Source organism: Lagopus muta, chromosome 1, assembly GCF_023343835.1.
Source record: "Lagopus muta isolate bLagMut1 chromosome 1, bLagMut1 primary, whole genome shotgun sequence".
NCBI lineage: Eukaryota > Metazoa > Chordata > Aves > Galliformes > Phasianidae > Lagopus > Lagopus muta.
In genome coordinates, this window is record NC_064433.1 from 53111003 (window position 1) to 53165289 (window position 54287).

At 43.6% G+C, this 54287-nt stretch overlaps 1 protein-coding gene across 1 annotated transcript; it reads left to right on the forward strand.

Annotated features, from left to right (window-relative positions):
- The first annotated feature begins 4440 nt into the window (after nucleotides 1–4440).
- NUAK1 (NUAK family kinase 1) lies at nucleotides 4441–51423 on the forward strand. The gene is made up of 7 exons (XM_048945128.1): nucleotides 4441–4764; nucleotides 28299–28419; nucleotides 38912–39063; nucleotides 40324–40389; nucleotides 46136–46255; nucleotides 46542–46674; nucleotides 47716–51423. Exons 1-7 carry the CDS (start codon nucleotides 4456–4458, stop codon nucleotides 48867–48869), a joined length of 2055 nt encoding a protein of 684 aa, XP_048801085.1. The 5' UTR covers nucleotides 4441–4455; the 3' UTR covers nucleotides 48870–51423.
- Nucleotides 51424–54287: the final 2864 nt, after the last annotated feature.

Here is a 54287-nt window from a genome sequence, read left to right on the forward strand (position 1 = left end):
TGATAATGGTGCTGGGGGGACAACTGCTTGTGGTGGTCCTTTGGAGAATCTGTGTGATATAAGAGATGCTGATGTCGTTCCACATGCGAGGTCAGGGTGCGGGCACAGTGACCCCAGCTGAGATCCAGCAGTGCACACATGGCTTGATGTGCTGATGGTTGAGGTGATGCAGCCAGCTTATTTCTCAAAGAATCGGCAAAAAAACAGCTGTGGCGGAAGGGAGGCAACCAAGGGCAAGGAGGGGAAGTGATGAGAGGAGGGCAGCGTGCTGTTGAGTGACTTAGTGACTTTTGTCACTTCTTTTTTTGCGCTTTTCATTGGTGACATGTGCAAGCCAGCAACCCCCAGCCCACCTTCCTGCCAACGCTGCTGAAAGCTGTAATGTTGGGCTTCCTTTTTACAGCCTGCTGATGTGAGTGGACTTTAATGTGGAAAGGATTTATGTTCAGGGGGTGGAAGGGAAGCCTTTGTCATTTATTTAATAAAAGTAATATATAAATAACACAATAAACACTTATACCATCACCAGTATTTACTGAAGGAGTACCTAAGCCAAACAAGAAATTTGAAAGCAGAAAAAGGAAATGCACATGCTTAATCTCTCTGGAAATCCTGTACGCTGCAATAGGAGAAACACTGGGCCTCAGCATCTACATGTTGGTTTTCTCACTGGTGAATTTTGGATACCTTCTCCCTGTTGGTCAGCCACACTGAGTGCCCCAATGTAGGCACTGCAAAGGTTTTGGGAACTGTGCATAATGGCTGAGTATGGAAAAGCAGATGTGAAATGGATTAAAATTCTGTATGTGTGTGTGACATAAGCATGCAGGCACATACATGCATATGTAAATATGTAAATGAATTTCAAACCTGGAGATGTAAATCCAGCTGGTTGGTATCCTCTGTGCTTCACATCAACTAGCAGAAAAAAGCAATGAGTGTGAAGGAAAAGATGATAACGTAGTCATTGCCTAAATTCCTCGTTAAATCCATTGAAGAAAGGTCGAGTCTTCTAAATGGAATTTTAGAATATGCTCCATGGACATATAAGTGCCTGGCTGAGCTACACCTCAAAAGGTGACTGCTTGTCAAGGTAAAGATTTACAGGAATCAGTACAGAGAAAATGAGCGTTACAGCCTTAATCCTGAACTGGCGTGACTGCTGTAATTTCCATAGCACACGCAGTTTCAAGGATTGGATGTGGTCTGGCAGGGCAGATAATATGCAGATACCTGCTGCAGGAAGCAGATGGATGCCAGGCGCATCTCCTTCTACAGGATAATCCCTATCATTGAGTGGAGCACATTAGCTTGCTTTCACTTCATCCGGCCAAAAAGCTCCCTATCAGTGTGAGCTCATAGAGAGGAGAAAGTTCAGTTGAGGGAATGTCCTCTGGATTTGCCTGCCAGCATCTTCCAAATATTTGCAGTTATGCAGTCTTTAGATTTGAAGGCTGAACAGTGCTGAGCACTTCAACTTGATCCAGCAAGCTGCACTTTGCTTGAAAATATTAAATGGCAAGGATGTCTGTCTCTATGTCAAATACCAAAGAAATTGTGCTGCTTGAAAGTTCACAGCAAAAATTAATCCTAAAAATGTACTGAGTTTTGTGATAAACTTATATTGCTGACATGTTGCCATCTTAAGATTTTTCTTCAATTCACACTGACTTCAGGAAGATAAGCCCACTGAAATCAATGGTTTTATTGTTGTTATTCTGATCATTGATATAGTTCAGATTTGGTACAACATATTCTGCAATGCTATTTTGCAAATTAAATCCTAATCCTATTTCCTTTGAAGCTGGTTAGCAGAGATCTAGTGGTTTCAATGGGAGGATAATTCCTTCTGTGAATAAAGAAAAACATTTACATAAAATAACAATGTCAGAAATGAAGAATCCCCTGGTGGTGCCTGCAAACTCAGAGCACTGAAATCCTCACCGACTGTTCATGGCAGAAACAAGGAGACACTGCATTTCTTACAGTGACACAGAACAGCTAGAGTGATGCAAAATAACTTGAAAAAGCCATATTTAAGACTGTCCACCTCCATTCTATCATTGCCTCTCATTTCTTCTGTGGTTTTTACTTCTTGGTATTCTTGTAGATATTGTAAAGGGCACTGCTTGACTATTTGCTCTCATGATTTTTATTCCTGTAATGACAATATAGATTACAAAGGTGACAATATGTTACAACTGAAAAGGAAACATTTCCACATACCAGCGATACACTTCATCTTACATATACTTCTCCAGTTATCATTATTTTCCATTTCCATTATTTCATGTGAGCACAGAGATGCTCCTGTGCCCAGTTTTAATTTGTACACTTAATTTGCTTAATGCCCTCTGGCTTCACATTGACGAGTGTGAAGATTTGAAAGGAACCATAGCATTTGCATGCTACAGAGCACTGTGCTTATTCCATTATAAAAATGGCATTTTTCATTTTGGAGCTTCTGCTATTTACTATGCCTTATATAAATCACAGTATGCCCCAACGATTCTTGTGACAGACTTCCTTGTGGAATTGGTGCTGTAGGTCTCCAGGTAGTTAAAAGAGACTAATCTCAGGAATATTAACAATACTCATGCATGCAACATAATGAAATGTATTTTAATAGCTGGGATTATCCAAGAGCTGCACAGGAGGCTACACCAAACTCAGCTTAGAGTGAGCTCCCAGGCCAACCACAACCAGACACGCTTCCCTCCTGCCCCAGGGGGGCACCCAGGGCACAGCCAGCTGCCTTGGGTGCTGCAGGAGCCAGGCAGGACTTTCATCTGGACAGACTGCTGCACCTTTGGCACTTGGTGGGATTTAATCTATTTAAGTGAAGTTGTGTTGAGGTGAACATGCGCCAAGACAGTTTGTCACTCCTTGTGGCAGACAAAGGCGCCATTCTGTGCTGCCAGTTCTCTGACAAGATTTCATCCTTTCCATGATTAAAGTAAAGGAAGGGGCTGCAGGAGGACACAGCTCTCTTTCTGTATGGTAACAGAGAAGCAGGCTTCTCTTGATCTTTCTGCTTTGGACCAGACAGTTTGCAGTGCATTCTGTGAGGGATGCTGCATTTCAGGCTCTGGGGATCAAGCTGATAACCTGTCTCCCAACGATCTAGAATCAAGTGTGGAAGGCAAGATAAGGGTATTGGTGGGCATTTTGGCATTTATGGGGATACTGCTGGATGGGAAGCTGGATGTGGGCCAGCAGTGTGCCCTCACAGCCAAGAAAGCCAACTATGTCCTAGGCTGCATCAAGGGAAGTTTGCAGACAGCAGGGCAAGGGAGGTGATCCTGCCTCTCTATTCTGTGCTGTGAGACCTTGCCTGGAGTACTGTGTCCAGATCTGGAGTCCTCAGTACGGGAGAGATGCAGTTGGAGTGCATCCAGAGGCCACTAAAGTGATCAAGGGATGGAACACCTCTCCTATGAAGACAGACTGAGAGAGCTCGGGCTGTTCAGCCCAGTGAAGAGAAGGCTCTGGGGGAGGCCTGAGCCTTTCAGTATTGATAGGGAGGCTGTAAGAAAGACAGGGACAGACTGTTTAGCAGGGTCTGTTGTGATAGGACAAGTGGAAACGGTTTCAAACTAAAAGGGGAAATTCAGGCTGGATGTAAGGAAGACTTTTACACTAAGTGCTGAGAGGCACTGGCACAGGTTGCCCAGACAGGCAGTAGATGCCCCAACCCTGGAGAAATCCAAGGTCAGGCTGGAGGGGCTCTGAGCACCCTGATCTAGTTGTGGGTGTCCCTATTAATTGCAGCACAGCTAGATTAGATGGCCTTTAAAGGTCCCTTCCAACACAAACAGTCTTGTGATTCTATGATTTCAGGGTTTCCAAAGATCGTTGTGAAAGCCTGTTCAGCTTGTGTTTGTGAGTCTGCACTGCCTGAATGGGGACCACAGCAGCACTGGGGCACAGTGGGCTCCATATGGCAAACAGCCCTGGCAGCCCTGACAATGTGAGCCCTGCCAAGCAGGGGCTGGGCGTGCCCATGTTTTTCTGTGCGTTCCAATTACATGGAAACCCTACAGGAAACCGTCGCCCGTTCGGCTACTGGGGAAAATTAAAGTGTTTTCTGGAAAAAAAAAATACACTTTCCAGACCCAGATTTGGCACGGCTTCGCCTCTCCACACAGCCCGTGGCCGCACACCCGCTCCACAGGTGCCCACGCCCCACCGCGGAGTTCCCGCGCACCCTCGGCCCCGCCGCCGCAGCTTCTACCCCCAGCTCGGGGGGACACGGCTCTCTCCCCGCCTTCCCTCCGCCGAGGGGGCGGTGCGGCCGGCACGGGCGGGGCGGAGGGGCCGGCGGGGAAGGGGAGGGGATGTCGGGGCGCCGCCGCCCCGCCCCGCCGCGCCCCATGGTGCCGGCGCGGGCGCGGGGCTGAGGCAGAGGCTGCGAGGCCGGCGGGGCGATCACACCAGCGCCCGCCGCCGCCGGGCATGGAGGGCGCCGAGGCGGCCGCCCGCGGCAGCTGCAGCAGCAGCCCCGCGCAGCCCCGCTGCTCCTCCTGCGGCTCCGCGGCGGCCGGCGGCGGAGAGGCGGCGGCAGCAGCCATGGAGGAGCCGCTCGGGGAGGCTGCGTCCCCGGGGGTAGCGGCGGCGGCGGCGGCGGGGCCGAGGAAGCAGCAGGGGGTGAAGCGGCATCACCACAAGCACAACCTGAAGCATCGCTACGAGCTGCAGGAGACCTTGGGCAAAGGCACCTACGGCAAAGTCAAGCGGGCCATCGAGCGGTTCTCCGGCAGAGTGGTGAGTGAGGCGGGCGGAGGGGCTGCCCCGGGGTTCCGCCGCTTGGCGTTCCTCGCAGCGCCGGTCGGGTCCGAGGGGCTCCGCGCAGCGCGGTTTTACGCAGGAGCTCCCCTTTTTGGGGGGTGGGGTGGCTGGGTGGCTGGCAGCTCATCGATGCGTTTAGAAATGATGTTACTGGAAAAAGAGGGTGGCTTGCTGCGCTTGTTTGACTCTGACACACGGGTCTCCCGTGGATAGTTATTCTTTCCCAACTGGAAACCTGTCACGTTCCCCAGCCAGCCGACACCGCTTACAAAGCGCTGTCAGAATGGCAGGCATCGCTTCTGCAGCTCTAAACGCCATCATTCGGTCATACTTTTGTGACCTGAACGTTGCTGACACCTAAAAAAAAACCGCAGCGCCATTGGCTTCCCCGATCCGTGTCACTGCTCGGCAGCGCCGGTGCTCGAGCCCCGAGTCCTGCCCGAACTCGGCGTGTCCCCGCCGGTACCGGAGCACAGAAGTGCGGCTGGAGAAGTGCACGCATTAGCCAGAGTTCGTGTCATTCTCGGTTTCAGAGGACCGGCGAGCGAGAAACAGGCATTGGCTGCCCGGAGATGGTTTTTCAAAGAGGTCTTAGCCCAGCTCTTTTTGTGAAGCAGACTAATCGAGTTTTCACCAGGCTTCATCTAAAAGCAAGGCATCTCCCCAGTCTCACTACAGGTTTTGTTTCATTTATTTTCCCATTTCACTTGTCTGGGAGCTCAGCATGCACCCAGAGGCAACTGTAAAACAGCAAAAGAAATTGTAGATGCGCTGGCTTTAATAAGAGACATTTACTTTGCAACCAAATATCTTTGTGCCGACAGTGAAACTGAGGTTTCAGCCAAGCCGTGGAGTCAGATCATGTATGCTTTCAGTTTATTAGCTCATTTGGAGGCTGGCTGAAGAGAAACCAGAGATGGACATCTCTGCACATGCTCACTCCAAATGTAGGGTTTTTAAAGTTTGCTATTTTGGCCGTCTCACAATTTCAGGCTAACAAAAGCTCCAGGGCTATATTATTTAGGCTGTACTATTTACTATTATTTTGTAAGAAGATTATTTTGGAGTTGAATACATGATGCAGTAAATAAGAGAATATATTGAAGACTTTTTAAAACTCTTGGATAATCAGCAAGAGAAAAATTGGACTGTGCTGTAACTGAGATTTGTATTTGGGAAGGACTCTCTGTGGAAAGGATGTAGCAAAGATGCACATCCGCATTAACAACACACCCGGTCCTTTTGCTGCTTGCATCTGTCATACACTTCTGCTCTACCAGCAGCTCAGGATATGCAGTAATATGGCCTGAGCTGAATTTGTATGAATTTATATATATATATATAAATATATATAAATATAAATATGTATTTCGTTGATCCCATCTTGAGATGGAGAGTGAAAATCAAAATACCTGTGTGATCTTAAGTGCAGTAAAATTGTTACACGGGCTCTAGCAGCTGGTATGTAGAAGCTAAACAAATCCTCGCAGGGGTGTTAGTTTTATACTGCGGTAACATAAACCTCGGCGTGTGGCACTTCATAATTATTAACTAGTCTAGAGGCAAGTTGTGGTGCAGCGTGAGTGTTTGAACTTAACATCTGTGAGCATATGTAAAATACCCACGTTTTGTCTGTGCACAGAATAAAAGCAAGCTGCCAGGAGTCCAGTCCAAATAAACAGAAAGCTCACTTCTTGCTTTCTGAGGGTCTCCCCAACTGGCCGGTTGCTCTCAATGCAGGAATGGTTGCTCAGAGAGGCACAGTGCTTCCCTCCAGTTCCCCTCTTCCCATCTCTTTCTCACATCCTTGTCATATCTAGCATGTGCAGCAGGCCCAACAGTTGGCCTGGCTGTGGCCAAATGTCCAGCAGGGGATGCAGGAGAGAGCCGGCTCTGTTCCTGGCACTGCTTCCCATGCAAATTGTCTGACAGCCAGCAGCCAGGTAGCCGAGTCCCAAGGTCGCTCTGGTCTGCTCTGTTTGCTTCCTATTCTGCTGCTGGTTTAGCTAATCGCCTTTTCTTTACTCAGTGGTTAGCAGGTATTTGAGTCTGTATGGTAACAGATTGCAAGGCTGGACCTTGGAAGTCACACTGCGTCCACAGCCAGCTGTCCTCACTGGGCTCTTCTCCTGTTTGGCCTTTCTGCTTTTCCCATCCTTTAGCAATCTCTTTCACTCTGTGGCATTTCATGAAGATATCTTCCATGCTTTTAATGTGAAACACGAACATTGGATTTCTTGTCATCCATATGGCAACAATAAACAGCTCATGATTGAAGCAGAAATTGGCAAGTTTGAGTTAATGAAGTAAAAACAAGGTGTAAAGACGCTCAGTCTGAGGTGTGTACATCCTTGGTCTCTTGCCCTAGCAGGGTTTTTGTTGACTAAATGAAAGTAGTATTTGGCAGTTGCTAACAGGCTACAGGTTTATTCAGGTTGCTGTAGTTTCCTTGTCTTTCCTCTTAGCTCAGTGAAACGTGATCATAAGGTTTCCTGCCATAAAGCTCCAGGGTAGCTTGTGTGATGCATGTAGTTTGTTATTGGAAACAACTTAGGTGAATTTGTGTATGGGTTACCACAGTGACTGCAGGCCGTTAAATAACGCCCGCTGCGTGATGTATAGGCTGCCCAATTTTCCCAGCAAGATCTCCTTCATTAGTACTCTCTCAGCATACTCAGTGTAACTTAAGATATTTTAAATTAATGCACCTGTTAGTGAGTGTAAGGATGAAGAGATGATATTGCGGGCCTGTGAAGTAACACTCATGTTGACGTTTCTGTGGGTGTTTTCTCCACTTGTCATCTTGCACATGTTAGAGCAAAGAACTGAGCTTTTGTTTGTGTTATATAGTCAGTATGTGTTAGCCAAGAAATCTCCAGCTACACTTATGTCAGCAGTAGATAAGCTGTGTGCTGACCACCTCCAGCCCAGCCTGTGTGCGGTGCCTGGGGAAGGCCAAGGCGCTCGGTCCTCAGCGACTGGATGGTTCCTTACAGTGTGGGCAGGCATTTGTTCCTCTGGCTGGTTCTGCAGCTCTCATGCATTGCTCATTGTTCCTTACACTCTCGTGTGAAGGCTTCTCTGCCCTTCCTGCTGGGTGCCTCCTGTCCACAAGCCTGATTTTCCCCTTTGCAAGAGCCAGGAGCTTTTCTCCCTCGCATCTCTTGGGGAGCAGCTGCAGAAGCCTCGTCTCTCCTTTCTGCTCAGTCAGGACCTCTGTTTTTCCTCCTCGCCAGCAGGTGGAGGAAGCAGTATTCTTCTCCAGCCTTCCTCCAGCACGCCAGTTATGTGGGGAATTGATGACAGGCTGCACTTGGCACGAAGAGCAGGCGTGCAGCACATACTTGTGCAGGCGGGTTCCCGTTAGTTGCGTGTGCTGTTTCTTTTGCAAGGAAGTGCAGGTAGAAGGATGCTGCCAAATTGCATTGGTTTCCAAATTCAAAGCTTATAAAACCCCTAAATTTTAAATCAACAGAAATAGGTTCTGTTGCAGTGTGAGTGAACATCTTTGCTTTGAAACAGCTGTGCTCTGTGGAGATTGTGGAGAGTCATGCAGGGTTTTGAAACCCCAAAACAAGAGCAGATTACATAAAAGGAAGACCTCTGCTTTGCTGATTATATTTCTATGTATTACTGCATAATAAAACAAAATGTGAGCACCAACAACAGCCCTGCCATGTCAGTAATGAAGAACTTGCATGTTACACAGCCATCTGTGTGTTGGCAGTGTGGCTTTTAAACGTTCTGAATACCAAGGTAGAAGCATGCTTATGGGTCACCAGGGCTGGTGAAAGCCAGGCAGAACGTTTGTCCCAGTTCTCTTTCCTGCTTTGTTGATACTGTGAGGACAGCTGCTGTCTGCTGCCCTCAGACAGCCCAGTCAGGACCCTGGGTCCAGTTAGCTGTCAGTGCTGCGGTTCAGTGGCTCCTCACTGACTGCCTGGACACATTCCCTTTGTTTTCTCAGCAAATCTTCCATACAAGGAGCTAAGAGGATTCGGGTGTCTTTCAAGAACTGGCGTTACCCAATTAATAAAACGCCTATGTTAACATCAAGGATTCCACAAGCAGAAAATGCAAGTATTCCCCTCTTAACTCTTATGTGCATGAATTATCATGCTATCTTTATCATGACATGGTGTACTTCTATTTTATCCTGAGCACTCCTGCTTCATTCAGCACCTGTGTCACTACCTCATGCTGATTTTTATCTTGATCCTTCAGTGCTCATCCTCTGCAGAATCATGTCCAGATCTGAGGCAGAACTGTTTATTTATTCTTTTTTTTTCTTTTTTTTTCCTGAGATTCTTTGTTGTTCTTATGAAGATATCTTACTTTATTGCAGATACTGGTGGAAGTATCTACACAACACTGCTGTGATGTGAAGTGCTCGTACAGTACTTTGCACAGCAGGATCCCGATTCATGTATGTGGCTTCTACAGCTATGATAATACACTTGGATAATGGTATCAATGGCTTGTATCTCATGATACAAGAAAAAGAGAAAGAAAAACTTACAGATTAAAGCCAAAACCATCAGAAGTATCAGCTAGCCTTGAGTGTACAGCCTAACACCTGATTTTTTCCAGCTATACGGAGTATGTGACATCGGGGCCCTACAGATGACAGCGTCCTCCTGCAGAGCTGAATTGCGCCTTCCTTCTGGACTGCCCAAACTTTTGTCCCAGTGTGACATTTGGTGTCAGCCTTCAATCCCGACCCTTTTGCACTTGCTTGCTGCTGCTTCTCGCTTTGTTCTGCATGCCAGCATCATGACCCGTGCTGAGAGTGCAGCCGTGCTCACTGCTTTGGAGCTGGGAGCTGCCAGCAGGATGTGTGCAGCCTGCTGCAGGCACTGTTCCAGCCGCTCTGCGCTCACTGCAAGGCAGGCTCCTTGCAAAACCTGGTGCCAGAACTTCATGGTTTTCTTCTTTCTTGAAGGTGTGCAAAATGTGTGCTGCTTGGGACTCAGAATGTGACCAAATCTGGACGTGGTTTCATGGTGCTGAAGGCATGCTAGTGAAACCCGGGTAAACAAACAAACAACAAACAAAAAATAATAAGAAATTGTACCAAAGCATGGAAATTCTAGATCTGGAATGAATGCAAGTTGAAAAGAGTATATACGCAGTAAAAAGGCTTGCAAATGGTTTTGTTGTTAATTTACTTGTTCCACTCTTAGTTATTATCTGTGTTCTGAGAATGATTAAAAAGGAAAAACAAAACCCCAAAACCCACCAAATTTAATCTAATGTGATTTACTGTGGATGCTTGTGTGCTTCTCACAATAGGAGCTACCACCTAGTTGTATTAAGTGACTGCAGTCTTTACATAAACACTTGTGTAACTGGGATGTCAAAGACAACTTGAACTTGAAGGGCTGCAAAGGGAAGCAACTGATCACAGCATGCAGGCTGTGGAAGGCACCTCCAGCCCTTGCTGCAGAAGCAGTTTTGTTCAGAGGAGTTCAGTGAGAAGTCTGACCAGCCAGTAAGGTCAACGTTACTTTGTCGAATCTGTTACTAAGTTAAAGAACATCACGTTCTTTGGGCATCCAGTAACATTCTTTGGAAGATTTTGGGCTGCCTTACAGGTGAATGAGTTACCAAGTTAAAAGAAACTGTTGCTACTTCTTTTTTTTCCTTCTGGTTGCACAACTTTGCTCAGGTCAATTAGCTTTCCTGTACCATTATATCCCACTGGGGAGGGATACTACTCAAGTTGACTACTGGGGCACATTTTGGCCTATTTTAATCCCACTAACCAAATTCTGTTGTGAAATTCGCAACAGAATTTGAGTCTATGTTTATAATGCAGACTTCAGCTCAAAACACTGTAAAATGCTTAAGCATTAGTGCAGATGATTTCAAAGCACCATATGCTGCAGAATGGAAATGGCTTGAACAAAGTCTTTCATTAGATATGGATAAAATATACTGTGTCTTTTGGTGGCATGCGTTTTAAAAATTACTATTATTTTTTAAGAACCACAATGTGGATTTGCCATGTGGAGGCAATTATTGTATATATTGTAGTTTGGGGTCATACATGTTGAATAAAACCGTGTGGAATGTGGAGTTCTTGCGAGCAATTGTTTATTCTTTGCAGTACTGTAATCGTAGTTAGTCTGTGTTTTGTCTGGTAAATAAATAACTAGAGAGAAATTCTTTTGCTGGCCAGAGGAATCAGGAGGGTGAATGTGATGGCCACATCAGTGCCAAGGAAGAGGACTGTTGTAGGTATATCAGTCTTAAGCACAGAGAGATCAGTGTGTGTAAAGCCATACTGATTGCAGTGCAAAGTGTATGTGACAGTTCCGTCATGCATATGCCAGGGATTGGCTGTAACTGTGGCTTTGGTGAAGGCATCTTCCTGGCTTAGGTCTCAGTCTCCTGTACCATGCTTGGGAACCTCTCTGCCTGCATGAACCTGCATGCTGATGCCAAGCCTTCTCCTTTCTTCAGAGCTGTGTTCCATGCAATGGGACACTGCTGTTCTCTTTACTGTTGTCTTCTATGCTCTACCGATGCAAAGTGAGATCAAACACATCTTCTGCTTTGGTACTAGTCAGTATCACTGAAGAAGTGCCTTGGGGCTTGAGGTAGAATGGGACTCCCAACGTGTGCAGGGGTTGAGGGTGCTGCTCTAACATGCAGTTTCCATACTATCATTAAGATTGGAAAAGACGTCTAAGATCATCTGGTCCAACCAGCAGCCCATCCCCACCATGCCTACTGACCATGTTCTTCAGTGCCACATCCACAGGGTTCTGGAACACCTCCCTGTGCAGCCTGTTCCAATGTATCCATGCTCTTTCTGAGAATAAATTTTTACTAACATCCAACCCGAACCTCACCTTTGGTTTGTGTGCTACTGTGATGTGTGTTAGTGTGGGGATCTCCAGCCTGCAGAGTATTGGTCTTCTCTTGCTTGCCTTCTGCCTGAGGATTTGTTCCTAAATTGCCCAGGAGTATTTTATAGAAAATACTCCTGTTATTGGCTGTGGTGGGTCAATGTAGTTGGCATAGCTGGTATGTCAGAGGAAACCTGTGGGATGAAAAGGTCTCTTGCTAAATATGCAAATGATATTTGTCAGTGTTTCCTTCAAATATCTTCCAACAGATGTGGGTACCATGTGTGTTCGCTTAATAAACTAAACTCGAAATAATTTCCACTTTACTAGCTATATGGGGAAAAGTAGGGGGTGGGGAGCAAACTACAAAGCAAGGTAAAACTGCATATGTGTGCTGTTATATTTGATGACCAATTCATTAAAGCCATAAGTGTATCCAGGCTTTCAATAGTGTTCTCCTGCTGTTGCTTCCTGTACTCCCTGGCTACAAAATCAGTCTCTATGGCTCTCATTTGTCTTACCCACATGAAAGACTTTGAGCATCTGCAAGTTATGATTTGAGAAGTATCTGCTTTTAAACAGAATGTATTTATCACCATGTCTTCACAGGCAACGTGGTACATTGTATAAATTAGAGGATCCTAGACCTCTGAACACTAGGGGGCTGGGTGAGATATTCCATGAGCCGGCGGTGTCTGGCCATCCTGATCAAACATCCTGGACCCACACCAAAAATGCCAGATGTTCCATAGATGTGGGGGCCCTCCTGTAACCTTTGCTGTGTGCTGCAGTGGGGGATGCATGGAGGGGATGAGATCGTAGCCATCCATTGCTCTGACACTGTTTTAATGTTCTTGTAGCTTTTATATTTTGAACCGAACACCATCAACCAACCCTGTCAAAGGAATACATAGTATTAATACTTTCAGTGTCTTAGTTCTCCCAGGGCAGGTGGGATTTGCTACTAGTTTTGGTGGTTTACAAGACGTCAGCCCTTAAAACTGTCACTGGTCCGCGGCTGGAGGCAAGCTCTGGATCTTGCTCAAGTGTGATTTTTGTCAGGCTCTGTTCTTGCAGACAGCGGAATATAATAAAATATTTTAATGGGTGTTTCCTTTCATTTTATTTAAAAAAAAAAATTAAAAAATGAATGAAAGAAAAGCCAGCAGCACAGCAGTTATGGGAAGGGTGGTTGGCATGGCTGGTGCATTCAGAATAGTTCTGGCCATCTGTAGGTGCATGCGGATTTGCTTAAATTAATTCAATGCTACAGAACCCACTCCAGCAGCTCTTAGCAGTGCAGCCAGAACCTTCGCTCAGAAGACAGCACAGGCTGCTCTGGTTATCATACAATCCCCATAACTGTGTCTCGGTGTGCCTCCTCAACCTTCCCATCTCCCTCGCTCCATCCCCAGCTCACGTCAGCCACACCAGTAACACAGCCCTCTCCTTGTCCTCTTCTTCGCCCTGCTCTCACCATCCTCACCTTCATCCCAGCTGCTCTCTCCATCCCTCTGCACGCTCTATAGTCCACTCTGTCCCCATTGCCTGTGGTAAGCCTGAGATACTCTACTAAACCCAGAACCCCTAGGCTGCCCTGGCCCTGCTGCTGGCATATGGGACGACTTAAGCAGAAATGCTGGAGGAGCCAAATGTCTTTTTTCTGAGGTCTGGCTGCTTGAGGGGCTTGCAATTATGCTAATGTCTCGCTGTGTCAGAGAGCTGAGTCAGCGTGTTTGGGTTTCAGCACTACTGCCTTGGAATAAAGACAGTAGTTAAGGGATATTAGACTTAAAAATAAAATAAAAATTCGTTGTTCTTGTGAAAAGATACCACTGCAGACTTGGAGACTAAATTTAGCTGCTCATGAAAAGATCAGAAAGATTTGGGCCCTACTGTAGATGGAAATCACAGAGCCTCCATAACTCATTTCCTGTACACCAAAAGACATTTCATCTCTGTTACAATTTGTTAGACTCCTGAATGATGCCTCCCTTTATTTGAGAGGAAGGCGTTATTTAAAAAGTGAATACTGCTCGTGGTATTGATCACAAGAGGCTGGATACAAATACCTCTTTGAACCTTCTGGTACTAAACAAATTTTCCTTTTTTTTAAGAGACAAACGTTTGGCAGAGGAAACAGCATTTTGTTGTCATCAGTACAAAAAGCAATTCAATCTTTTGCACAGGTTTAGCAGGAAAATATGGCGTGTCATTTGTTGCAAATCAGCTCATGAGCTTGGATTGCCATATCCTTGCTAATTTTTGCCACTGTGCACTGCACGGACCCAACCTGGACAGTGCTGATAGGGTGTTTAGCTGAGGCTGGGGCAAAGGAGCCTACTTAGGTGGTTCAGCACAGCAAAAACAAGTGTTTGGTGAAAGAGTGCAGGAGGGTGCAGCCTTTTGGGTGTTGAGCCCTCCGACACTGCACAGCCTGGAGTATGGGAGAGCTGCACAAAAGCGCCTGCAGAAATGCCTGCTGGAAGGCAATGCTGCTGAGCAAACAAGTACTTAGCATTCATTAATAAGCAGGATACTTGGGCTGATGTCTGTAGTTGACACTTGACTTGTGATACTTACAGTTGGTTAGATTTTTGGAGGAGCTTAGCTGGACTTTTTAGCATTTTTTGTAATTCTCTTGGCTCTGATACTGATAAATTTGGCTTGGGCTTAGCTGACCTACATAGAGATACAGTTGAGAGGCATCCATATTGCCCTCTCATTTTCAGCCAGAGCTCTCTACATGAGTCATGCAGTGTCCTTTATGCTGACTTTTCCTTTGATACGGTTGACCTTTCTCTCATCTCTGTTTGTTGCTGGGCTTTTGCCTGTCACTCATCACCCTGCTGTCAAAGCACCTCACAAACTGCTGTAGCCTCACAGTTATTCTGTTTAGTATATAGAGTCACTCTCATTTTTTTCCAGAAAGGAAATGGGTCAGTATTTGCCTTTTGCTGTTGTACCAGCTTATGGGACCAGGTGGAAGAGTTGGTGAGCCAGCCTAGCAATGCACTGTTGGTGCAGTTCTGCCAACCACAGGCAGTTTACTTTCCTCTGGCATTGAAATGGGGTGATATGAGGGAGTATAGCCTGATGCTTTGAGACTGAAGGCATGAAGTGGTCTCCTTAAGGTTACCCAGCAGGTCTCTGGCAGACCCATGGAGAGAAACTAAGTACACCACAGCTTCAGTGTTGGCTGGGCCTGGCTTTTACTTCTGTACCCGCCTCATTTGGGTGGGCAGTTTGTAAACGAAGGCCCTCCTCATGGCTGCAGTAGTGCTGCAGGAGGATGGTGCCATTTTCCAAAGCCTGCCGGCCATTGGATCTTAGTGATGTTTGGTCACTGCTGAGTGCTGCAGTAAGTCCTTTAGGCCTGGGAGGATCAGAGCCTGTGACTGCAGTGTTTACATCTAGGCCTGGGACCAGTCCTCTTTTTCACCAACACTCTTTCTGCATATAGGCTGCAAGTTTTCAGCCCAGTGAAGCAAATGTATTCTCCCAGTTCATCTAGTTTGGCATCTCCTTGGGAAAATGCAGTCTAATGGGACCCATGAAACTGCACTGTGGGTTGCGTATTGCTTGTGAGGAATTCATTGGGGAAAGGAATTTCATTCTGTACTTGAGCCTTCTTCCAGCCTTTCTCAGATGTAGAGAAAACTCTGCAGTGGTGAATGTGACTGGTTATCATTATTGGATATCGTTACTCACTCACTTTGAGCATAAAACAAAAAAATCACATCCCCTGTGATGTCCGTGGGTGTAGCTCTGCTCTCAGTTACATTAACACTGTTGTAAATCGAGGAGTAGAATTTGGCCCTTTGTTTCAATTGAAATATTTGTTTAACACAGGCGAGGGCTAAACAATACACTTGAAAGCAATTTGTGTTATTGTCTGTAGAGCAGAGCTTGTATTTTATGAACTGGCTGATCATAAAGACAGCAATAAATCATGTAAAGCATTCTCATTTACTTTTTCTTTCTTTTTTCTTTTTGCAGATGGGGCTTGTAGAGTAGTGTTGCAGTCAAATGTCTGCTCCAGGATATTTGAGTTGAACTGTGTGAGTCCATTAAACAAATGTAATGGCTTTTTGGAAAGAAGTGCTGCGTGTTTGAAACCAAATGTTTTACATAGAGAACATCTGGGAAGTGCTGGTTGTTTGTATGTAGAGCGCATCAGACAGCAGCCTTGGTGAGCTCAGCTGGGAGGCTGCCTGGGACGTAGTTGTAGGATATGACAGTTCAGTTGTTGGAGGGAATAATTCCTATGAAGTATTGCCATAAACCGAATGTTTGGCACAAATAGCTCTATCTTTGTTTTACTGTACACCCAAGTTATTCTTCTTATCTCCCCAGCAAAACTCTACATGATGTTTAAACAGCACAGTAAATGTTGGCACCTCTGAGCAAGCTGGAGCAAGCAGTTAGTGTGAAGGGGGAGCTCAGCTCGCTCTGCTTGCAGTGAAGCGCTATCGATCCCTGCCACAGATGGTGCAGTGCAAGTGAGTGATGAATGCAGCCTGTGCAAATGGTGCAGAGGGCTGAGTGGGAAATGATCGATGTCACGGTGCTGTTGCATGTCGTTGCTTTGAGGAATGGGGAAATGCAAAACCAGTAAATCCATGTGATTAGCCTGATGTTGGGGTTTGGTGGGGCTACTGGAAGAACTTGAACCGGATTAAATTTATAAGCCTGCTTTTATTTTGCAACATCAGAAGTGCTATATTTCCAGGAAATGTAGGAAATGTAGAGAAAAGTTTTATTTGGTAGTCTGTTCTTATTACTATTTCTGCAGTTCAGCTGAGGAATGCGTGGCTCAAATGAGATGAAAACTGTGATTTCCAAAGTAGCAACGCAGCTTCCCCTTTCAGGATTGTTTAAGCAAAAACTTAAACAAAGTGGGTTAGGCAGACTCTTGTTCCAGTCCCTTGTGGACAGCAATTCGCGTTGCGCAGCACTGCTTTAATAGTTTTGCTTGGTATGACATGATTTGTGGGATTTGCTAAGATGAGATTCTGGACCGAGCAGCATGAGAGGGAATTACTGCTCACTCGGAGGAAGGTGGTACATCCAAGTCTGTGTGAAGGTCGCTGGCAGGGTGAAGAGGAAGCCTGGGCTGCTGCTTCTGCACTACCTAACAACTTCACTTTTGGCACTGGGACTCAAGAAATCTGAGTGCTGACTCTCCTTCATTCAACCGACCCTGGCCAAAGTGCAGGCTAAGGAAGGTGTCTGTGTGTGTTGAAGAAGGGGGCAACAGTCCTGGAGATCACGCAGTCCAGGGGAGCTCTCTGCCAAAAGCTTTCCATCTCTTTCTTTAAAAAGAAGCACGTAACAGTTCGCCGTTTCTCCCCTCCAAGTTGATTTTCCCCAGAACCGCTTATAACGACTGCCTGTAGTTTTGCACTTCTCTTGTAGCAAACTAGAACTGTGCTTTTTAGGCTGTAAAATTGCATGGTAGCCAGCCACTGCACTGTAGGAAAGTGTAATTCATTCCTCCCCATCATGTCCGTTCCAAGCTTGACTTGCTGTGGGGAGCAGGAGTGTTCCTGTTTCTGTGTTATTCTCTCCACTGAGCCATTAGGGTGGCCCTGGTAATTTACTTCTGATAAATAAAAGGGAACAACAGGAGGTTCCTCTACCTTCAGAGGTATAAATATTTCTTAGAAATCAGAGACGGATGGAGAATAAAGTCCTTTCCTCCCCCTGTAGCAATTCCACCACTCTCTGTCATAAATTCTAGGAGGGTCCCTTCCAGAAAAGGACCATTAAATAGGTAACATCCAGCCTAGCCAATGCAGTACTGAAGCAATGCTTTTACAAAAATAAATTTAATACTGCAACATGATCTGCAAGTCTTGGAACAAAATAACCTGGGTGAGGCTTGATATACACAGTTGCCAATCTTTTTGTTTTCCAAGAGTATTTTTCCAGATAGGATGTGGGTCTATGGCTCCCACCAGGAAGTGCTGTTTATATTTTAGTCAATCTTTGATTTAGAAAATTGTCGTATGTATAGGTGCTTCTGAGTGGATAGTCATTAGGAAAAATTAGACATTAGGACAGTGGCATTAGGAACAACTTCTTTTCAGAAAGAGCGGTGCTGCAGTGGCACAGTGTCACCATTCAGCATCCCTGGAGGTGTTCCAGAACCTTGTGGATGTGGCACTGAGAGACATGGTCAATGGGCATGGGCTGGCAGTTGGATTAGGTGATCTTAGTGGTTTCTTCCAACCTTAATGATTCTGTGATTCTATGATTAACCCTTCTGACTATTTACAAGCCACCATGTTCTGCAATACAGCCTGAGTGGCCCACCATCCACACTCGTCCTGCTCATTAATATTAATCCAAAGCCTAAACTCTAAACTCTTCTAATGCCTCCTCATGCTTTAAAATTCTGCTGAGTTAATTAGGAGTTTGAAGTGGTCAAGCAATACGGTATTGGGTTTTCCTTAGCACTGTGGGGTCTGAAGGACATTTACTGAAGAAGGAACCTTCAGGTTTTTCAGGTTCTGTTCTATCTCTTGTGGTGCAGTAACTTTCTCCTTTCAATGAACTTGTAGCCTTTGTTGAAGGACTGCAGAACTGGGAGAGTGGAATTAAAGGATTTGCACAAAGCCAGGTGACAGCATTTGTGATGGAGGGGGCACTGTAAAGATGTGCAAAGCTCTTAGCGGTTCTGAACCCACAGGCTCCTCAGGGAAAGAGAGAATAGGCTGAGTTACATTTGTTTACCCACAGCTTCCTTCAGCAGAGCTTTCCAGTGAATGAAAATGCACTGTCAGGTGGCTTCTTGGAAAAAAACCCGATGCAAGAAAGTGTTTAGACGATGTCCACCCCCCTCCATTCTTTAATGTGAATTACAGCCTTCCACTGATACAGCACCTTTCACCTAAACATATGCAGAATCACTTTGGAGACTCTGGTAGCTGCTCAGGTTACCATTATTTAGCAATTATTTAGCAGAACATCACAATACTTAGCAGCAGTTTCTTAAAGGGTGCGAATATCCCCATTTCCAACTTAAATTACTGGGAGGAATTGTAGGAGACTATCATTTGCAATCTGGAACTAGATCCAGGCACTGGGGCTTTATAATGAAGTAGCCAGGATCTTGGTTTTACATTTCATCCCCAAATCAGTGCCTTGAACAGTGTGCACTCCTGCAGTGGAGGATTACTTCAGTGTGGTTCACTGCTTATTCACAATGAAAAAAACAACACTGTATTAAAGTCCCTCTCTGCTGCCCCAGGTTAGCATTTTGCATTACATCAGCAGCTTTGGTAGCTGTGAGATCAAACCTCAAAATGAATGTGAGATCTATCTTCCAGTTTTTGGAGAGGGAATCTGTAATATCCATGTAACACTGAGAACAGTAAACTTGGGGCTTGTGAGTTCTTTCACTCCTCTTTAACCTGACTTGCCAGTGATTTAATTAGTGCTAAACAGTCTGCACACAGACTTGCAGAAGTTAAAAGACCGACACATGATTCACTTCCAATGACTTTTCCTGTTTTACACATGTGCTGGATGAAGCTGTGCTGTATTTGGAAGTTGGTCAGTAATGATTGCACAATTCTAACCTTATTTAAACTATGATATAAACAGACATGATAGAAACGGATGCTACCAGGTTTTTTCCTACTTATAAGTGGTCAGCTTTTCTTTTTTTTCAAACAAAATCATAACCTGGAAGAAAAGCAGTCAGACTTTGTGTAATCCCAATTCAGTATAGCATTTGGCTTTTGTAAATGTGGGAGCCAAAAATAAACATCTGCTTGGCAACTCCAACAGAAGTTAGCTATAAATGCAATTTTCATCTCTTCAGTGAATGTGGCATTCAGTGCTGGTTGATATCTATTAAGGAATGATCCATAGCTGAGGTTTTAAAGCATTTTTTTTCCTTTTAATTACTGCTATGAACCTCCACTGCCTAAGGGAAATCCCTTACCCCATTTACTTTCCAGATATAATTCCTCATGTGCCAAAACATGAACTTTCCTTGGAAGCCTGAAGGCAGCTGGATGGGGTATTTGTACGTTCTTAGACTTTGGAAAAGAGATGGTCTTCCATTGGTCTGGTCATGACAACTGTAAAACTTAAACTTGGCCATATTTTCCCCCACTTTTCCTTAGTCCTTCAGAATTAGATCAGAAGTCTGCTTTGTGCAGGGTAGGTTTTATGCAAGCATTTCAAAGTATTGAATATTGCATCTTTGGATATTCAGAAGGATCTTGTCAAGAAAGATTAAGCGTGATGACTCTTCTCTCCAGGCAGCTGAACTCTGCATGTGGCGGAGACTTCCAACTTGCCAGTATTGGGCTCCGGTCCTGGCAGTCCCAGCTGCAAACATCTCCTATAACCTCGTCTTGTCCAACCTCCACTTTTCATCAAATCCTTTGTAACCTCTGCTGCTACTAGCACAGGCAGGACATCATTAATGCAGTATGAAATCTTTTATTTTGGGAAGGGAAAGATTTTTCAATACGTTTCTAGCTTGCCTCAGTAGCCTGCCCATTTCTGAATTCTGCAGCCCTCCCTTCTCTTTGTTTTGAAAACTAATTGCTTCAAAGTGGAAAATCAATAACCACATTGTTAACCTTTGTTTTTAAACGCTATTGGAAATGATGAATGGTTTTCTTTTCACTCCTGATGGAGTATCAGTCCTGAAATGTTTCACACACAGCTATAAGATCCAAGGCAGCAAGGACAGCCCAAGGCCAGGCTTCTCAGCATTCAGTGAAAAATTTTTTCAGAGAATTCATGGTGTAAATATGTCAGTCTTCATATACGGAGCCAAGGGCAGCAGGTATAAGGCAGGGAAGGGTTATGAATTTTGCAGTAGGGCAGTAGCTGCTCAGGAAATGTGCACACCAATCCTGTTAACAGGCACTATGCTGGGGTGAGAAAAGAAGTGGAGGAAGGGCGTTGCACATGTTCCTTCTGGCATCCACCTTCTCTATGTACAGCACAAATGTGCTAACCTGGTGCTTTCTCCTGTTCATTAAAACTTGGTTCCGTGGGCATTTTTCTGTGTGAATGATGGGGGAACTAGGAAGAGATATAACCTTTTTCCTAGTATTTGTGATTAGTTAGTTACTCTTCACTTGCTGAATCTCCGTTTATATATAGTAAGAGCAAATATGTCCAGCAGAACTGGGAAAGAAAAATGAAAATAATGGTGAAATTACCCTCGTTCTCATGAAAGGCACTTTACAAATAACAACAGCGTTTTGTCTTTGTTAACATCTATATAATGGCAGGAGAAAACATGCTGCAGAACAGGGCAATGGACAGAGGCCTTGAGATTTGGAACACCAGTGTCCCGTTGGGTGCAGGTGCACTGTCTCCCTCTTTGAGCAGCTTCCTCAGTTATTGTCTAGTTGGCCAACCTACCAAGCAGTAGGGTTGAGCTATTAATTAGGGTTTGGTTGTATGCTTGTCTCCCAGGCAGTATCACCACAGAGATGATCTGGCTTTTAGGATCTGAAAATTGTCAATCTCCAAAACAATGGCACTGTATCAACCTTACTCTTTTTCTCCAAAGAAAACTCTCAGAGGTGGTAAAACAAAACACACGATGCCAGCTGCTGATTTTGCTTCAGCTCTCAGTGGCCTTCTGTCCATCTTCTCAGTTAGTGCATGAAGTGTTCTGATGGCAGTGCAGAAGCACATCCTACATGATGCTCTTCACTCCTGTGTTGGGTCTGGGATTGGATTCTCAAGATATCTCTTTTCTTGCATATCAGGGAACACAGCAAATAAATATTTGTGGGCAAGGCAGCTTACAAGAAGTAGTCTGCACAAGAATGCCTTTGCAGAACCTGTTGAGTACTTGGCTTCCCTGCAGAGATACTCACTCCTGGCTTCTTCTCACCTGGAAGATCTGGCGGCCAGACAGTTACCCAGCCCATCCCATGCCTTTCCTTTCTCTTCCTTGCGCAAGTCCTGGAAATGCCATTTCAATGCAGCTGCGTTATCAGCATTCCCCTCCTTATCATTGGATTTCAGAGCCTTGGGGGCCACCCTATTTCATAGCTTTGTTTCTCTTCCTCTTGTGTTGGTGATGTCTGGGCCAAGAGCCATAGGCATTTTCAGATTCCCCTGGAAAAAGAGCCATAGGCATTTCCAGACTCCCCTGGAAAAACATTGCACGGTGCCAGACTTATTCTTTCTTGCTAAGCGCCGTGGGGCTGGAGAAAGAACAATGTGCCTTTTCTCTCTCCACCCCCAGACATCCTCTGCTCTGCCTCTCTCTTCCCCGTCTCGATTCACCTATTCTTTACTTCCCCACCCTTGCTGGCACTCACGACGTTGCACTTCCCACCTAAGAGTCTCAAGGAAAGGAAGTGGAGCTGTGAAACAGACTGGACTCACCCATTTCCCATTGCTAGCTGGGGCTGGCCTCGCTTCGCAGCTTTGGGAAGATAGAGGTTTGTAGCTGCATAACCCTCCCTTCCCACTGCACCCAGAGAAAATTGTTTTTAATACTGTTTGCTAAGCTGCATTTCTGACATATCTCCCCATGACAACAAGCCATTTTCCCTTCCTCAGGAGACTGCTCTTTCTTTCCTGATGTCATTTTCCCAACTCTCTGCAAGGCTATTGCAATAGCCCATCGGAATTTGGTCCGGAGCACGGGTGGTATGCACAGAGGCTGGACCCAGCTTACAATTCACAGCCTCCCCGGTGGAGAAAAGCAGTTTGTTCATATCTTGCCACAGCCCTAAAAATAGCTGTGGTAGATAATGAGAGTGGAGGATAGTTTTCAATGGGACTGAATGTACTGCATGCAGAGGTTGCTGAGGAAGGCTCAGCCGCTCGTGTCATTCATGTGCTCAGCCTGGGTTTCAGCAGCAGCAGCAGCAACTTGAATCTGGGACTTTATGCAGTGTGGCTAATGCACCTTTGTTTGTGTTTGTGCATCTTAGCTGGAAATGAGGCAAACATGAGTGAACCAACCTCTTGAAATCAAGAGAAATATTCAATGTTCTGATAAAAACATACCTTTGTTGCTCACCCTATGAGGCAGCAGTGACTCAGCAGGTATGGAGGATGTGATATGGAAATGGGCACCTACTGCCTGCTCTGTCCTTTACCAGATGTTCAAGCTTTGAGATATTTTGCTGTACACAATGGTCTGAATCTGTAAAAGAAAATTTCACCTGTTGTGTTCTGCTCAGCAGCTGAGAAGCAAATAGAGGAAGAGACATTTCTCTTACTGATAGGACTGAATGTACAGAAACTTTTGCAACCATCATATTTTTGAAGTATTTATGGCTCAGTTCAAGTTATTCATACCAAACAAAAGCAAAGAAGCATGAAGCATATTGGAAAATACTTCATAATCTCTCTGCACTGTTCAGAGAGTGAGTATAAATCCTCTTTCCAGCAAACGGAGACAGGCAATTTATTACAGCCTTGAAGAGAGCAGCTTATTTCTCCATGCTTCCTGCCCAGCAGGCTCTGCAAGCTGACTCACAGAGAGGTAGGAAGCCAAAAGCTGTGCTCCCTCTTTCTTATCTGTTTCTTGAGGACAGAGGAGCGGCCAAGCAGGAGCCATGTTCATGCAGAGCCCTTTGGAAATGTGTGACTGTGCTGGAGCTTCACAGCCACTTGATTTCTGTCCCTTCTGCCATACGTTTTGAGGAGGACATTCCCTCTACCTGCAGGGGTTGGTACTCAAACTGGTTGTGCAGGTGAAGGTGGTTTTGGTCCATCCCTGGTGCACCCTTGTCCCATCTGCCCCTGTGGCCATGGGACTTTGTTGCCATCAGGGCTGCAGAGGAGGTGCTCCTGAAGGCTGCAGAAGATGCTCCTGCTGCATACGGCCAGTGAGGGATGGCGACACGGTTGTTTTGATTTGTTGGTCAAGGATATTTATCTCACAAAGGTTCTCCTAATGGGAAATGTGTATGCGTGTACTTGCACGCATGCACATAAGCAATAAACTCCAGCAACTAGATTAAGGCCATCAAATCACTCAGTACTAATCCCCACAGGGACCATCACATGCTCTAGTTTTGAGCTCTGACCTTGATGCTTATGCACGTCTTTAGTTTTACATGTGTGAGCTCTCCCACAAAAGTCACATGTGTGAAGTTAGGTATGTGTTAAAGTGTTCTGCCAGACTGTGTGCTGTGGTTACAGGGGCTTTGGGTGCTCTTGAACCTGTTTTGTTGGGGTAAGAGGCTTTAGATTTCATTATTAAGAACCTGATATGTTTCTCTGTATGAACTCAAGGTCTTGGAGTTATCTGAAATTCTCATTAAGACAAGAAGCTAGGAAAAGTACAAATTCCTCCGCTAGTAAAGTTACTAAAAATACTATAATTAAATTATCTAAGACTTAAAACCAGTAAAATGTATCGAGGAAATGTGGTAGAGGTATAAGTACAGTGCTGTGAGAGCACCAAAGGGACTAATAGCACTTTCTCTGCGGATCTGGAATATTTTGAGCAGTTAATGTAGTTGATGTGAAAATGCATATTGCATTTGTTCTGCTCTTGATTCATACACTGTGACCCTTAATAAATTTTGATGGTGCACACACTAGAGCTGTTGCAGAGAAATGAAGGCAAATAAGCAAGCAAGAAAAGGATCCAAAGAATGGACAAACAAATCCTTTCATAAGGTATTTCTCAACTGAGATTATTTCTTACTAGGCTTAAGTTGTTCGGGTTTGTCGTGTACCATATCTGGCACCAGTCCAGTGAGGTTTTAAAAAATGAAACCAGCTCTGTTGGGTGTTAAAAGCATATGCACACTTTGGAAATATATTTTTTGGAATATACATCTGAGCAAAATGCATTTCATAAAAGAAATTCTGTTATTGATATTTGCTTTACAAGCAAACAACAACGAACACAGATAGAGATCTTATTTTGCTCAGAAAGATGGAAACTATGAAATATATTATAAATAAAGAAAATGTTATCATGACTCGTGGCTTTTTTATGAACTACTGAAAAATACTGTGGGCTGCATTCTCGTTTGTGTTGATGTCTTCACATCAGGGAAGGTGAGTCCATACGCCCTTGCTGGTGTGATCTGAGCAGACTGATGGAGGTGGGAGATACACTCAGTCAGCAGAGATCCCATATGTAAAAGAGAGGAGCTGGAAGCAGCACCCATGTGAATGTACACTGTCCTGCTTCACCGTTGATCCTGTTTCAGGATGCCATTTGGTCTGTGGAAGCCTGCTGACAGCGGCCATTTGCTCGCTGGTCTTTTGGGACAGGTCACTAGGTACTCTTGATAGTCCTTTGATGCCCCATCCTTGGAGATATTCAAGGCCAGGTTGGATGAGGCCCTGGGCAGCCTGACCTGGTGGGTGGCAGCGCTGCCCATGGCAGGAAGTGGGACTGGAAGGACTTTAAGGTCCCTTCCAACCCAACACATTCTGTGATTCAGTGATTCCTTGAGCCGATCCGTTGGGGAAGGGCCTATGCAGGCCACCAGGCAGACAGCATGGAGTAGAAGGTGTTTATCGAGCGGCTCGCCTCCCTGGGGCTGTTTCAGAGGGGAAAAGTAGCCACTGAAACATGAGGAGAGGTATTGGAAATTAGCCTGTAATGTTCCTGTGGCTTGTTGGGACAGACACTACCGTGGTATGCTGAAGTTTGGGATAAGACACAAATGGCACTTCTGAGCTGCTACTGGCTTTTCCTTTCCTTTAGGAAAGTCACACAAGCTATCTGTTCTGATTTTCTCATCTCCTCCAAGCAAGTGTGTAGTGTAAAATCACCACTTGCCTCCCAAAGCTTAAATAATAAATGGCCACACTGCACTTTGAGCATCTTTGTGTTCTATGCCAATACCCAGTGATAGCATTGCATCGGTAGGTGTGAGTGCTTCAATCCTTGCTCAGAATGCAGTGCTCATCCTGGTATGTCCTCTCCCTCTGCAAAGGGACATTGCCTTCCTTGCAGTGCTCCTGCTGTTTGTCCAGGTGGTCAGATACGTCTGAGTGTGGGTACATGCTAGGGATGAGCCAGCCATCCTGTGTGAGCCATTGATGTCAATGCTGTCGAGAGAGGGAACACCTGCCTCTTGTCTTTCCCCATTTCTAAATGCCAGTCACTGTCACAGATCTGAAGTGGCTGAGGGAGGGAAGAGAAAGCCCCAAACAGTAAAAGCTGAGGCATGTGTTTGGCACGCATTCTTTCCCAATGCTGGGATGAGGACTTGCAGCCTGGACGTCACTGAGAAAATCCCAAGTACTTCAGCTGGATTCAACCACTTAAAAGGTGAATGATGTTTCCAGGAGTGCTCATGTACCCTTTTCAAAATTCAGTTAAATCTTTAGAAACAACCTTTAAAAATTAAGGTTGCTAGGTGCATTAACCAGTCTTAACGAGGGCTATGAAACCGTACATTCTCTGGTCCTGTAGAATAATATATATTCCCAGGAAACACATCTGTTTCCATTTGAAGATTAATCTATACATATATTTACTGAGTGCTGCCACTCTTTTGCATTGTATTTGCATTTCTGTATCTAAAAATATATGTTTTCACATGTGCAGTTATTCCTGAGAGGCTATTTACAGTAATTGCGTGTAGACTTACAAAAGTGCTGTATGTGAAGCACAGAGTCGAGTTGGTGGGAGATTGGCAGGCCCTCTGGGGTGCCATTATTTCTCTACCAGCCATGAATGATGAAGAATTTGCTTCCCGTTGTATATTTGACAATGGAACCCTTCTTAAATTCTTCCTCAGAGCCAAGTACAAGGCTGTCTTTTAATAATAAAAAAAAAAACAACACGTGTTTTTACCCATGTCTATATTTATTTCTTACAGGAATGCACATATTGCTCCAAGAGCCACCCACATCCTTCTTGTATACAGGGTGTATTTGCATTTGCAGCCTGTCTCACTGCAAACATGAGAAGGGGGGAAAATGCAGCCTCCTCTGTACTGTTGGTTGGCCTCTCTATCTCTAGAGTCACTAGCAGATTACCTGGGTCACTCATGCAATTGGGATCCGTCGCATTACCTTTGCTAGAAATACCCATAGCGTAGATAAGACTGTAGTTGTGTTATTACCTTTAAAATCTCTGTACCAAACATTTGGGTAATGAGGAAGAAAAGAGCTGTTTTGTTTTCTGCATGCTGATCAGTTAGTCATTTGACTTCTGCTTTCTGTTCCTCTGTCCCTAAGTAGGGTAGCACTCGAGCACGTGCTTGATTTTAAACACATGCTGAAATCTTTGGGAATTCAAAGGAATGGAGCATATGCTTATTGCTTTTGTGAACAACGTTGCTTTTCAGAGTTGGAGGCCTTATAGGAAACCTGATTCTTTAAAGTAGCTCCTGCTTATATGCATTTCCTTTTTTTTTTTTTTTTTTTTTTAATATTGTAGGTTTTTCCCTTCTTTCTACAGCATCCTCGATGCTACATCATGTAATAAAAACAATACTGGTCAGGCTACTTGCAATTACTAAAGTAGGCAGTGAAAGTACTTTTCCAAGGGAACCAGGGAAATCACATAAATCACAGATTTACACATGTTTTTGCAGGAGAAATCCATAGCAGTTGGCAGCATTGAATGACAGAAGTGTTGTTTGCCCATTAAGGGGTGGTCATCTCAGCAGGTCAGCGATGCATTTCAAAGGCTTCTTGGTTTGATTTTAAGCCAGCCGATAATTTATTCCTTGAACTCTGCCTTATGAAAATAAAACCCAGTTAAATATTGAGTGTAATAAAGGCTGTGCTGCCATTCAGGCTGCACAGTGCCCTCACCTTCCCTCACTCCAGCGTCTCTCCATTGTTGGTATGGGCATTTCTCAAAGGGCACAAGCTGACCTCTGCAATTATTTATGGAGTTGTTCAGATAAGCCCTTTTTCACAGGCAACGCTCACACACTCACAAGGGCTGTTATAATTTGAATTTATACCACAGGTTCAGCTGTCGCTTCCTCTGTTCCCACCCTGCCTTTTGGAAAGATACCCAGTCACATGATGTGCTTGTAAAAAGGTTGCTGATTGAGGAAGGATGCAGGAAGGATATGGTTTTGCAGTGATTGCATAAGTGCTTTGCAGGGTCTGAAAGCCATGGGTTTATATGAGGACGAGTTAAAATGTGAATTTCAAAGATTTATTTTTTCTGATTTTGAAATAAGTCACGAGCAGTTCAGCTGTTTTGGAGGACCATAGAACTCGTGTGGATGTGGTCTACAGTGTATTAGCAAGGACTAATATCTGTTTTGTAATCAGCACCATGGATTCTCTGCCTCCTTTCCATCAGAGATCTCAGTCTTGTTTCAGAGAAATTGTCTCCAAAGCTTCTGTTTGAAATTGTCAGACATGATCGTGTCCAACTGAAAGTTGTTCCCATCAAAGGCTTTGGGGAGTTTTACTGTTTGCCTCAGACTGCTTAGACTAACACAGAGGTCCTTCCACAAAGTGCTGTGCTCCCTCTCAGAGAAGTCCTGAAGATCATGAAGCTTCATGTCATGCTTTGCCATAGTGAGAGTGTATTGCTCTCAAATGAAGGAGCTGGGATGTGGAGGTTTGTATTTTAAAACATTGTTTTGGTGATTTTGCGTTCTGCCAACATCTAACATCTGTATTTATTTTCTGAACTCTCCTTAATGGATTATATGCATCTGTTCAGTTCCAAGAATAATGCTTGATTTCCTGAATTTATAGGTTGCAATAAAATCCATTCGTAAGGACAAAATTAAGGATGAGCAAGATATGGTTCACATCAGACGGGAGATTGAGATCATGTCATCCCTCAGCCACCCTCATATCATCACCATATATGAAGGTTAGTGAACGTGATTCTCCTCTCCAACCACTCAGTTATTTTCTTGGACCTGATATTCATGCTTCTTGAGGTGCTCTCACTCATGGCATAATCCATCTCTTAACAAAGAGACTGTTCTGAGTGCTGCTTTCCCTCTGAACAATCAGTGTTTCACACACTTGTATCCCTTTGTCCAGAGGAACTTCTTCATGTGTTACTTAAGTGTTACGTCTACGGTGGGTGGATATCATTGCATGTATCATTTATTCTCCCACTGGAAAATTCAATTTAATTTCACCACCCCTCACACAGCAGCTCCATGTCACTTTGTGTCCCCAACCCCTCTGCCAGTCCTTACTTCCCTGGGCTGTAGAAGACTGGTTTTGTTTGCTCTGCTTATCATGGACAATGCTGTGTCTGTCTGTATGATTTTGAATATGCTCTCCATTTTATTTACAAACATGTTCTCCCTAAGTGTGGTCCTCCATTACCTACAGATTAGTCTTGCTGGTTCTGTGATTGCTGCTTTTTTACCATGAATCCCAGTATCCACTTCCGACCAACCTCTGCAGTTTCCTGTCGTTCTGGTCACTGGCCTATCACTCATGTTCCGTATTCCTGTTGTTTCTCTCTAACTCCTTTCTTCCTGGGACACAGAAGTGAAGCCTGATAATTCCTGGCTCCTAGAGCTGCTCCCTTGTCCAGAGCAAGGATCAGGAAGCTGGAGCATTCTTCCTTTTTTCGCTTATTTGTTCATATATTTATAGAGTATTACTCTGCAGGAGAATATCCTCCTCCTTCCTTCCTTCCTAAAATCTACAACATCCCAGATAGAGCTAAATAGCTTTAGGGGAAGGGGGATATGTGCAGAAAGACACCAGCTAAGAGGTTCGCTGCCAAGCCCTACAAGAAGGGCAGCATCCGTGGACCTGGTCTGTGGTCTCTGAAGGCTTAGAGGGGCTTGGATTGGGTGGACTTCTTCCAGGGGTTCACCTCTTCCATACACATAGCAGGAAGCCCAAATTTAGCCCTTTGCATTTACATACCCATGAGGTAAATGTGCAAGGTGATGATATGTGTATGGCAGGTCCACTCCAACAGTCAATACAAGTGATTAAAAGAAGGGCTGGCTTGGAGTACTGTTATGGTATCACATATTGAGTTATTCAAAAGCATGTTCTTTTACTTGAAAAGAGATGAATATCTGTCTTTTTATTGAATAAACTCATAACAGGATCTGGGAACAGAAAAGAGGAGGGATGCTGTGTCAGCATGTGGGTTGCAAATGGAATAAAACTTATTTCAAATGTGCACAGGAACTCTGAAAGAAAGAAAGATTAAGCATGCTGCAGTGCTTTGACCAACTGGCCTTCTTATCCTTAGTTTGAATAGTTTTTCCTGAGTTAAAACATTTATAGAAGTTAAAAGCATTACAGTATTTTTAAGAAGCAGATGATAAAGACCTGTGGGAGCAAACCTTTCCTCTCCATGGAGTGAGGAGTGTCATTGCTGTAGAGAATCAGGCAGGTTCATCCCATCTCCAGGAGGACAAGTGCCTGTGGTGGGTGGTGTTACTTCCCTCTGCATCTCCCTGCTGTTGTGCTCCATCAGCCAACAGCAGCCCTTTGTGGAGACAAACCTGGAAGCAGTTTTTCTCTCATTTTTGGGAAGTTTTCCATTCTGTGCTGGTTTGTTTCCTTTTAGTTTTCTAGAAAGCAGAGCAGCTTTTCATGGCCTCTTGTGTTTAACTCATGCCCTGGAGGGATGGACAGCAGAAGACAGCCACTTGGTTTGAATGCAGCCCATTGGACGATGGAATTTTGTAGAGCTTGTCCAGCCTTTCCAAGCAGTCAGGATCAGTATTCAGCCTTAGCAGCCAACACTGGAACATTGGATGTCATAGTACTGGGAAGATGTGTGGGTGAGCAGCGGGGTCCAGAAGCATGGTCATGTACTGCCCAAAGATCAGGCTGTGAGTTCAGTGACCCTTAAGCTGTGCTTCATTTCAAGCCTAAGAGTATACTTGTAGTAAGCTTATGGGACTACATCTAGGACTCAAGTATTTTTGTCCTGTTGAAGTGGGATTTTAAACACATGTGTGTGTTCCTCTTGAGTGAGGCATAAAGAATGATAATATTGCCATTCACTGACTCAAAATGTTGGGCTTTGACTCACTAAATTGGAGCCATCCAGTATTTAGGCAGTTGAGCTACACCGGAAGTCTTATTTCCCTCTCTTTAGTCAGGAGAGATCAACATCTATACTTGATGGTTTGCTCTCTCCTAGGAGAACTTTTTTCAGCTAGGTGGGGTAAATGGCATGCTTTTGGTGATGGATGGAGTCTAACTGACTAACTTAAGTCAGATGCTTAACTTGTAGACTGGACCTATCTCGTGGGAACCTTTTTGAGCTCACTGTAGGTATTCAAACCACCTCTGCATATCTCGTAACACTGACTCTACCTAGCATGGACAATGCTACATCTCTCTGTAGCATCTTTGAAAACTCTTTGTACAACATTGACAAACATGTGTTTTCCTTAAGTAGGATCCTTGTTTAGGTATCCTTTTGACCTGCCTGCTTGAAAGCAATTAACCTCTGAATTTGTCAACTTGACGTAAACAAGAGCTTATCTTTTTTTTTTTTTTTTTTTTTTTTCTGATATCAAGCAAATCCAAATGGGTGGAAACAAAGCTTTTCAGTTTAATGATATATTTTTTTTGTAACCTAATGAAAAGGAACGTATCTTGCCTGTTACCATGAGAGTAGCTGTACAGTTCTGAGTCCAAAGAAATTCCAACCTCTCAGCAGGGCTGTAATTGGCAATCTGTTGAGCGCGGCTGCAAGGGAAGTGCTCTTTCAAGTGACTTTAAACTCCTTGAAAGGGACTGGATAAATGAAGTTAGCTTTGCTATCAGTGTTCTGATTTCAGGACATAAATTTTAATTTATAGAATAATACCTCTGTCTGTCTCCCCTTTACCCCACCTTCCCCTGCCCTATTTCTTTCTTTGCCTTGAAAACTCCAGGATTTGATAATAAAGCCTTTCAGAGCTAGCGTATTTTTTCAGGAGTAGTCTGAGTGCAAAATCGCTTCCATCTGGCAATGCTTTATAAAAGTTAAAGCTGGGGAAGAACACAGGGCCTGATTCTGTAAACATTTAAATATGTGTTAGACCAATCACAAGAATGAAGTTATGCTCGGGACAGTCAGAAGTGAGCTCTTGAGTGTCTGTAGTATGAAATACAGCACCTATGTATTTCTATGCTGGAAGAGTTGTCCTTGGTAGGCATAACCATATAGAAATGTCTATCCATTTGCAAATGACACTTGAAAATAAATAGATTATTTGCTAAGAGGTTCATAGAAATAATTTAACGAAGATTCTCCCTGAAGAATGAATAAATATTAGGATCGCAATTCAGTGCCAGTGGAACACGATGGCATTAACATGAACAAGTAGCCAAAGGAAAGCACGTGCTTAAGTGCTTTGCTGGATTGGGGCCAGGATGCTTAGAGGAGTGCTGGACCTTTTAAAGCAACAAGGCACAAAAAAAAAAAAAAAAAAAAAAAAGAATATTTCCCATGTAAGGCAGACTTCTTTCTTTGTTTTACATTGTATTTTTTGTATTGGTAAGAAAAAAAATGCAAAAAAGCAGAAAGGTGTTCCAACTATAATGACTCGAGTGAGGTAGCATGCTTTGGTTCATCAGAAAATCAGTTCAGCTCTTCTGTACTTTCAAATACCATAGACAACGGAAGGAAATCTGATGGTGTGTACTGGTGGTGGCATAGCATTTCATGGTGCTAATTTTACTTGCCAAGTACGTGTTCAACCTCACACTTGGTAACAGACTTCTGTACGAGAAAATGAAAACAAACATTAGGTGTTTCAGAAGCACAAAGGTCTCTCTTCTGTGCATGCTGCTTGAGTCGTGTCAGTCAAACCACATCAGCAAGAGCAGACATGTTGCAAAACAGCTGTCCAGTAGCAGCTGGCAAGACACAGAATCCCAGAATCATTACAATTGGAGAAGACCTCTAAGATCACTTCATCCAAACATCAGCCCCCACCATGCCTGCTAACCATGTCCCTCAGTGCCACATCTACGTGATTCTTCAACATCTCCAGGAAACTGGCACCTTTGGAGACAGGCTGCAGCAGCACTGCTTCAGGCAGGTGCTTCCAAACTGTCCGTGTGTATCTGGATGGAGGCCCTGCAGAACAGTGGTGGCACCCATTGTCTGTAGATCTGTCTGTATGGAAAGCAGCCTGATGCTGTATCTCAGTCTGACAGTGCTGTGCAGGCCGTCCCAGTCTCTCATGTTTTTCAGACATAACCAAAACAAACCTCAGTGCCTAATTACTTGAACCCTTCTGTGTGCGAAACACCTAAAAATGTCAATACAAATCCCTTGAAACGTCATGGGGATGGCAGGGCTTTTAACAAGAATGATGAAAGCTGGAAAGCTGGAATGGCTTTTTTTTTAATTCTGCCAACAGAAAGTACTTCAGCTGTGACAGTATTTAAGCACATTTCTAATTGGTTTCCTCTAACTATGTAGGCTTTTGACCTTAGAGTGCTTTATTTCCATTGTTTTCAGTTGATAACATCCAAGAACACAAAGTAATATTTCTAAAGTCTGGCGATAGTAATGAAGCAAATATAAACAAACTTAACTCTTCGGTTTTCATACCCCACCTTTATGAATTTCCTCTCATTCAGGATGACTGCCCAAACACCACTTTGTTTGACTTGACATTGACCCAAAGGCATGAGATCACTGGCAAGTTCAATTTGGACATTAAAGTGATGGCGAGCAGCACTGAAATTTATTTCTATCTTTCCACTTACACAGGCCTCCCACTGCAATGTAAATGTTTGCTTGTCTGAGGTTCCTCAGCAGTTTGTAATCATAATTAAGAAGAAAAGGGAAATTAACTCTTGTATTCTTTGCTGAAACAAAAGACAATTAGTGTAATATGTAGTATTGTGGCTGAATTAGCAACTCTCATTTTTCTTCCCCTTCCTTTTTAAAATAGTATATAGTCAAAATCTGCATATCCTAAGTATCATGCTCTGAGAAACAACCTTGCCAAGGATAATGGTTCTCATTTTGATTTAATCCCCACTGGAAAGTAAACTGTAGCATGCTGTCTGATTTAAAATGATTATTGCAGGATCTTAACTACATTCCTTTAATTTAAGAAGAGATGCAATAAAGCCATAATTCAGAAAAGCAATTTAGCACATGCATATCTTTAAAATGCATACTTCTGTATTATTATCTTCCATCATAATGGAGCATATGCATAAATTTAAACACATATATATAGTGGTTTACTAAATTAAACCTTGGATTTTTTCATGGCTGCTATATGTGCTGTTCACAGCCAGCCATAAACTACTAAAATAATAAAATAAAGAATATTGTTTTCACATATCTTTACATCAAGCGGCTGTAAACCTTTCTGAGCAGTCAAGAGCACAAAAGACACACAGGGCAGAATTTCTAAGGTAAAAAATGCTTCAGTATTCGCTTATCTTTTGAAGAAAAGTTCGTGCCTTATTACATGAGTGAGGTAATTGGGTCATACATGACTTTTCTCAATGAAAAGGTTATTCTCGTCTGCATCTCTAAAATTAAAAACAAACTCGCTTGTTCTTTTGATTTGGCTGACCTTTAATAAAAGAGCATTTTGTAGCAGTGGAAAGGTACTTCTGTCTGCGGCTGTTAGGAGAGTAATAAAAATACCGCTGAATGGAAAGACACCAGATGGAAGGAATGTCAACATACTGGAACTAATTTAGGAGATTGCTCTGATAGAGAGCAAAGGCATGAGGAGAATTCAAATGGTTCCAGTGCAAAGAGATTGGCTGCCCCTCTTAAACTAACAAACTGAAATCCTTACCCCAGGGTTACATGTAAACCAAATGGAATCAGCCCACAAGGAGGTAGTCCATTAAGGGGGAAGAAATCCTCCCCCCTCAGCACTCAAACAGCCTTCAGCATCCTGGAAGCTTAAGAAAGGGCAAAAGCATTCTGCTTCGTTTTGCTTTTTATATTTAGTTTTAAATAAGTCTGAAGCAGAGAGATGTCCAGTGTACTTGTACTCTGAAATCTTTCTGACTGACGTTTGCAAAACTGGGTCTGTGTGGACTTTCAGCACCTTTGGGGCAAAGTCCATCTTTGGCGACACCTAAGTTGGACAGTATGTTCATCCAATGACAGACTTGTCCCAAGCAGTTTCAGCAGAGTTGATGGCTGTGGAGCTAAAGGCAGAACTTAGCAGTAGATTGAAAATAAAAGAAGAGTGCTTATCAGGAAGAGGTCCCTACCCTACCAGTGCTATTTAGAAGATAGAAAGCTGTAGATAGAAGCTGAGTTCATCATTTCATGGCCTCTAAATATAAATATGCAGAGAGATTATATCCAAGAATTACTGCTGTAGTAGAACAGCCTGTGAAAGAGACAGATTGTTGACGTTACAAAATGTACTTTGTCTCAGATATGTCTTTGGTAGTGAGAAGTGAAATTCTTTCCCAGTTTCACATTTTTATTCTTCAATGAGTTTTGAAGCCAACAGATTTGGTTTCAATTATCAGCTGAGAAGTATAGCATTTTCTTCTTTTTTTCTTCTTCTTTTTTCTTCTCATTAAAAAAATAAAATAAACAAATAAACATATTAGAGTTAAGAGTTTAGAGAAAAGCTGTAAGAAATCTATCCTTGACCACTGGAACTTAAGCACTCGTCGCTGCTTGTGCAGAGCACTCCTCTTAGCCTCTACTAAGGCTCTCAGTGATGGGCAGAGCAAGCAATCTTGTAGCTCACTGGAAGATGCTATTTCTCCATGTTGCCATATGCCATGCCTTCATACATTAACACAGCTGTCTTGCTGTCTTGCTCATCTCCTAGGGGTGCAATCATGCTGTTCCATGTACCGTGTGGCACATCTCATTACCACTCCCTGATCCCGATTCCTGCTGTGCTCTCATGGTACTGTTCTCCCTTCTACCCCACGTCCAGATGGAAGTGCAGGAGTCTCAGAAGTCAACCTTTAGTCCTTTAGGCTCTATCTACAAAGATATTGCAACCACTGCCCTGCACTGCCTGACCGCAATGGCTGAGGTGATGCAGCAGGCCTCCCACAGCACTGAGGCCTTGCTGCAGCTCTCTTGGCATCATTCAGCTTGCAGAGCAGTAGAAATAAACATAGTGCTCAAAAATATATGACATACAAATTGTAGCAAGCGTTCCTCCTGCTGCTTTCTCCTTAAATCTGTGGAGCTCATGTCTTGTATCTGAGAAACCATGGTTTCTTGATATGTGATTGACAGGCCATCCCTCCTGCTACCACCTGTCTGAGTGCTGATACCACTGACTTTCCACTTATCTTATTTGTGCAGCTCTGTTTGTAGAGTACCAGTGCTTTGAAAGAAGAAGGAGTAGCCCCACCTCGCCCATACACAACCTCTCTCCCTCCCTTGACCTTGGTTAGGGTTGAGGGGTATTGGCTGAATGTGACATGGCTATACCTCAGTGGGAGCAATGGGATGCTCATGGAGTGTGGGATCCCACCAGAGCCCTGCTTCTCCATTGGCAGGAGCTGCAGCCAGACTGCAGGCACACTGAGAAGAGGGGGTGAGTTTTGGAATGAATATGCAGTAGGATGGCAGATAATAAATCATACTGAGCAAAAACAAAGAGTGAACCGAGCCGTCCCAGAAGCTATATGGAGGCAATCCGTCCGTCATCAGCCTGCAGGTTACAACCCAGGTGTTAACAGGGCAGTATATTTATTACCTCATTATTATTTGCAGTAAGTCAATCCAGCCTTTAATTAATGCCCTCCTCTTTCCCCCCAGCCATTGGCCACAATGCTTTCTTGGAGCATATGTTTATAGAACTGCAGACTATGCTCAGAAGGGAAATTTAGAAGTGTCTGTATGAAGTCTGCCTGGCATCCTAACTGCTGCTGTGAAAATTCGTGGTGTGCATGGCTGATGGGCTGAGAACTGTAAAAAAAATTCCTCCCACCTCCCTGAAACAAAAGATTCTCCATTTGCCTCTAGTGCATGGTGAAGAAATAAATTGCTGCGCAATTCTGTAGTCGCTCAGCTACAATCATACTGAACAAGCCTCTGCAAACTTAGGGTGGTGAGACAGTGGAACAGGTTGCCCAGTGAGGTTGCGAATGCCCTCTCGCTGGAAGCATTCAAGGCCAGGCTGGATGGGGCTCTGAGCAACCTGGTCTAGAGGGAGGTGTCCCTGCCTACAGCAGGGGAGTTGGAGCTACATGATCTTAAAGGCCCCTTCCAACCCAAACCAGTCTATGATTCTAAGTCCAAGGGTAGTGGAAAGTATCTTTAAATGCACTCCTGACTCAGTGCTCTCTGCATCATTTCTGTATAAATGTAGGAAAATATGCCTGGATAAGGGCTTTTATTAATATGGCAAATTTTGGTTCAGAAGAATTAGATTTTAGAATTTCATCCTTTGGACAAGCAAGGAGGGTTCAGCCCTTAGAGCTGAGTGATGAAGGCAAAATTTTAATCAAAACTTAAGTTGATAGAGTATCACGTCGTAGTAGGACTGTCACTGCTGTTATGCTGATGAGAGTCATTGAGTGAGATTCATGGTGCCCTGTGGCAGCTTCACCTGTGTGTGCATCGTATAATCCCGAGCACAATGAATCTGCTGTTTGTTATTTTTTAAAAAGCAAACTGCTTGAATAAAAGCATTTTTATTGGTTTGTCTTGACTTGTCAAAACTACATTTCACCTTCCTGCGTAACTCTGTATAGCAACCCTTTCCAAGCTTAGAGAGGCAAGTCTGCGCATTAATGGTAACACACCACAGCACTTCCATATATGACACGGCATTTGTTCAGTTTTTCCCAAACATATCAGTCTGTCATTCTTGGAGAGGATGCCATAAACACAATCCATCTAGAGACTGCTCTTCCAGTTTCCGAAGTTTATTGTTAATGAGGATGCACATAGGATGTAATCACTGGCAGGAACCTCTGCTTCGGGGTGCAGTGAGGCCAGCAGACAAGTCAGCGGCCAATTTTATCTGGCTGCTCCCTCTGCCTTTTATCAGAGCTGTTTGGCTGGGGTTCAGGGGTGTTAGAGGGAGCTGCAGAGGTTTTGGCTTGTGGAGCTGAGTGACAAGGTGTGAGAGGATATGAGGCAAAGCCTAAGAGCAGCAAATACACATGCATTGAGAGAGGCAGCTTTGCATTTTGCTGCAAAAGCTGAAGTTTTTGTGTGGTTTTTTTCTTCTTCTTTAAAACACTAAAGACTACTGGCAGGGCTTTGCTCTGATAGAAGAAGGCGTCGTTCCAGCAGGGCTGGTCAAAACTAGCATCCGCTTGCAATGACCCCTATAACCTCTTTCATCTGAAGATGTTTTGCTGCTAGTGTGACAGCAGGCTGCCACCAGAGGATAAAACAGAAAGTCACTATGTTTTAATGTGAGGCAGGTGCAGGATGTTTCCATTGGGTTGTGGAAGATTTTTGGTGTCAGAGGGGAAAAACTCGTTGGCAGCCAGGACACTGTGGCAATTCGAGACTTCTCATTGCCTGCTTTACTAGATTAAGTGTTTAGTTATCTGCAGTTCCCAATGAAGTCCTTGACAGCACGTGGCAAAAAGTATCCTGAGCTCTGAAGGAACAGCATCAGTGTGACATAGGTCAGATGAATGTTCCTCTTCCTACTTACGTGGGACTTGCGTGTCCCTGCTAGCTCTGCAGAAGTGACAAAGGGCATATCTCCAGCAGGCTAGGGGTCATGAGGCAGAGGTTGGAGATAACTGAGCTTAACGATGGGCTGGGTGCATGAGATAGGCTGCAGAGGGACTGTGACAGGAGTGGTAGAGCTCTGGAGACACTGCAGCCACTGCTTGCTCAGGTGTCTGTGCCCACCATGTTGCTGCAGAGTTGGGCTGGAAGAGGATGTATGCATCAGTTTATTTGTTGGATTTTGATGGTAGGTAAAAGCCAACAGTCATTATAAGCCAGGGTGCTATTCTGTATCAAGCATTAATTGAAGGCACAGTCAATTGTCCATTTTTTAACCTTTCTGGTTATCATCATTCTGATGATAGCTCCTGATTCCTTCTGTCATCTGGCCCCATGAGGACTGCTGGTAAGAGGAGCCAGGATTAGAATTCAGATGGCACAGGCACAAGTTCCTACCTCACCTCATGAGGATCAAGTTGACACTGTTACCCTGTGACCCCATGTTACAGAGACAAAGGCCTTCTTTCATTGAGCCGTGTGAAAGTCAGCAGCTCCTCAAAGCCTTCCTTCTCTTGGTCTGAAATGTTGTTGCCTTTCTCTGGAAAATGTAGCTTTGGAACTTGCTTTTGGAAGTGTCACTTTCCAGGCTATAGCGATGATACCAGGTTGTGTTCAGTCATTCTAAGCCTTCTTCTCCCTTTAAAGTGTCATTTTTAAAATGTTTTCAGTAAGCGGTGGGTTTCTTTTTTTCTTTTGTCTTGTGCAGTGTTTGAAAATAAAGATAAGATTGTGATCATCATGGAGTACGCAAGTAAGGGAGAGTTGTATGATTATATCAGTGAGAGGCGACGACTGAGCGAAAGAGAAACAAGACACTTCTTCCGACAAATAGTCTCTGCTGTACATTACTGCCACAAGGTAAGCAAGGAATTTGATATTAATAAATGCTATTTGAAGGCTGCGTAGTGATTGTATTTCAAAGCACGTCTGAGGCAACAGCATTCATTATTAAGTATGACAGCATGTGATTATATCAGTACACCGGGAGATCTTGTGTGAAAGTTCTACAGTAGTTCACTGCCTGTTTTTATAGTCTAAGGATGTTTTCCTGTGCTGCAGCATACTACTTGTCACTCCCTTACTGTTAGCCATACCTCCCGTTTTCCCCTTGGAAATAATTCTTCTGACATAAAGAAAGTAATTAACAACATTAACTGGAAATTTTTGATTGTTTGTGTTAATATATTCAAACGAATGATAGCTTGCAAGTTCAATATGCAAGTGAACAACTTTGAAATAGAAGATAGAAAATATAAAACCAAAAAAAGAGCTGGAGAAAAGTATGAATGTTCAGCCTTAGCATGTACTTACTTTGGATAGTCAAAAATAACTTCTCCAGATGTTGTAGGAGCACTAGAAAGATACTCTTTGCTAATGACTTTATCCATCATGGTCCCCACTCGAATGACAATTCAAACAGTCAAACCCCGGGTGATGGACTGGCTGTCATCATAGATCTTTTATCTCTACTTGAACCAGCTGCACAGAGCCAAAACTTGCATCAAGCTAAAGGCAACAAGCACCAAACACAGTGTTTTGTTTGAATTCTTGCACGTTTTGATCTCCATCTGAATTCTGATAAACAAGGCAAGTTTTCAAAGTCATCACTGCGCAGTGCTGAAAAGCTGCAGCAGCCTTCCTAGCACAGTTAATTTTCCCCAAATTTCTTTAAAGAAGGCTCTGACCCAAACCCAACTTTTTCATTTCCATCCTGAACATTTAGGGTCTTTTAGGATTTTAGCTCCCTACATCCACACGGCTGCATATTGGAGGAATGAGGGCTTTTGTAGGGACTAACGTCATTGACAGATATTTTCTGGTGCCTGGGAAGAATATATTGCTTTCACGCAGTGGGGGCAGGATCTGGGCTGGAATTAAGTTCTGAAAAGACCCCCCTTGCCCCCTCTGCTGTTTTACAGGCTTTGTGGGAGGACAGATTCCAGTCATTCTTCCCTTAACCACACACCAAGTGACTAATACATTGCCTGTCACTAGTCACTGGGCCGTGAGTGTTATGACAGTGAAATCAGCCCTGAAATGCAGATGCAAAGACCACCCTGCCAGCTCACCTTTCATTTGCACATTTTCTTATATTCTCTTTTTCCTTCTTTATTTCAGAATGGCGTGGTCCACAGGGACCTAAAATTGGAAAACATCCTTCTTGATGACAATTTTAATATTAAGGTAAGATTCTTTCTCTCAGTTTCTCTGAATGGATTTGCATGTTTTGTAACATTTTTATCCAAGGTGTTAGAAGAGCCAGTGTTATGGCAACAGCTACTAAGCAACAGCATCTGGCAAGAGGCTCCAGGGTTTGGAGGCTGGGGAGGGAGCACCACTGGTGACGAGTCATACAAGCTAAATGAAGCTGTGCATGATACAAGGGAGAAGGCCGCGTCCTTCTGCCCCAAGACCACGATTCCCAAAGCAGTATCTATTTACTGGTAGGAAACAGCAGAGCATTTTGTGCAAATGAGTTTATTTTATGAACAATATTATTGCTGGCTGCTGCTGGGGCTAGGAGAAAACCTCGCCTGGTCTGCAGGGTTCAAGTGCCTCAAACAGAACACTCTGAATGTCCTTTTGATCATGGCTGGAAAATAAGCAAATAGAGTTTCAAAATAAACCGAGTAAAGCACATGTGCTTCATTAGGAAATGGCCTTGGAACTCCAGACACAAACATATACTTTGGATAGTGATGTCATTTCCATGTCATTTCTCCCCAGTGAAAGCATGGGAATGACCTTTTTTTTCCCTTCTTCTTTCTTTCCCGAGAAGCTGCAACACAAAGGTAGATAATGCAGGGACTAATGAAGATTGTAGGTGGCTGAATCTGTTTCACTTTCAGCTTTGTTGCTGCCTGGCGAGCTGGGTGTGAGAGCGGCTGGGTGTGCCGATCTGCAAACAGACAGTGGCAGAGATGCCAAAGAGGTTCTGCTGACTCTTTGGCATCCTTCCTTAATTAGCAAGACAAGGCAATCAAGTTGCTTTCTGTGTAGCCAGCTATCCGAGTTGCTTGGGTTTTCATTTTATTTCTGCTGAACATCACAAGGCTGCACGCACTGTGTTGCGCTAGAGAGACTGTCTTTACTGTAAGCTGATGTGCAATGGAAATGGAAAGTAGCATATGGTAGCTGCCATCTGTGTAGCACTGATGACAGAAACTAACTTGAATCAACCAGTGGATTAAAGACGTGTCAATATGCAGCTCCTAAAAGTAGGCTTTTCAGAGGGTCCATCTGAGGCAGCACTCGGGCAGTGTGCTGTTAACATCCTGTGGCAGAGCAAACTTCTCATGCAGCATTGCTCCTTGCTGTAGACCTGGCTTTTTTGAAATCAGAAAGTTGCCTTTCTAGGACATTGTATACGAAACAGGCTTCCGCAGGCAGGATGACCTTTCTTTCCACAATACACGCCAAGCTATCTTCCCAGCTAATCAGGGAATTCTTGAGAGAAAAGAGGAATTTGTGGAATTTGCTAGCTGCGGTGGCCTGGATCCTGGAGCTGTAGTCCTCATATGCAAAACCAATCACTTTCCCAAGTCTCCGGGGAGCTGCACTTTGTCCAAAGGCTCAGCAGCCGCCTCGGCCTTCCTGCTGGGAGGATGGGGCTCGGGATCGCTCTCCAAACTTTGCAGGACTGCAGAACCACAGATGTATTTCAGCTGCTGTAGAGTTGGGCACTGCATGGGGAGCTGCATCTCCAAAAATTTGGCCTCATCTTTTTCGGGAAGGCTTCTCTTTCCTGAACTAAGCTGTGTTTAGGCTGCCTCGTGGGTGTTTTGTGTCCAGCCCTTCCTCAGTTCCTTCCTTTCTCTCTCTTCTGGCTCATTTTTGACACCTTTCCTACTTTGAGACCAAGATCAGCCTTGAATACGCAGTGTTAAACATATTGCTGCTATTTCCCTGATGCTGAAGCCTTGAATACATTAACTGTGGTTTCTGGGTTACTTGTGCAAAATTTAACTTCCCACTTTTTCTTTGTTTTACTAAACAGTAACCGTTGGCAAGGAAACACATATGGAGCTGTAAATTATTTATTAGGAGCAAATCTATCAGGTCCTAATTCTGAGATTATTTCTGTATGGTTTATTCAGGCGGGAAAAGAAAAATATGCAGCATTGTCTGATGGCCTCAAATGCTCAGTGGAAGGCATTTTTTGGAAGAGGGAGAGATAATCGTATCTGTACTTCCCCAGTATTTACATTTCATTCAGTGGATTACAAGGCGCTTACAAAGTTGGCAGTTTGGTTTTAAGAATGGCAAAATGAGAGGAATCCCTTTGTTCCTGGGCGCCATGTGCCATAGGAAACACGCCTCTGAAGAAGCCAGTGATCTATACGCTGTGGTATATACAAATGTGTCAGAGTGACAAGAGGATAAAATTAGCAAGATACTGCAAAAATAGATCCATGCATCACAACTCAAGCAGTTCTTGCAGAACAGGAAATAAAGAGAACAATTAATCCACTAGAAAATATTATCCTGGCTGAAAGGGCCCCGAGCTGTTTTACATGATACCGCGCTAACTTGGACTCCATTTGTAAATTTTAGTGATACAAATGAAGGTCATGAAGTGGTGCTGTTAGGAGACATAATGAGCTTTTTTTTTTTTTTTTTTTTTAAAAGCTAAAATAGTGAATGAAAGTCTCTGGAAGCAATCACTTGGAAGTATAGCAACTAAGAAAGGCCAGTTTCTGAAGGCTGATAAATCTTGCAGGTCCACAAGCCAAAGCTGGAGGGTGATTTTCTCAATTCATCCTGAAGGGACTCAGATGCTAGTCTTTGAGTCACCCTGGGGGTGACTTTTACTGGAAGAATTAGGAATGGGGAGAAGGTGTAGCTGCCTCCATTAGCCCATTACTCCTGCACTTCAATGTGATGAGGACCACATGTCCATGTGCAGCATTGCAGCTCCTCCCCAGCGCCTAAAACCCCCAAATTGCATGCAGTGAGCTGGAGAGACACTGTTTCACAATGCAGCAGCAAGGGAATCAGTGCCACTTGCTATCCAAATGCTGTGCCAATGCCCTATGCCACGAGTTATCCCCAGGGTGCCTCTGTCATGCAGCCTGGCGCTATGGAGAGAGGGCTGTGATAGCTCCTGGATTGGGAATTGCACCTAAAATAGATGTCTGGCGGGCCTTGACGCAAACTGAATGATCAGCCCCAAAGTGATAGGAGACAAAAATGCAAGTCTAATAGCTACACAATTCTACTTACTACACTTTCTCTTTTGCTGGTAAGGGAACACCAATCTGACTAACCACTGAGAGCCCATGGGGGTTTCATATATACAGAGTAAGTGTATGTAATTGGGATTTACCTTGCTGGGAGTCTCACCCACTGCACATATGTTTCATTTGCTTTAAGAGACGTAATTATTTCTATGTCTGCAGTACAAAGACAAGGATTCTGAAGTGGGGAGAACCTGATGATTTCCATGAGTGCAAACTTTGTGGAATTTATAGTCCACGCTTAAACAATAAATTGCATCTGGTTGGTCATAGTAATGGTAAATATGAAACATTCACCTCCTGAAGTGAGGGGAATAAAGCCCACTTCCCAGCTCCTCCCAATTTAGGAAGTTTTTTGACTTCCATTCAAGTGCCATGAACGTGAAGTAACGTTGGGCTTCTATTAATCTTGTTTTGAGGGGAGGGCATGACAGTTTTAATGGGAAAAGCTGGTAAACATCAGTTGGTAAGTATGGGAGTGGACTGCAGCATAAATACTCTTTTCCTGAATGATCAAAATGGAAACATAAATGCCCAAGTTTGAGAGTTTGTTAGTGTGAGCAATGGTATGTCTATCCCTCTATGTATGTTCATGCACATCTACATGCATTTTATACATTCCATGGTGTTAAGGGAATGTATTTTCTTAAGGAATCACACTGTGCAGTGTCTGTCCTTGTCTTAGCTGCATCCTGAGCTAAAATAAAACTCAGTGGCCAGCACGAAGCTGTAATGCTGAAATGATCCTATTCTTCCCCTGATTGACAGGGCACACTTCATAGGGCTTAAAACCAACTTCCTGCCAGTCAGGGTGACTTGATAAGAAAGTGGAATTTAGGGCAATTAAGTGCAATCTGAGCCATGAGAATATGTTTGCAGACTGCAATTGTACACCAGATGTTTTCAATGACATTCCAGCCATACAATGAAGATTTTACAAACCGCATTTATTTAAGGGTTGCATTTTCTGCTATGGGTTGATGATATGCTGTTTGGGGGACTGAGCAAATTCAAGCTATGAATGGACTTGGTGCAATGAATTAACATTAGTGAATGGGAATCAGCTGCTCTTTGAACAAGATACTCTGAGTCCAAATTGTTAGTGGAACACCTGCACAAGCAGAGCATCAAAACAGGAGAGGATGAAGTGTGAAACCTCATATTTGTTCCTTGACGTAAAACATGTTGTAAAAATGATACTTCATAAAATAAGTTTATATTTTTGTTATAAAAGTATATATCTGTCATATATAGATAGATAGGTATTTATGGATAAAGAGAATATATATCTGTGTTTGTATATTTGGGGGTAAAGAGTGAAAATTGGGAACTTCTGTCCACACTTCACCAGCTTTGTTACTTTGGTCTCAACTGAGACATGGTAGTTAATAGGGACAAAGCCTTTATGTCTCCCAAGAGTTCACTAGACATTGCAGTTGAAACAGATATTAGCAGCAATGGTTATACATGTTTTAGAAAGCCAGGGGTGAATGATGCTGCTGGTAAATCCCTTTCTTTTCTGGTCACTTTGCGTTTTCTCAAATTTTCTCTTGTAATATCAGATAATCACTGCTTCTTTCTGGGGTTTAATTCCTTTCTGGTAGAAAGGATCTGAATGAGGTAAAGAAAGCCCAAAGAAAGCTTATATCTCTTAAAGCTATAAACTGATAATACCTTTTTTATGCCTGTGCTTTGTCTTTTATATATGTCCTATGTCAATCGTGGGCAGTCATAAAAATATCTCTGGGAAACGGAAACATTTAGGTTTTAAATAAGATAAAAAAAACGAGATGTGTTGCTTTCTGCTACAGAAACAAAGGAAATGCAAAGGTTGTGGGAGTATTTAGTGTTGCTGTCCTCAGCCTTTGTTTTGTAAGAACAAGAACAGAGAATTGAAGTAAACAAATTATTTGGACCTGATCCTACAATTTCTACATGGGCAAAATTCCCAATAGTCCCCAGGGGTGTTTTGTTTGTGTTGGGAAAGCCGGATTTGGGCCCATTGTTTCCACTTAGGAACCAGACTTGTGTTTATTATCTCGTGATAGACATCTCGTTTACTTAATGGCTCAGATTCCTCATCTTGAAGTCCCTGAATCTGGAGCAGTTAGTGGGTGCCTCACTTTCCCCTGTTTTCAACAAGAGACATTGCAGATGATTTCAAAAATCACTTGTATCCGACAGCTAACACTTGGTTTCTCATGATATGCCGACATCATTCCTCCTGTTGGATTGAAGGTCCTGACTTTGGGCTTGCATCTGCAAGATAAGAACAGGAATACTTTCTGTGTGCTTTCGGTGTTAATGATTATACAAGATGAAGAGCAATCAGTGGACAATAGCCCAGTGCCTCCCAGTATGAAATTGTCTTTGCAATCACATGCAATTAATCTAGGATAGAATTACAGACTGATGGTAGTGTAGCCATGACATGTCTATAAGTGGAACCAAAGCATCTTTGTTCCTCATCCAGAGAATTTATCTTGGGGTCTTATCTGCTTCTCTAGAAGGCCTTTAAAGAAATCATGAAATCACAAAATAATTGGTTGGCAGGTGAACTTGAGAAGTTATCCATGTCAAGATCTCTGCCCTATAGCAGGGTCAAGTATAGTTTAGTCCCTCCTGATAAAGAATTTTCTGGTGTGTTAAGGTATTGTTAATGCTACAGAAGCCTTGTACAATTGTCTTTGCAGATTGCTGATTTTGGACTCTCCAACCTTTATCACAAAGACAAATTTTTGCAGACCTTTTGTGGAAGCCCACTGTATGCTTCCCCTGAAATTGTTAATGGACGACCTTACAGAGGCCCAGAGGTAAGAAGGGTCAGTTTTTCAGTGGTGATATGGGGATGTCTTTTATGATAATAGTCTTAAGAGTTAGTCTTAATGCCAATGCTATTGCGTGTGTGGGTGTGAGTGAGTGTCTCCCATCTTGAAAGTTTGCTTCCATTTGCTTTGTCTGTGTTTGTCAAATGTTAGATACCAGTTTGTCCATCAGTAGGCATAGCTGGACACGATGCCACTCTTGTGGTGGTAATGGCAGGAAGAATTATGGGGGTCAGCTTTCCAGACCTTCATGCACATTGTCTCTGTATTTCAGGTTGACAGCTGGGCCCTTGGTGTATTGCTTTACACTCTGGTTTATGGAACCATGCCCTTTGATGGCTTTGATCACAAAAATCTCATCAGGCAGATCAGCAGTGGAGAATATCGTGAACCAACGCAGACCTCAGGTATAAAAAAGGTGCAAGGGCAATGTATTGAGCTGACAGGAGTTCAGAATGGAGGATTTGCCCTTCCAGCCTGTTTTTGTGTTATATTAGAATGACAAAGAAAAAAATCTCTCATTCCTCTACTAACTTCATCTGCAGTCCATTCCTATTTGGGCGCAGCATTTACCAAAAGTCCTTTTGAAATGAAAATTTTATAGCATATAGATTTTATTGCCTTGGGGAAGCTTCAGCAAGCTCTTTTAACTGAATCTATGACAGTGGAAGGTCTGTTAGCTATTGCAAGTGGAATTGTTCAGACAAGCTGTAAACCAATACAACACACTGGTAAAGATCAGTCCTCTGACTATGCTGAGAGAAGATGAATGGTCCGAGTGAAGAGGTCTCTTATCTGAGAAGCAAGGCCAAAATTTGAATTAAATGTGTTTATTCCGAGGGTAACAGATTAGGCTGTCACCAGGCAGAAGAGCATCAGCTAAGTCTAGGGATCTTTCCAGACTTAAAAAATATGTGTATATATTGTTATATTTAACTAAATATTTTTCTTTCATCATTTGTTTGCCATTCTTTCAATTCCTGCTGCCACAATCCTCTCTTTATAAAAATACTCCTTTAAGGTACAAGGAAGAATACACTTTTGTGGAAAAAGTAAATACAGGATCAGTAATAATTGTTTAAAATATCCCAATGCCCCTTTGTTTTCCTCTTAATTTTTGTAGTCATTAGAATTGACAGGTCGCTGACTTCTTTAGTAGTGTGCGACATTCAGTGATATGGGACACTGACATTCATACAATTCAAATATTAATTTCTTTTATAACCCAGTGTACAATTGCCAGGGTGAGTCATTTTCTGCTGATCGGAAGTAATCCTCAAATTCAATTTCTAACACTGACTGATGCACTAAGCCTTGCCCCCTTTCACTTCTGTTGTAAGAACCATTATTTTTGCTTATTTGATTAGCTTCACATTTCAGTTTGAAACTGAAGGAGGAAATTAGAAACGCCAGTATATTAAACTTTATGTTCTATTCTTTGTCTGTAGATGCTCGTGGTCTCATCAGATGGATGTTGATGGTGAATCCTGAACGCCGAGCAACCATTGAAGACATTGCCAACCACTGGTGGGTTAACTGGGGCTACAAGAGTAGTGTTTGTGACTGTGATGCCATGAGGGACTCTGAGTCCCCATTGCTAGCAAGGTTCATTGATTGGCATCACCGCTCTACTGGCCTCCAACCAGAGACTGATACAAAAATGAAGTGCCTTTCTAAGCCCAAAGGTCCTGAAGTCACACTAGAAAGACAAAGGTCTCTGAAAAAATCAAAAAAGGAAAATGACATTGCACAGTCCATCCAGGAAGGAGGAGCTGAAAATGCATCCAAACCCACTTCCAAAAGACCCAAAGGCATCCTGAAGAAAAGGAGCAACAGTGAACATCGATCTCACAGTGCAGGGTTCATTGAAGGTGTGGTCAGCCCAGTGTTACCTTCTGCTTTTAAGTTGGAGCAGGAGTTGTGTAGGACTGGTGTAGCCATTAAAACTGTTGTGGAGGGAGAGGTAGCTGGCAAATACGGCACTAAGCAGTCTTCACTAATGCCAAAAAAAGGAATCTTAAAGAAGACTCAGCAGAGGGAGTCCGGCTATTACTCCTCTCCAGAACGAAGCGAATCTTCGGAGCTCTTGGACAATAATGATGAAACAGTAAACAGTGACACCTCTCCAGGGGTCACAGAACCATCCAGAAATGGGTCTTACAGCCATTCCTGCAGGCGAAAGGGTATCTTGAAACATAATGGCAAGTATTCTACCAGCAGCACTGAATCTGCTCTAATTAGCCCTGATACACCAACTCTGGAGGCCATGGAAGAAGTAGTCCTGCCTGGAGATGCATTACCTCGAAGTTACAGTCGCCCTTCCAGCGTGATTAGTGATGACAGTATTTTGTCCAGTGACTCCTTTGATTTTCTGGATTTGCAAGAGAACAGGCCAAACAGACAGAGGATACGGAGCTGTGTCTCTGCTGAAAATTTCCTACAGATCCAAGACTTCGAAGGACTTCAGAACCACCCACGGCCACAGTACCTAAAACGGTATCGCAACCGTCTGGGGGACAGCAGTTTTTCCCTTCTCACAGACATGGATGATGTGACTCAGGTCTACAAGAAAGCCCTAGAGATCTGCAACAAGCTCAACTAGCAGCAGGAAGATGGAAAGGGAGGGAAAGGAGTTGTTCTGGGTACCTTTATGGTGGAGTTAGCCAAGTTACTATTTGCTGAGAATGGTAGGTTTTCCTTCAAAGGATCTGACTGTACCTACTTAACTGAACTCCTAGCAAAGTCTTGAATAGCCCCAAAGTCACAAAGTCATCTCACACTTCTCTAATTTTGTGTCTTCAGAATATTACCCATCTGACCAGAGCAAAACCTTTGGTCTTTATGTATGTGATGAAAGTGTGTTAGGATCTAGCAGACAAAAGCAATGAGATTTAATGGCTTGGAGTGAAAGCTAGGCAGAATTAAAACTGGAAACAAGACACACACATTTTGAGAGGTTTCTAATTCATATTAAATTAGCTATATCAAGGGATAAGCTGAATTCTTCAAGTCAATTTTGGATGCCTTTCAGAAAGAGAACCTTTATTATCCCTTGAAGTTATTCATCAGGATACAGACATCTAATGTTTTCGTTCAAGAGTTTTCATCTTGCATTATGCAGGAGGCCAGGCTGGATGGTCACCCTGTTTCCTTCCATCAGGGTGAACTGAGAGATTCCTGAACCCTTTCTTTAACAGATAATTTGTGAGTGTGTAACTTCACACAGCTGTATGTATACAGGGATTGGAGTAGGCATCCAGATCTGGCCCTTTCTACAGCTGTTGCTCTTCAGAGAGCAGGAGGCCCTAAAATTATTTCCAATACCACTCCTACCAGCAAAAACAGAGTCAGAGAAATGAGAAAGGGAGCTGGAAGTAATTGGTGTTGTAAGCAGTGACTCTTCAAAGCGTTGTTCTACTTGTGACTTTTTGAAAGAGGTCAGCCAGATGGATGCCCAGAGATAGGTCGTAAGGGCTAACAGATCCTCTAGCCTTGAGTTCAGTCACTGTCAGCAAATGGTTCCACCTTGCTATTAGCTTGTAGTATCTGAGGGTGACAGGTAGTTTGAGACCAGAATGTTAGGGAAAAGGTTGTAGCATGTAGGAAACGGATAGAGGCCAGAAAGTTGGTGGGAATATGCCTTTCTCCAAGTGAAAATATTTCTAAGTAGGTAGGAATGGAGCAGAAAGAATTGAGCAATGAAGTGATAACGGTAGATTTGATAACAGAGTTAGCATAAAAATGCAGGCCTCTATATTGATAGCATAGCTGGTACTGCATATGCAGTGATGCCAGCTTGAATAAACAGGAAGAGTATGTGTGTGTATTCTCACATATACCTAAATATCCAGACTAAAGGCTTCAACTCCCATAAAGGTACCACATGGGTCTACTGGATTATCTGAATGTAAGCCTATGTCAGAAAGGCACTGTGTGTTTGACAGGCCTGGGCAAACTGGAATCATAAGGCCCATTTCACTCTCATTTACATGAGCACATAGCCCCTAGCTTTCTTGGAGGTGCACTGGTGTGAATACATGGCAGATTTCAGCCTATGATATCAAAGAGCCACAGCTGTAAAATCCATGTATACAGACATACTCAGAAGAGAGAAGCATGGGGCAAACTCTGTTCTCACTTCTCCCCTGGAACTGGAACTGAAAGCAGACTTTGGCCCACTGTGTTCAAAATCCTAGAGACTATGCAGAAATGGAATAGAGATCCTCTGATTAATCTTTGAGTATCAGGGATAACCCCACAAACATTGGCATCTGGGGCAGGGAGCAGTTTCACTTGCAAATTGTTTATTTGGTGTGTCACGGTACTTCAGTCTGCTGGTTCCTCCTAAAAACCAACCAGCATAAAGATGAACGAGCTCAAATTTCCTAAGTCAGTTAATCTGTTTCTGTGGAGAATCTTTTCTTTATTATAAAACACTGGACCAAATTTGGCCCTGGAGTCAATGCCATCAACACCCACGAAGTCTAAGAGAGATGTGCTCTCAGGCGGTCAAGTGAAATGTGGCTCACTGCTCATTTGCTCAGGAACGGGAATTCCAGGGCATTTCTCTGTAGATGTAGGATGCTTTTGGTGTGATGCTTAGAGATACCGTCTTCTCACAGGCCCTGCATTTGCTCCTATAGCCCACCCAAAGCCAACACCCTGTTTTGCAGTGTATTTGATTAACAGGCAGCACAGTGGCCCTGGAGCAGAAGAGTCGGCTCCTCAGCCGGCACACCTCAGCGCTGTCGTGTTGATGTGATGGAGCAGCACTCTGGTGGGGTTGTGCTGAGTGATGCCTTCCCTATGGGTTTCCTGCTGAATCCTGAGTGGATTTACAGGGGTTTTAGGATGAAGGGAAGGGCACTCGACCAGCTGCAGCAGGGAATGAGGAGTGCCCTGAAGGCTCGAATCTACCTAGGCTTTTGCCCAGGCCTGCTTCCTTGTGTACAAATGTGAATGAGTGAGTGACTGCTTGCTGCCAAACTGGAAATGTTACATAGGGATTTACTGGCATGTTACTGGCATGTTACATGTTTACTGGCATGTTATCATTCCTAGAGAAGAAAAAAAAACCAAAACACTTGACTGCACATTGTTATTATTAGTGTTGTGATTTTTATTTAATTTTTTTTGTAATACAAAGTTGACTTTTTTTATTTGAATTTGTCTCTTTTTTTTTTTTTTATTTATTGGTCTGAAAGCCATTTCAAAGGTATAATAATATATTTGGTGTAATTTAATTGGTGCAACATTATTTTACAGCTCCGGCCAAAATCGTTTGGTGTTTTTTGTTTTGTTTTATTGTTTTTTTCTCCCTATCCTCAGTTGGTTTGAGCTCTAGGAGACACACAGGGGAAAACGCTGGATAATCACCCAAAGTGTATTTTTAATCTGATACTGTTTTTTTATTAAATAAAATGGAATTAATGTAACTGTGAAGAGTTTCCCTCTCTTTTCTTTTTCACTGAACATCAGCACAAGCCAAGACCTTGATGAACTTATCCCAGGAGTTGGACTTGGTGATCCTTATGGGTCCCTTCCAGTTTGGGTTATTCTATGATTCTTTGATTACCATGCAGAAATACAGCAGCATCACAGCACATTGTACCAAGTTGTTTATGTAGAGCTTCTTGACTCATTTGCACATTTGAGTGTAATGTGGGTGGCCACAGAGGCTCCTGCTGTGAACGATTTTGCACCACAAAACACCCAGAGCATTTGGCTAGAGAAGTGTAAGGTAGAGAAGGGCAGATGAGTGGGCTTTCTCTGCTGGAGGCAAGAAGGTCTGTGGGCCAGGTGTGATGCAGGTAAGGCAGAGCAGGTTGGCTCTTGAGTCATAGCATGGCTCATTTATAGCCTAAAGACACCTAATCACAGTCCCTTCCCCTCTCTGGTGGAGAGGATGGTTTGTTAGCATTTCTAGTCATTGTTGGTGTAATTTAATAGTTGTTCTGGCTGAAGACTTGTGGGCAGCTGCTGCTGATGAGTGTAAGATGGCTTTGAACAGGAAGAGCAGTCAGCTGGTGAGAAGCAGAAACTGAGTCTGCTTTTGGTTTTTGGAGACTCCTCGATAACCAAAAGGCTTCAGATTGTTTTTCTTGGAAAGCAGGTGGTTGTCATAAGGGAAACTGGGTGTTAGGTATGCTGTGTGTGCTGGTGACTGACTAAAATAAAGGAAATGGTTGGCACCGTCTTGAAGCTGGCTCTGAGCGAGACATCATTAAACTGCACCCGTGATGTAGCCAGCCAAGATACCTGTGGTGTGTGTTCTTCTGCTTTTTAAATTATGGGAAGTCCGGATTTGGAACCAAGGTTTGGATCTCATGAAGAAGAGACTTGCATTTTTCTAATTCATTCTCTCTTGGGCTTTTTAAAGCAAAAAGTCATGACTGTAGGTGCAAGATTTATTTATCATCACCACTTAATAACCAGTGGGAATAAAGGGGAAAAACCCAACGATGCAGAAAAGCAAATAGCCCTTAATATATTGCAAAGGGAATGGTAAGCTGCCGTATGCTAATTAAATCAGAAAGTGAGAGGTACATATTCAAGTCAGCACATGTTCTTGTACCTGAGGTGAATAAGGTCTCGCTGTGTGGGTGCTGGATGGTGGAAAGTGTAATGCAAGTCTCTTCTGCAATAGCAATTATGAAACTTCTTTTTTTTTTTTTTTAACATGGTAGGGGAAAAAAAAAAGGAATTGAAGACAAGCCATTTGTTTTCTTTTAAAAATAATGACATTCGGAAAGAAAATTCGGAATGGCTGGGTATGGTGCGCCTCTGTGGCGAGCACTGAGGAGTAATTACACACATGTTTGTGCAGCTCTGCGAGCTAACCATGCTGGGGTGTGGTGGGGAGGTCTCATTTTCCTATTTATTAAAGGAAATAAGTGCAGAGTGATATGCCTTTGCTGAAGTTATACGGTAAGTCTGTAGCCGAACTTGGTCTTCTTTATAGCCTACTCACTTCATGGGGATTTGGGGCTTCTCAGGAATTGCTGAAGTTTCCTGGGTTGAGCAAGGAAGCGATGCAGGAGCCTTGGGAGCGAGGCTCTCAACACTCACAGGGCAGCGTGGCACTGCTCCTCAGAGCTCACCAGCCCCAACCCACTGCTGCAGTGGGAAGGATCGGTGCCAACACCCCAGGAGGGAGCTCTCCTCCAGCAGTGTCACAGCCTTTGATGCCATGCCCACAACCACCCATAGCGCTGGCAGGATGAGCGATACTCAGAGTGGGGTGGTAGAGCACCTTTCCCAGCCAGAGAAGCCTCTGTGTTAATTGCAGCTGTGACTTCTCACAGCTCTGTCTGGCTTTCATTCGGAGGCTTCAAGGACTGCACTGAGGCAGAGGTGGCACATTCAGTTATTGTGGACAAATATGTAGGTTTGTTAATGATGCCTTAAGTGTGTGTAATAATAAACTCTGCACCACCAGAGCCTCAGTTATAGCTACAGGGTAAGCCGTAACTCATCCAATGAAGGGAGAAGGCCTATACTCATGTAAATATGATGTATATGAGAAGCTTATCCATTTACTCAGGCATTTATCTTCGTGATTCGCATCTCATTTTAATGAGATGCTTCTGGAGACAAAGCAGCAGAAATGCATTTACTGAGCCAATAGAAACTTAGGGGTTTGCTAGCATCAGCCCGAGCTCTCTGGCTCCTGTTCCAGGGTTGCTGGTTTCAGGGTTTCGGCTGCAAGTTTTGCCACAGCAGAGAACAAGTCATGTTTCCCCTGGAATAATGGTATTTAGCATTCAACTAGGGCTTTTTTTTTTATTTATTGTCTGGTGGAGCAGTCTCTTCCTCCCTGCCAAACCAAGACATCTTTCTCATAAAAAAACTCAGCAATTTGGCGGAAGAAGCAACTTTTTTGGATGGCTGATCTGAGCATCTTGTTTCTGGCTATCTCTCCGTAGCTCTTCTCCCCCACCCTGCATTTCCTGGAATTTCATCGGCACAGAAAAGCCTTTGATTTGTACATCATCTGGTGACACAGAACTTTGTGCTTTTA

Bases quoted from the DNA above. Each gene is read 5' to 3' on its own strand.
- NUAK1 (XM_048945128.1), top strand. From the start codon at position 4,456: ATGGAGGGCGCCGAGGCGGCCGCCCGCGGCAGCTGCAGCAGCAGCCCC. The intron at 39,064-40,323 runs GTAAGCAAGGAA...TCTTTATTTCAG, and splicing joins CTGTACATTACTGCCACAAG to AATGGCGTGGTCCACAGGGA. The intron at 46,675-47,715 runs GTATAAAAAAGG...CTTTGTCTGTAG, and splicing joins TGAACCAACGCAGACCTCAG to ATGCTCGTGGTCTCATCAGA.